Source organism: Ruditapes philippinarum, unplaced genomic scaffold, assembly GCF_026571515.1.
Source record: "Ruditapes philippinarum isolate M1 unplaced genomic scaffold, ASM2657151v2 ctg542_1_1_1_1, whole genome shotgun sequence".
NCBI lineage: Eukaryota > Metazoa > Mollusca > Bivalvia > Venerida > Veneridae > Ruditapes > Ruditapes philippinarum.
This window is the reverse complement of record NW_026854155.1, coordinates 75013-147101: the sequence shown is the minus strand read 5'-3', so window position 1 is coordinate 147101 and position 72089 is coordinate 75013. Positions and strand designations below refer to the sequence as shown.

Genomic DNA, 72089 nt, shown 5'->3' with positions numbered 1-72089 from the left:
TTGGACGCTTCAAGTGAAGGTGGTAGGGAGATAGCGATCCGAGATAAGAACATTAAAATTAATTATTTTATTTTGAATTGTATGTTTAACAGATCCATTACAAGTAGAGTTCGAGCTTCATTCGACAGATTTAAAGAAACTAAGTGAAAAGGTGGAGACTTTAGACATCTTATGTAGTCATGGCATGGACATGATGACTAAAGATGGCAATAACCTGACAATAAAAGCAGGTAGCTTGCAGTATCATGTGATGTACACAGGACATGCAGGTGATTAGTTGCTTGCTTTACATCATTTTGTTCATCGTAAAAAAAATATTTGTATTTTAGGGATATGTTTAGTTCTGCATTAGCCGGTGCTTCGGGAATATTGAAGGTAGTTTAAATCTGACATTATCGTCCATGAACATTCTCTTTCAAGCCTATAAAACATTTTTTAAAAGAATGTATTTAACCTTTTACCTCATATATACGTATTTTGACGGCTTTTCTGCCCTCCCTATTGTTGAGGCCTCAAAATGCTCTATTTAGGCCCCAAACACTGTTTTTTGTTTGAAAAATGCTGTTTAAAAAGTGACCACTTTTTTGGCGCCGCCCCCCCCCATTAAAATGGGACATCAGGGGGTTGCCAGAGGAGGGAAAGTGCCACCTTCTGCTTAGGGGGTTTAAAGGAGGCCGCAGTCCCCATCATCGCCAAAGAACTTTGGACATGTGACAGGCTAAAAATGGCCTCAGGCCGATCTTAGGGTAACTAGTAACCGGCGCCGAAAAGCCTATTCTCTATCTCAATTCATTAAGAAGTTGCAGCACTTTGAAATCAGTTTTGATAGAAAAAATTACAATGCAAAATAGAGATTGTTCGCAATTTTGAGCCGTCCCCGGTTGCAATGGTAACAGGAGAGCATGCTGTGACAGAGGCTATTGTCATATCAACATGTGTGCCAAGCTCCATCAGTATTGAAGCATTTTTCATAGTTTATTAGCAGTCTGAACATTTAACAGGAGGCTTTTTAATGAAAACAGCCATTTGTCACATTATGCTTATTGGGTGAAAGGTTAACTAAAAAAATAAAAAAATGTCACAAAACAATTTTTCACTAAATTTTAGGTGTAAGGGCACGTGTTAACTTGGGAAAACTAGATTTTGTGTAATTCCAAGGTTTTTCCATATTTTTTACTATTGAAGTTTATCTTATTCAGGACTTTTTTGTATTGTTACAGGTACCCTGTTGTGTAGCCCGATGTTTGTTACAGTTTTCGTGCTTGTCAATGCGATTTCATATCTGTATTAAACATGGAGTAACCTCTTTAAACTACAACAAGCTTCGTAAAGACACAGATTAATGAATTTTGGCTGGAATGTGACGATGTCGTCTGCTATTTATTGTAATCCTCATGTATATCAAATCAGCTCATGTCTAAGAATATGTTGACTTTTACATTGTCGGAAACACTTTGTTCTTAAGAGTTTTACTATAAAAAATATATTCCTAATGTTCCCCTTTAAGAGAGAAGTGAAATTATTTTGTTTATAAACTGTGTACTCTCGTAAAAAAGATCCAGAAGAACTGCACAGTTGATAAACGAAGTCTTTGTAATATTTCGTACAATGTGTGCCCTGGCTTGTGATTGCAATCCCTTTTTTCTATTATAGTACCTTACTTGAGAGGGTTAATATTTCATCTTGAACCTTTCTGACTTGTTTATATAAAATGCACTTATATAACAAGTTGTTCAGCTCACCTTTTGTTTAAAATAAATGCTTTTATATATTCAGATTACAACATTACACGTTATTTAGATGAGTCAGCCGTCATCCTTTCCAACCCACTAAGGAAATGTATTTATATAAAATATGAAAAACAAGATCAACAACGAAAGGCGGCAAGTCTTGGACTTGTTTTTCAAATGCTCTTCCGATTTTAATTAAGTTATAAAGTCAATAGCATTGCTTACCTCTTAAATTCATATCTTCAGTCTTACATGATTTTTGTTAAACAATGTCTTCTGGTTGTGATGTATATCTGTTTTGAACATTCTGGAAATAAATATTGTTTAAACTAATATATTCAAATGAATTTCCCCAGCTATTGATCTATGTTTGTGTAATATATTTTATGCAACAAATATTGGATGTCATGATTTTCAAGCAAGGAGCGTGACCATACATTTATGTCTTTGAATGAAATGACTCCAGTAACATTTAGATAATGATAGAGTTGTACTGATGCCAAAAAATCTAAAAAAAATTTACAAAAGTAAACGCTTTTGATAAGGAGACTATCATCAGCTATGTGGCGACTTTATGTGTCACAATGTGTCTAGCTGTTGGCACTAAATGTCGCGCTTGTACTGCTAAATGTCAACCGCAACCTCCCTGTAAGGCCTTAAAACATTTTTCTGTTAAATGTCGCAATCATGACGTTAAATGTGTAGTTAAATTGCTATTGTCACTCTATTGTTATACAATACCACAATACCTAACTTAATAGCTAACTTAATTTTATGGTGAATAAACATCTTGCGACATAAAACGATATTATTTCGACATTTGTAAGCATGGCGGCATTTATTGGCAGAAGATGTTGCTACATATAGCAGTGGTTTCGATATTTATCGGCAATATTGCGACATTAATCAACAAGAGCGACATTTAGGGGTGTAATGACATATAACGTCTCCACGTGTCACCTTTAGATAACGTTTTATTGTAAAGTGTTAAGATTGTGCGGTAATCGAGGGGCGAAACGTACACACCGTACTGGTGTATCATTATGGTATTTTTAGCTGATCTTTTTACTTTCACTCTTTCTGCAGTAAACTTTTCAGACATGTTTCGGTTTCGTTTCAATAGAAGTCTCCATCATTCTGCCTTGACAAAGTTTCTTTATTTCAGTGGCTATTGTATATGTATATAGCTCTACACTTCATTTATAACATAATTAGTTCTCCAGTCTGAACAAATGACTGCTAGGGACTTTTGTCCTGTATAAAGAAAAATATATCCGGCTACCTTATTGAAGGTCAGTGGTTCTACCCAGATGTAAACTTACGCCTGACATATATTGAGCAAAGGGACAACCGAGGTATTTATCCACCAATAAAGCTGGAAAGTCGCCATATGACCATAAAAATATCAGCTGGCCTTCAAACCCGACCAATGATTGGTTGATTGATTCATTGATCGACATCCACTCAAATGAAGTCACCTTCTCGTTGTCTTTTAAACAACCAATCATTGGCGAGCTTTCATTATTTTGAAAACGATGCGGTTTCATAATTTAAACCCTTGGAAAACCAATACTGAGTAAGCAATTTCCACGGTCTATTATTAAAAGTTGATGTGTTAAAATAACTTTAAACATTTCTTTCTAACAAAAATCAACAATTTGTTTAACTTTCATGGAAGTTTAACAATATTTTGATGCTTCTTCTAATGCCTATCTGTTAAAACCGGGTTGATAACATGGCTAAAAAAACTCTCTTTGTAAATCCGAATTCTAAAGAATTCGAAATATATACGATGGTCTTCAGGCCTACATGGAAGAAATAAGTAGATCTTAAGTCAGATTGACTATTGAACGTTCTTGTCAAAAGTTTGACAGAAATGGGCCAAGTTTAACCCTTTACCAAGAAAAAAAAAGGAAAAAGTGTTGGCAATTTATTTTTAATGTGTAAAATATGAGTTTACAGACATTTCCAATGATGTAAAATATGGAACTGATTAATGAAAAATAACTTTGTAATTGTTCATACAAAATAACTATGATTTGCATTTTATCAAGCGCCAACCATTCACACGTTACATGTATGTCTTATCAGCAATTTGTTACTATTAATAGATTTTATAACAATAACATACAACGTATACTAACGTGATTCTTGCACAAAAACAGGGAGAAATTGTTTCTTATTAAACAAAATAATGCAATTGAAAAGGTCTTTTATGATATAAACAATGAAATGATTTAAAATTGTCATTTCAAGTATCCCTAAATTCAATGACTTATCAATAGGGATACATTATTAATTAATTTAATAACAATTGTTATCTTGCTTTCTTAAGGTGTCAATATTTCTTTATTTCATTTCATTAAGCAACGTTATTATATGTTTGAATATTTAAGATTAATGACAAAAATGTGGTATTTAATTGTTCATTTATTGATTTGCTTACAGTTTAAGATTTTAAAGCCTTCTCCTACCATAGATATACTATTAAACTGTTAGAAATATATTCGCCGGTTAATTCCGGCGACTAATGACATACTTCTGCCGTTTTTGCGACTCCGCAAAAATGGTATTGCACGGCTGTGAATTTATTTTCACGTGACGTCATTTGCATAAAACAGACATAGTCCCAGCAAACACATTTCAACGTTGCTCAGACGTTACAGTCTGACGTTGGATTGACGTTGGAATTTAGTTGTATATGAAAGTTTTTTAGACGTCAGAATCCGACGTCAATCCAACGTCATAAATGATATAAATCCAACCTCTGTATAACATATATAAAACTACTTTCCAACCAGTTTCCAACGTTAATCCAACCAGTTTCCAACATGATTCCAACCAGTTACTAACGTTATACCAACTAATTTCCAACTTAAGTCCAACCTATTTGTAACATAAATAATCCCTAAAAAAGTTAAAAATACAAATATTCCCATATTCAAAAAATGTTTTTATTTTCAGAAAAAAAAACACATAAAGAACTCAAAGTTATCATTGAAACAATAAAATACAATGTATAAAAAATTATGATTTTTCTTTTATTATAACTTATTATAAAAACAAATTGAGAACACATATGTATAACATTTAAAAATGACTCACTTTTAGTCAATTATAGTGGTAGTTAAGTAAAGTTAGATATTTATAAAATGTATATACACTTACAAAATTAATCAAAGCATAGAAGACGCTGAATTTGTTTGGGTCTCAGTATGTAAGAAAGGTGCAGGTTGTGAGATTATAAACCAATTTGTTTTTGTATAGTGCCACCAATGCTTTTCAGCGGTTTAATTGTAGTAAATTGGCTATAAGACTAATTGCAACACTGACATTCAATCCAATGTTTAATTGACTTAAACAATTTGAAGAAAAAATGAGTTGCCTTAACTGGGATTTGAAATCCAGACCTCTCGCTTCCTAAGCGAGCGCCCTAACCCCTCGGCCACGGTGAATTTATATGTTAACGGCCTGAAGAAAACCATATTATTTTAAATTTGGGTTTGTAACGACGCTAACTGTTGTTTAACATTGTTTAACACAGATGTAAATAATCATGGAGCTTACTATAAGCATGTATATCTATAAAGAAGAAAACAATATTAGAAATCTTCGACCGTTCGGGAATTATTTTGCTTGAAAATTAATGCTCCTGTCATTTGACAATCTTTTCGCAGTGATCTCCCCTGAATTTTTCGGCGTTAGTGTACATATAAAGGGAAGTAACCGCTTCAAAAAAGCGGACTACTTTCGGCATTTGCAATTAACAGCATTAGAGTCTGAAATTTCGCTACCATTATTTGTTTGGTCTGACGACCCAAACAAATAAAAACAATAGGGGCTACATTTCTTTTTAAATTTCAGTTCAACATTTACCAGACCAGACTTTCAATCAATACAATAATGCGCATGGTGTAATCCAAAGGTTATAACAATCAAGAGCCAACAAATCATTTCATTTGAAAGCAAAATATTCATGTTTTCAACATGCTTAAACATGTTTCTTTTTAATAACTCATAGAAAATGGAAATCATGAAAATCAAACGTGTCTTTTGCAGTTGATTTCGCCGTAACGGTTAATAAAACCGGAAAGGTGTGAAAAAAATAATCCTTTCTGTGAAACACACAATACAATAAATGTTCACTTTTAAACGAAGGAAGTTATTTTTTATCTTTATCCTTCTAAAACTAACTTTAAAGTATTAAATTTTGAGATATACTCCTCCATGTGAAGACTTCTGGTATACTAAACGTCCACCACTGGATCCTGATTATTATTATCTACGAAAACATACATGTCTGTCAAATATTTAGCAATTACAGCTATATGTAACAAATTGTTTCGAAGGGCCACTTGTTTTATTTTTCTTGAAGTTGCAAAAAAGGAACAGAAATAGAAAGGTGTATATAATAACCAAAATGGTCTTATATCAATAATATTATATAACAGTATTATAACTCAAAGGTTTTCCTAACAAATTATAAATAAAAAGGTCGATTGATGATGTAGAACACTAAAAAACTATCAATTCAAGTATCTGTTATTTGCATAACAGTATATCATTTAAGTTGCAAATTCAATCATAAGCGAGCCCCCTTAATTATTTTACTTTTGATTTAATGTTAATTTTTAAATATAAAAAATTACAGTACATAACAAACTCAAACTCCATCCATTTCATTTGACATCCTTATCATTCTTTAATGTCCAATTAATGTTTTCTGTCGACTGTTTTTCATGTATACAAATACATTCTTATCAGCAAATTGTCATCAAACATATGGAAGTGTCAGTCTATAAATAAAACCAAATCCTTTGATTATTGACAAAAGTTATTTACTTTGACAATTTTAATTGATATATCCCTACTTTGACCTTTTACATGCACATGTCTTTGAATTACTAGGATTAAATATCAAATATTGACATAAAAATGTTATTGTTATACTGTGCATGCAGTAAGTGTACTACTATATCTACCTTAAAACATTCACATACGTTTCGCTATTCCAGTTGTCTTCTATAATGAGATTCAAAAGATTATTACAGTACACATACTGCATGCACATGTAAAGTGTCTATGATTCCGCTAGTCTCAAAAGTTCGATTACAAAACCGGCTACCACTCCGCACTTTCTGAGTGCAACTTCTCCTCGAGGTTCTTGAAACCTATTATTCATGTTTTTTTGAAGTTTTACATCATGCAACGCAAAAAAACCCTGTAACATCTTGTACGGATCCATAAAATGAAACGACACCGAGAACCTCATGTACATTTTAGAAACTTGACACGTGCTTTCTGCCGGTCATCTTTAAATGAAGAGTACTTCGGCAATTGCTAAACACAGACTAATTCATCGTAGAGAAATCAAACGTTCCCTTTACACGAAAATTAGTCACTTTAGAGAAGAATCCTGAAAAATCTAGAGGGCGACTTTTTTAGTTTACAAGCATGGTTTAATTTTTATTCAACTTCGTTTTGTTAGTTCATACCAGGCAAAAATTAATTTCCATTTTTAATGGGACAGACTATAGTCATTAATTTTATAATACTTAAGGACATAACTGTTTAATATTGGTACGTTAACATATCTTATTTCAATAGTATTATTCTGCTCAAACTTTGGTATTTCTTTTTTACACAATAAATTGTTTCAGATCATCTCTTAATTAAAGTTAAAAGCTGGAAAACATTTGTAGAAAAAAATCCTTTCAGAGCTGTAAGAAAGAAACCTGTAAAAAAGAAATAAAGATTCTCGTTTGGAATTGCAAAGAAACACACCTTATAATTTTACTACTTTTATTTTTTCTACTTTAATTATTGCATGGGAGTAAATGATTGACATTTCTTGTCAAGAGTGTTTTCATAAAGCATTTAAAATTAATTGTATTCACTTAACGGTACAGTAAGATATACTTGATTATTAAGTATTCTTATTTTGAATCGGTTTTAAAACAAATAAAATGTTTTGTACTAAAAGAGTATAAATACTTTTGTTATAATTAGTAAGGAATTATTTCCGTATCTGCAGTAAAATGTTTGTTACTCTCCTGATAAATTTTAATTGACAATTCTGCACGAAATATTCATGTTTTTATAAATACAATTAAGTCGCTGATCTTGAATATTCTGCATAAATCTTCTGTTCTGGTCTAACTGAAGGATATGCATATTTTGATGACAAGACAAATGTAAAGAAACAAGTATTCATGATTCAAATATATACAGAAAATATTATAGAAATGTAAAATCTTTGGTTAATACTGTTACGCGCTAGCGGACTTGGTGTCCGGATGGCCTTGGTATTGTTAAACACAATATGCTATAGACAATGTAGTGTCCGGATGACTGAGTGTGTGAGTGCTCAATCTTGGTATCGGCTCCACTTATACTGCTCAGTCCACCAGGCTGGTTATCCCAATGCTCTGAGTCCCTTGCAATATTGTCAGGATACAGGACTTAGGCTTCAGGGTGAAGGGCAAACAAATGGGCTATGGACTTCAGTACATAATAAAGAGGGGGGGGGGGTCTCAACCAGTATGGGTAAATAAGAATTAAAATCTATTTTTGTACACAATGACAAAAGACAAGCACTTGATAAACTATAATCAATTTAATTTTCTATAATCAATTTAATTTTCTGTTAAATCTAAAGCAATCAGAACATGCTCATAAAATAATAACAAAGTTTCATATTTTAACAACTTAATTAGCACTCATTAAATTATCTACCAACCTATGGCTAACCACTATATTTACTGAAATGCTAAACCCTTGTGCAAGTATATGTATAACTTATAATTTACTGTTCACTGTATATAGAACCTACAAGCCTCAAACTCATATAGCAATGTAATAAATGATTTAAAATGCACAAGTTTATTTCAAGATATTTAAAAAAACTATTACTACTTATCAATGAGAAATCAACAAAAACATTATAAGATTTTTCTTACAAAAATATCTCTTTGCAGATATAAAATCTAATTTTTGTCCAGTGTCTATTCGCTATTTTGTTAAGTCACACTAACCTTTTAGAAAAATAAATGCTTTAAATTGTTCTTAAAATATAGCTACTAGAGTAACGGGTGCCCAGGCCGAAAAAAATATCTGAAGTCCCAGAACGCAGCAAGACGGCTGGTATTTATACAAAACTGAGTGCTTCCGATGTAGCATGCAACAAAATGATGCATAAATACATCATTCTTGTAGCATAACACAAGAACGCATCAATGCAGCATTAATGACGTAGCAAAAGCGCGCATCTATTGCAGCAGTGATGCAAACTTAAAATCTTGAATAATCATACCGAGTAAACACTAAAAATAATAATAGAAATGTAAGACAAAAATAATTACATGATATGGACGTTTTCTACAGTTTCACAAGCTGGCCATAGCTATCTGTTCTCAAATCAAGACAATGTAAACGATACGGAAAAATATCCTTAGTGCACCGGCGTCCGTAGCAATACAACCGGAAGTTGTCATAACAAAATGGCCGCCTCCTGTACAACAACAATGTGCCAGTAATTACAAATTAAATCAATAAATTTGGAAGGTTTACATGGATTTTAAACAAGTTACTTCACACAATAAAAGAAAACATATGTTATTAACGATTTAAACTGGATTTATCACAAAAACTTCACGGACTAGGATAAACGGAGCAGCAAAAGTGAAAATACAAACACTTTACATTTTGAACGGAGACAGTGCGATGTAAAAACTAAGAAATCCTGGCAAAACGCATAGATAAGGCAAGTTGAGCTGAATATTTAAACAGTCCAACTGTCTTGATTTATACGGGAAGCCAGTGAAAGCTGCAAAAATATTTGTTGTTACAAAAAGAAAAAAAAATAACAAAAGGTCACAGAATAGATGAAAATCACCAGGTAAGTATCAGTTACCATTAAATACCGGGGCACTACATTACCCCCGACTTCAGATGCAGCAACTCCTGTTGCTGGTATTTAACTACAAATTATTAACAGGTAAGTAAATAAAGACATCTTAATATGCATACAATATACACAATCAATAACATTTAAAACAAGTTCATGATAAATTAAATATCACATTCTAAAATAAAATGACTAGATAAAATATTTTGATTAAATAATCAACACTGTTTCACAGAATCTATATAGTCCATCTATATGAATGAAATTTCAAGTTCCTTCAGCGCGTTAAACTTTTCACTATTTAATTAGTCCAATAATTTGATTTCACTATGAAGCACTAATAAGTTTGAAGTATATAGTACAACACAATATAAGTCTTTCACCGGTAGTAGTTGAACGTCCATTTCCAACCGAAATATGGCATTTACAAATCACATTCGTGTTATTTGTGCCGTGTGGCTGCTGTAAAAAGTCTCCCCGTACATTTAATCAATGATGTTATATTTTCGATCCTTGAAGATCGTTCAGCACGACATTATTGTTGTGCTTGTGGTATTTTTTGTTTCAACTTTTCGGCATTTTCTAGTTGGGTGGTTCCAATATTCCTACTTGAATAATGTTGAATCACCCTTAGGATATGTTGCCTGCTTTTTAAATTTGTCTTTTGACGTCTTATCTGTGATACGCAGGCTTCATAACCTCTGATCCCCTTTCAAAATTCCATTTTATTTAGTTCCGCCCATTGTTTTCTCGTTTAGGGCACACGCTTTTTATTACTTGGGGATCATACGCCGCTTTTCATGGAATGGCACGGAAGTGTCACATTGAAGGTTCCATGATAACCGCCGTATGGACACAGCTGCGGATGTTTCTAAATTCAAAATTTTACTATTTCACGTTTAAATGTTGAATTCTGCTTAAGCCGGTGCTAGGGGGCGTGGACGGTAACTTGCACTTTCCAGTACCGTCCATGAACAGGCTCAATCAAACCGAGCCTGCAACATTTTCAATTTTGTCGTGTTGGGCTTTCTTTAGGGAGTCTGTATTTATCTATTTTAAGATTAAACGACATTGTGGTAAGTTCACAATTAATAGTTCACAATATAATTATCTTAGTTATAAGTTCATTTCCCCGATCTTTTTGGGTCCTTCACTATCGATTGCATCTTGGGCGGGCGGTTCTCCTTAGACTCTAGTCGTGGCTTTTTGTTACCTGTATCTGAGGACTCGCTTCGGCGGCCCTGTACACTTTGCCGCATAACCACATTATCCACAGACCGCTCCATCCTAGTTATCGAATCCGCAACCGTTCCCATTGTTCGGTTCACCTCCTCAATTCGTCTGCTGTTTCTCTCCAGTGCCTGGTAAATCTTCTCCATACCTATTCTTATGGTTTCTGACAGCTGGGTTATGGCCATTGATGATGCCGTAGGGGTCAGGTCTGTCTTTGTGTGGGTTACCTTGGTCTGTGACCCTTTATCAACCCTGGTTGTCACTGGTGAGAAACAAGACTCACTCTCATCCCTGCCCAGAAGTTGCCCACTGATATCTTCCACTTCCGGAGTACCGGTAAAATCCAAGGGTGTCCTGTGGATAACTGGGGTGTTGAGTGTCTCATTGACAGCAGGCGTGACACTAGCGACTGTAGTTGTTGTCGTTGCTGGAGCAGAAGTTGTCGTCAGGGTCGGAAAGCTCAACAACGTATCCAGACTAGCATTTGTCAGGGAATCTCCAAATGATGGCATATACTGGTAATCAACAGGAGCATATGGTGACGTGCTCACTGCTGTGAAAACCGAAGTAGAAGAGGCCGATGACACAACTGGTCTAATAGGCATGAAATGGCTGCTCACTGTAGCACTTGGCTGGTACACAGGAAGAGTTGCTGTGGTAGCTGTCACTGCCTTGATTCGAGCCAAAGGGCTTCTCTCAAGAACTCCCACCATACATGCTGGACTCTCAGGCACTGCTGGCTTGAACATTGAACGTTGTTGCGTTCATTGAACGCCGCCTTTCCTTGTTGATCTTGTTTATCATATTGAACAGGTTTGCCTGGCCAGACAAACCTGTTGGCGTGCACTCCGGCATCGTTGGATCGTACCAGGGTACGGAGATCTGCCTCTTGTCTGTAGGGACATACAATGTCTGACTCCCTGTCCTCCTGTCCAAAAGCTCTGCCAGCAACTGAGGTGTGACACTTGTGTTCACCAGACCTTGGTTCGACTCCGTCTCATCAAGCTCCTCCTCCGGCGAGAGATCTTCCCGTGAAGGGTTACCCCTGCGTAAAGCCTCAGCTTCCGTCGCCAACCTAAAGTCTGTTCCCTCTATCATCATCTTCGGAGTATGGTTTTGCCCGAGGAACCTGCGAGCCTCGCCTCCCCTCATGCTGGCGTCAGACAGATGCTTCGGCTGAAGCGCATGCTTCTCAAGCACCCCCATCGTCATACACCGGAACTGGCACAGTGAACAAAAGAACGGTGCTTGATCCAAAGCCATATGGTTGCGGTACACATGTATCGTCATCCGGTAACGCTCAGATACATGCACCCTCTCACAATGCAGGTAAGTATACAGCCTTCTCCCAGAGCGTCTAGCATCCATGACAGCCTGCAATATACAAAAGTAAGGGGGCTTTTACTTTAAGGAATCCCTCAGCAATACATGAAGAGTTTAAGGCTTGTCGGTTCCAGTGTTCCCAAATTAGTTTTTCCCTTTCAAAACCCCTTTCATTAAGATTGCTACTCTTGTACTTATGGCTCCTTTACCTCTACTGCTATGGTGGTTTCTACCTACTGGCTACTATGTGTGTTACTCTACATTATTTTAACCTATTTAAGCTTTTTAAGTAATGCCTTCACCCATTTAGGCCTATTAGTACCCTCATACATTTTCAATTTGTCATGATGGGCTAATCTTTGTTCACCTTTTTGATTAATTTGTATTTTAAAAGTTATCGGCGACAGTTTTTGTACAACAATACATGGTCCGTCAAATTTCTTTTCAAGTTTTGGGGAAACGCCAACTTTTCTCACTTCATGTAACAACCACACCACATCTCCAACTTTATAATTAGTTAAAGACGCTTTGATGTCATATCGGTCTTTGCTTCTCTGAGCGCTCACTTTTAGATATTTCCGTGCCACCTCATGCGCTCTTAACATGTGATCCCGTATATCTTGCACGTGCTCAACTTCTGATTTTGATTCATTATGCAACGCATATCCGTGAACTACATCCACAGGCATTCTCACCTCCCTACCAAAGCACATAAGGTTTGGCGTGAGCTTTGTCGACTCATTTGGAGCTGACCTATAAGCTCCAGCGAGGCATCCAAGGTACTTGTCCCACTCATTTTGCTCAACTAGGTAAGCTTTAACCATCTTTATCAGGCTTCGGTTAAATCGTTCACACTGCCCATTAGCCTTCGGATTCCGTGGCGTGGTCCGCGTTTTCCGCACTTCAAACAGACGGCAAAGTTCCTTAAAGATTCTGCTTTCGAATGTCGCACCTAAGTCCGAGTGGATTTATACAGAAAATATTATAGAAATGTAAAATCTTTGCTTAATATTTACAGCATATGGGTTAATTTTACAAAAAGCACAACGTACTCAAATTAGTTTAAATACATTTTTTTGTTTAATAAAATTATAAAAATAATAATTTTCCTAATATCTTTTCGCATTTTGCATCTGAAGATACTGTAACACAATTTTTTTTATGGTTTTATATCATAAATATGATGCTTATAATTATTAAGATTTTATCAATTTTGTAAGTTCCAAAAAGCATTTTCTATGAAGATATTCACGAATTTGAAATTTCATCTAAATAAAGAGAGGTAATAAATTTATTTTCTATAATGTCTTAGTCAAAGTTTTCAATCAGAAAAGAATGCATATATTTTAATGATTACATAAAATATGTAAAAATATTTGCAGTACATTTGTACATATTTTACATATTCTTCGATGTTTGAAAATTGTTTTATAAGCATAATTATAAAAATATATATTATTTCACTTTAGTGATGTATACAACCTCAATTACAACATATAGGATCTTTAAACAAGTATTGGGCTTTCTTTAGGGATTCTGTATTTATCTATTTTTTGGAAATATGTGCCTAATATAGAACGTGTGATTATTTAGATATTTAGTTATTACACGATTTGCATTATGCAAAACAATTACGTAGTCGTTTATTTTGCAAATACATTGAAATTACAAGTCTTATGTAGGAAATATGAAAAACAAGATTTTATATTTAATTAAGGTAAACAATTAAATAATAGAGAAAAAACAGAATCCCTAAAGAAAGCCCAACACGACGAAAATGAACATGTTGCAGGCTCGGTTTGATTGAGCCTGTTCATGGACGTATTGAAAAGTGTAAGTTACCGTCCACCTACTCTATCTAGCACCGGTTTGAAAATGAAAATAATGGCATTTTGAATTAAGAACATCCGCAGATGTGTTCATACGGCGGTTATCATGGAACCATTAATGTGACATAGTAGTGCCATTCCTTGAAAAGCGGCGTATTGTCCCTAAGTAAAGGAATGTGTGTGCCCTAAACGAGAAAACAGTGGGCGGAACTAAAGAAAATGGAATTTTGAAAGGGGATATGAGGCTTAGAAATGATTAATGATTTTGTCGTTTTTGAGTTTGATTGTGTAGGAAGCTAAAAGCAAAAAGACACACTTTCGTTTCCATTTACGGAACCAGCCATTACTAAGTAATAAAACAACAACTTGCCCCTGACGGGGTTTGAACCCATGTGGCTTATGATCGTCAGATGACTAGTCCGGTGCGTTAATCACTCGGCCATGTCGCCAGTAAGTTTAAGCAGCATGCCTCCAGATTCAAGGTAATGTTAATTTTTGTAATGTATTTGAAATGACATATTGTGTGTAAAGTAAATGACAACTGCAAACAGAACTTACAATCCACTTAATTACCAAACAGAGGCAAAGGTATGCAAAATTTTGTCCCCTTTGGTTTAATCACGTAAAAGGCATAGTTTGATATAAACATCAAAATCAGTCATTAACATTTTACCTCATATAGACGTGTTTTGACTGCGTTTTGCACCCCCCCCCCCCATTTTTGAGGCCTCAATCAGTGAAAAAATGCCCTATTTAGGCCCAAAACACTGTTTTTCGTTTGAAAAATGTTTTGCTAAAAAACGAACCACTTTTTCGGTGCGGCCTTATCGAAATGATACATCAGGGGGTTGCCAGAAGGGCGATGTGCCCACCATTCTGTTAAGGGGGTGGAAGTGGGGGTGGTAGTCCCCCTCATCGCCAAGAAAATATTGAACACGTGACAGGCTTAAAATGGCCTCAGATCGATCTTAAGATGACGTGTATGAACACATCTGCGGATGTTTCTAAATTCAAAATTTTACTATTTCACGTTTAAATGTTGAATTCTGCTTGCCGGTGCTAGGGGGCGTGGACGGTAACTTGCACTTTCCAGTACCGTCCATGAACAGGCTCAATCAAACCGAGCCTGCAACATTTTCAATTTTGCCGTGTTGGGCTTTCTATAGGGTTTCTGTATTTATCTATCTTACCAACGCTGAAAAGCCTTTAAGATATCTCATTGCATTGAAAAGTTGCAGCACGAAATCAGTTTTCATTTGACGAAATAAAAATAATGCAAAAAAGTGATTTTTCGCAAATTTGTTGCCATGGTAACAGGAAATTTAAGATTGAGCATGTTGTTACAGAGGTTATTGTTCAGTCAACATATGTGCCAGGTTTCATCAGTATTTAAGCATTTGTCATAGTTTATAGCAATTGGAACTTGTAACAGGAGGCTTCCAATGAAAACGGCCATTTTTCAAAAAATGCTCATAGGGTAAAAGGTTGATCGTGTTTAAAATGTAATTATTACTTGAATTTTTAATATTTTTAGAATCACAGTACATTTTCTCCGGTTTGATTTCCTTGAAAGATTTAACTTCATCTGGAGGCTTGTTACTTTAAAGAATACCCTGTAACTTACCAGTACACGTGACCTATGAGGAAGCATAGTCGTTACACCAACCCGTGACCTCTTAGCTAACAGGCAGGTACAATAACAGCTAGGTCCCATTTTGATCATTTTAAAACTATTTTTCTTTTATTCATTAACCTTTAACATATATATGTATCGGTAGTAGAAGCAAGTAACCATTTAAACATATCATTAATTGAAACTGCAATTATATAATGAAGTTGAAACCTCTTGTTATAGCATCTTTTTGTAATAATTGGACACACTTTAATACATTCTTCAAGACATACCTAAAGTGAATGAGTAAAAATGGCATTTAAAAAACTAAACACAGTCATATAGCATCACAAAAATTGGAATATAAAGAAGGTTATAACAATAAACCTTAATAATATAAAGGTGGTTTAAAAGTAAACCAATTATAACGCCCATTCAGGTAAATATGAAAATTCTCACAGTTTGGATTGTTGGAATCTAACCATACATAGCATTGTTTTAAAAAAGATTGCCAATATGCAATTTAAAATGAATTTAGCGTAAAAACATATACATGTACAGTATATTATATAATTGTATTAAATTTTTTGAAGCACCTTCAAATGTGTTTTGTCAACGGTAATAAAAATTGAATGTTTTATGTGTTACCATCGTAACATTCCTTCAAAAAGAAAGAGTTGTTTTTTTTTTATAAAAAACAAAACGTCTTCCAAAAGTAATAAAATAATGGTTAAAGCTAAACAGAGTGTAATTTGGAGAGCAGATCAGGAAAAAAAACAAGATTAGCTTGAATAAGCTGACAGTTACATGACAGTTAATGCCGTTTAATATGATCTGAGATCTTATACGGGATTCAATCAATTTGTGGCACATTTCTAGCCCATCGTTATACACCTTTTTACTAAATGTGTTTAGCTGATTCGGATCTCTTCCTAAAATATATCTCAAAGTTTTAAGAGGTCGACACTCGATTGTTCTGCAGATATATTCATAGATATTACAGTTTATCATCTAATTCTTTTATCAAAACTAGAACAATTGATATCAATACATAACTCATATACGTATATATAACACAAGTGTGACTACATCTAACAATGATTTTAAACAACTAAAAATTTTACCGGGTGATTGATATGCATTTCCTTTAAAATCATTGAACCAGAGATTGGCTCTGTCCAGGAGTCTGTAAAATGAAACAATGGCAAGTGTAAATAAACGTTGTTGTGTAATAAAATTTTGTCAGATACATGCATACAAGTTGAATATGAGAACTGTGATGTTCAATAAAATTATTGTCACAGTGATTTTTTTATTTTACCTATCTTAATAGCATGATGATCCTGTGAATGCATGCGTTAAAGAACCTGTTTTTATTGGTAAGTTAATAAACGATCTACTGTTCCAAAAATATGGAATTAAACAAAGTTAATGAATTATATTTCAACAGCATTACATGAATTGAAACAATTATTCAATAAGATATCATAATCAAATAAGCCCTTCCGCAAATTGTTTTGTATACTAATTTCCTTTATAATACTAGATTTTACATAAACTATTATAACATTTTATAATACATTGTAAATTATTAAACTTACCCCCACCGCCCCGCCCCAAAAAGAAATAAAATTTAGATAAATAGTTTTATTTTTTATGTTCGGATGTCTGTCAGCATGTGTATTAGAATGTAATGCAAACAATAGATGATGGTACGTAAAGAGTGCTTATGTCTAATAATCGGATTGCTGAAAGGAAGAAAGGGATACTGATTATAAGTATGTTAATGTTTGCTAATATGAACAAAATCAACATGATGTCTACATAATCAAACATTGTCTTAAAGTAATGTCTCAGTAATGAATCAATATTTCATTCTTTAGAAAGCTTTAGATTTATGACTTTAAAAAATGGTTTTAGAGGATGTAAGATGCTTTTCACTCGAAGAAGGTAGCGCTGGATGTGCTATTAAAAGTAGCAAAATGTAAACAAAGTATTTTTTAAGTGCCATATAAAAATACTAAATCACTATATTATACTTATTGTCAAATGGCCACAGAAGCCAAGGATAGGCAGTGTAATTGGCCAATGACAGCGAGTAACATTTTTGAAATTTTAACAAAACACTAAAAGTAAACCGCTTTGAGAAATAAAAATTGAAAGCTTTTCTGAGGCATTATTGACTTTTAATATCTTCAAATGTTGAAAAAAAAATCTAGTTATCAAAAAGTAAGGTGGATAGATGATAGACATTAGAATATAAAATAATTCATTTGAATATGCATCCTTTTCGGTTATAGCTTCAGATAATTCATAACCTTTTTGTGCCTTTTGCTGTTTGTAGCATTATTTATCATTGTTATTCCTACAGACAAAAGGTCGGCTGCTTCATCAATAATTGTTTAACCTTCGGCTTCAGCTTATAATAAATTATCTTATTCTAGACAATGTAGTGCTCAAAGGTTACATCACAAATACCACAAGTTGGCTGCAATCTGAATATTTGTGTCTCCAAAGAAAAACACAATTATTGTACGAGTTTGTAAATTATGGACAATTGTTCTAGACAAATGTTGCAAATCAGACCACTTTGCTTTGTGAATACATTCAACCAAACTATTATAATCTTTAGTTACATGTGCATATACAATTATTATTTATGTTTGAGTATATTGTTTAACTAAACGTAATACATTAGTTGAATTACACGGTGAAAATTTGTTTGTATTAAGAATTTGTATGATACTCGATTAACATACATGTTTTACCTAATCGCTCCGCCTTTCATTTGTCCCTTCACCCTTTTCACTGTTATTCTCAATTTATGTCCTTCTGTTCAGTTCTTCATTAGTTATTTCAAAAAATTAATCAAAATGGTCATAAAATCACTGAAAATATGTTTTGTTAGTACGAAGGATTTAGAATTCAATTTAGGGTTCAAATAAGCCAAAGTACGTTTCTAAAAAAAATATCCTATACCTTTACAAGGTGCTTTCTAGTCCCTTTATCATCAGGAAAGTCAGACGATATTATTGAACATTTTAGTAGAACCGTCGCCTAGATTATATTTATTTCAAGTTCCCTAATCTACGGATAAGAAATGTACACTATTTAGGTGTGAATATGTGTAAGCCGCCTGATAGCTATGTCGGAAGAGCCGAAAAAGCGGTATTTCGAGCCATATTTTCTCACACATTTTGTCTCACGCGACATTTGTAATTTTCAAGATTAAATTAGTAAAATATTAGCTATTGTCAGTGGAATCGCGTGCTTGTAAAGTACGTATCTTGATTTTGCATGACATGTAAGAGTGTTCATTTTCTATTATCAATACTAGAATAAAGTATTAATTTAGCATTTTGTACTTTTTTTACTTGCATATCATAGTGCTGCTGAAAACATATCACGTGCAGCAGTTCCATGACAGGTTTATACAGGCTGGATCACGTCATTACAGATCTGATTCAATTCTGTAAATGTCATTTTGAGTAATCGTTGTGAAAGTGCGACAAGTTTTTTTAATAAGTAAAAAGAATGATTACATCCAGATATATATCTCAGTTCATATAACAGTCACTTAGAAAAAACGTTTAATGTTAGCATGCGCGTTTGTACAAATACAGCAGAATTTATGTTATCATATTTTTAAGAACTCTTTCAATATGATTTTTAAAAAATTGCTTCACAAAGAAAAAGTCCAAGATACTGTCTTGTCTATAGAGGTAAGGTTATTTTCTGTTCTTAATGTTTAAAATGTATTACATTAATAACTGTGCAAAAAGGACATTTGCAATATTTCTAAAATGCTGTAAATGTTAAGGATTAATAACATTAACTTCCTACCTGTTGTAAAATTGTTATACGTGTATAATTTGTAATAGTTGTAATAAAACATGGTTGTAAGTAAATAAACATGTTTTCTTAACTATTTAACTGTGTTTTTCTTTTTTTTCTTTTAATTCGAAATAATTGATTGAAGTTAATTTACAGACGATCAATGAGTTCCAAATTCACCAAATGATGGCATCTGGTGAAGTATATGATATTGTATATAATGTTTATATGGTGTATATGATATATTATGTGATACATAATGTAATATACATGTATAAGATATGATATTATATAAAATGTAATGTATTGAGTTATATACGATAAGATACATGGTATACTTTATGTGATATATGATATGATGTATTATTTGACATATGATGTGATATATATGATGCTTTATATGGAGTGATATATGATTTGATATGCACTGTCATATATTATGATATATGTGTGTTTTCTTTTAAGATATATAATATTTGATATAAGTTGTATTTATCACCAGTATTTTAACATTCTTAAAGAGACTCAAAACAAAATGTAATTTCCCCCTCCGAAATATTAATAAGAATATCTGTGCATTTTCGCGGAAACAAAACTGAATGTTTTTTTTCTTTTTCTTTTCGAGTAATTTGTTTGTTTTTTTTTACCTACATTTCAGTGTGACAAAATAAACAAATCATACGACACTTTCCCGTTATAATAAGTTTTTCAGAAAACTAAAATTTAATATTATAATAATTAAACGATCATTATACCAGATAAAACATGCACGTGTGTTAAAACGTGAAACTGAACGCAATAACATAAACACTTTGCATAGGAAGAACATTTTTCATGCCTTTCAAACTAATCGGAAAACTTCCATAAATTGTGAAATGATGCTTTTTTCTATGGACGGTTTTAATGGTTTAAAGTGAGGAGCAATTGTTGTTTTATGATTAACATTGGGCATAAACTAGCAAAATAATTAGCTGATTTGTTTCAAGGAAGAACCAATTTAGCAAATCAGATGAACAAAAATGTTTAGATAATGAAATTTCTAACTAAATCTTTTCAATTTTGGGATGAAACAAGTGCATAAATATTTTCTTTCTCGAGAAACTCTTAAAGGCACATTCTGCCTTAGAAACAAATATATTTCTTCTTGAAGTTCTTTAAAAAATGCAAAAATGAATTTTGTAACGTTTAAATAATGGTTTAAGTATATGATAGATGCATGTCACCTGAAAGTAGCGATGTGAAATAATTGATCATAAAAGTAACAAAATGTAAACAAATTGGTATTTGATTTCCATAAAAAAATACTAGTTAACTATAAATGTACTTATTGCCAAAAAGCAACAAATGAAAAAAATTGGTTCAGGCAATTAGTCAATGAGTAGCTTTTTGGAGACCTTAAAAGTACACAGAACTTAAACATATTGTGGGAAATGAAAATAAAAGCATTTCTGTGGTATACTGAGACTTTTAAATAATCCCAGAGAAAGACATGGTAGGTTTAAACTACTTCCCAACTAGCTTGCAGAAGGTAATATTTAGAAAAAAATGCAGATTTTCAAATTAGGGCATTAGGAAGCCAATACGTGATCAGCGCAGACCACAGTGCGCTTGTAACTGCGTACATATTTTGAAATTTTCATTATTTAAAATTGATAGTTGAGATTAAAAGATCGTCCATTAATGTACATTTAAAACATGAAAGCGTTAAACTGGAAAACGTTTGTAGGGGAACATTTTTTTATGCGTTTCAAACGTATTACAAAAAGGTTCATAAATTGTAGAATCTTGGACAGTTTTATAAGTGAGGAGCCGTTGTTGTTATATGATTAACACAGACCATAAACTTTACAAAAGTTTCCGTTCTTTTGTTTCAATGTAGAATCAATATTAGCAAAAAATATCTCAAACATATAAACAATGACATTTCTAACTAAATCTTTAACGTTTAGGGCAAAAAGCTACAGTTATATTTTTTCTAGGGGGAAAGCGAAATATTGTTAAGGAAAGACAGGACAAGTTAAAACGCTCATTTTCCATTTTATGCAGCGGCAAATTCTAAGGCTTTTGTTCTTAGTGAAAGGTTTTCGTGGCAAGGAGGTAATTAGTAAAAAAAAAATTGTAAAGATGACAATATTTAATTATATGTTATTTAATTATATGTTATTAAACTGATGATCAAACATTTTGTAAATAACCACTGAATATGTCAGATAATTAAATATAATGTTTTTTTTTTGCGCATTCTTCACAGTTTCGTTTTAAATTTATAGACAGCGATATTTTTATCAATTTGTGTTAATGGTCAAATACTTATCTAGTATCTAACGTGATTATACAAGATACATTACTTACTCGACAGAAATATTTTACCAATTATCAATACAATAAGCTTTTCTTTTCGAATGTTGGCTTTAGGAAGAAGAACTTTTTTCTTTGCACTTTTACCTCTTTAGTTCTTATCATTTAACGTATTACAAACCCCTCACAGGGGATGACTGGATTGCGTCAGGGCTTCGTTCTATGAAAGTTGTTTTGCTTTGTTGATATTTATTTTCTTTCACCATTTTTTCCTACATTGATTTTGATAAATCACAAACATTTAAATATTATCAGGTTTTATTTTGTGCATCAAATTTTGATAAAAAATCCTAAACTTCCTCATGTAAGTGCTGTTTTACTTCTTACTTCAACAGTAAAAGGTCACTTGGATCAGGAAAGGCAAATATTCAATATTTACATCTCTGCCGTCTGTATATGGTCTGCACCATTAGCAGTTAAGTCCGTACTTACTGGAAAGTTTCTTTCAAATAAATATTTGAATATTGAAAACAACAAACTTTTCTTTTCTTATTTAGATAGGTCACATGTACTTTACCATGTATTCGATACTAATATTTAACTGGCAATGATAGTGTTTGAAAGGTAAATGTTCGGAACAGACTAAAATGTAAATGAAATTCCAAGTACACCATAAATTCGGAGAATTAAACAAGAAAAAGACAACTATATTGCTCATTTAAACACGTCTTTCTCTTAAACTTGTCTGTCTCATGACTTAACATAACAATGGCATAGGTTATACCATAATATGTTGGGATTAATCAACAATTGATTACGTCATCGCACTGTGATACTTAGCCCGATTGTAATGAAAAGCATTGTAACGTTTTTACATATTTGGGGTTATTTTACACAACGATTATAACAAATTCTTGAAAAAAGGTGATTGAATGACGGGAAAATTTGCACGAAAGGCAAGACTTAGACTTACATTAGATCATACACAAATCTCGGAAAATTGCTAGTCCCGTCATGTCAAAACCTCAGTGGAATCCCTTTCAAGAACGTCCATAACGGAAAAAAACCTGAAAATATTCTAGACTTGGTTTGATAAGCAATGTTCACGTACGACATTACTAATGTAACATTTCATGTGTTTAATTAGGAATGTTTTAACCTCCACAGATGTGTTCATACGTCGATGTTTATAGGAACATCAAGGTGACACTTTTTTGTTCAATTTCATTAAGATATAGTTCCAAAAGTATAAAGGTAAAATACGAACAATGAGAACAAATGCGTTTTGATCGGGAACAAAACAGACACATGCTTTAAAGGTCTATAATAACAGTAGTGGAATATATGTGATAAATATATATAATGTCACGCACATGCCTCATTTAAGATTTTGCATCTCTTTGCTCTAGCAGGTAATGTGCTTTTTTATTTCTGGTGTAGCTGCAAGTTTGTAAAACCCAAGGTTCTTTTCATTTTCAGCACAATGTGACATCTACTGTGTTTGTGTGTCGTACAACCAAAGAAAACAAATAGATACCAACACCATATCAAATTGTGTACATAATTATGAAAATGTGTGACAAAATGTTCGAGAAAATCAACCGAATCAAAAATTGAAGTGCCGCCAATATCAACACAAATTGGTAATGAATTGTTATTTTTTTTCCATAAGTAAAAGAAATGTGTCAATTTGATAGATACTTTTAAGTCTGCGGGTAATTTGATCGTCTGTAACGCTGCCGGCAGTAATACCTTTCATCAGTATACCAATTGAATACACGAGATAGCAAACCTAGTGGACAAGAATGATAACACATATTTACATAAACAGTTTTCTCATATAAGAACGCTCCTCTTTTAGAGGCAATTTTTAAATTAATTTCTACCATTTTATCGTATAGTTATGGTATCAAAAAAGATTCAGCATAAGCTTTTCTTTTATCTTATCGCTAACATTGAAGCTTTATATATAGAAAAACATGATTTTTCTACCAACTGTGATGCTTTAGCAAAAGGAGCCGGTCGTGCATTAGGTAGCATTATAAACAAAATACACAACTACAAAGAGTTCGGATTTAAATCTTTTGAAAAACTTTACAACTCATGTGTTATACCAATACTTGACTACTGTGCGTCTGTTTGGGGGAATAAACATTTCCAACAGATAGATAATATTCAAAATCGCGCAATGAGATATTTCATGGGCGTTCATAGATTTACACCCGTACTTGCCATGCTTGGAGACACAGGCTGGTTACCCAGCCGTTACCGAAGATGGTCCTCTATGCTACGCCTCTGGAATCGATTAGTGTGTATGGATACTAACAGACTGACATACAAATTGTTTGAAACAGACTATAGACAGTGCTCAAATAATTGGTGCAGTGATTTAAAAACATAATATGTTATTATTCAAACATATGGGCTCGAGATATTCAAAACTTACCAAAATTAAGAACATACAGACTGTTCAAAAGGGAATTTAAAACTGAGGAATATTTATTATTAAACTTAAAGAAAAATGAAAGGTCATTATTAGCTCAATTCAGGACTGGCATTTTACCTTTACGGATTGAGACAGGTCGATATGTCGGCGAATCTGTAGAAGATAGACACTGTACACTGTGTAATTCCGGAGCCATAGAAACAGAGACACATTTCTTACTAGAATGCAGTTTATATTCAAATGTTAGAAATAATGTATTTGACAACTTATTTACAGACAATTCATTTGTAAATCTAGTGACCGAACACAAACTCGAACACTTAATGACAAAATATCCTCGTAAAATGTCTAAATATATTGTTGCTGCCTATATGTGTAGGCGAAACCGAATTTATTCATAACAAAACAAAAGATTGTGGTATCCAAAAAATAATGACAATGATAATAATAAATGGAAAAAATAAAGTTCCATATATTGTTGAAATATTGTTTGTAAGCATTAACTAGAATCAGATTATACTTTATATTTGTTTATACCATGATTTCTTCATTCTATGTTTTATGTGATGCATTATGAAATCATTACATTGGTGACTTATAGGTCCATTGGGCCAACATTTTTTATTAAATGTTTTACGGGACATTTTTTAAAAAAATTGGGTGGGGGGGGATAAATAAAAATAAAAATAAAATTCAATTTTTTTATCAGTCGACCACAAAATAAAAATAAAATGATAAAAGAGGTTAAAAATTTTTATTTTCAAACATTTTTTTAAGACTCCAAAAACAGATTTTTTGTTCATAAAATCAATGATTTTATAGTTTTGAAGTATTTTTGACATAATTTTAAACAAAATAATTGAAAAAAATGCTTTAAGTCACTTTTGCTTTTGTTTTTAGTAGCTGCTGATCTAGTTTCTATTAGTTTTGTCTTTTCACATTTAGGGCAAACATGCCACACAACTCCAAATTCATTGTTTAGTCCCTTCATTTAAAGAGTATCCAAACAAGGTCGTATTGCCACTCTCAAGCTTTACTGGCACAAGCTTGCAACCAGGTAGAACCACCAACCTATTATAAGCTTACTGATAGTTTCCTCACGGGAATCCAAATTAACTTCCTGACAAGGTTCTAATCGACAACACCACACAGGGAGAGTGGTACAAACATAATAATGTACAATGTCAGTTTCACAAGGTAAATTGAATCAACAACTTCAAATTATTTTTAAGAGAGTAAGTTCTGTATGTGCAAAAAATTTTCAATTTCTGAAAATTATTCGTATTTCAAATGATTAGTAAAATGAAAGCAATTGACAGTAAATAGAAAATCAAATGGCATACATTGTTACAAAATCCGAGTTTTCTGCTGAGAATTTATTAAAGGCAGTTTTTACAGAAATGTCAAGGAGGACTTATGCTCATAATCTTACATTGAAAAAAGACCAATTTTCTCAATATTGATCTAGTAAAAAACTTCTAAAAACACACATTACTACCTATCTGATGTCATGATACTAATATTAACTTAATGAATGTTATAGATGACTGTGTTCAATTATAAACAAGCCTTGTATTTCAACAAGACAACAACAAAAATCTGTCCACCTAACAACTTTCAGGAATTTATTTTCGTATAATAAATTAATCAATTGTTTTCAAAGATTCATAATAAAAAGTTTTCACTATCAATTTGCTTACAATCTACCATGTAAGTAGACCTCATTTGTTAACTCGTTTTTCTCAATCTGTCTAGGTAAATTCAACTTATATTTCTTTATAAAACCTATACATGAGTCTAATTTTAATGTGCGGAAGTATTCTCATGGTCCATGGTAAATCGAGTAATATTTCATTTTGACACCAAAGTCGATCAACGGCTTTGATCCCGTGCCCATTTAATTTTTTACAACTGTTCTGACAGTGAAGGTAATTCAAATCAACTTATGCAATGGATGTTAATTACCAGTTGTGCTTTCTAACAGCTTTACAGGCTATCATGTTTGATTAAATGCTCTAATATTTATTACTCAAATTGCCATAGTTGTATTGAAAACGGGTTTCGAAAAAAGCGAACTTCCGTGACCTGGTGTCGCGTGATATTCACATGTGTAAATTTATTACAAGCTTGTAAAGTTATTGCCCTTCCCTTTTGTTACGCCTTTTGTAACATTCATGTAAACATCAAAGGGACTAACTTTTGTCAGTTGTTTTAAGCAAGTTCCGAGGTTCTACCGTTAACAACTAAAGTGAAAAATGTGTTCCATACCAAGTAACTTTTAATTTTGACAGAAGTGGGTAAGAGAGGTCGGCGGGCAAAATGAAAATAAAAGTTCTTAAATTTACTTTTATTTTTATTTGATTTTTTCTAAAAATACGGTCGGCGGTCCCGTAAAACATTTTATAAAAAAATGTTGGCCTTGGGCCGGGTGCTATAATTGTACACATATACGATTGTTATTTGTATTTGACTATGCAGATGTCACAATAATAAATAATCTACTTACTTACTTACTTACTTACTTATAGATGTGGCGTGATGTTTAGAAAGAGACATGGTTGTAAATTGTCAAAGCCTAAGACGTGTATATATTAAACTTGCAAATATACCGATATAAAACAGCAGAGGCGGTGTTATATCGACACACTTAACGGATGAAAAGTGTAACCATAGATCTCGGTATTGTCATTTTACGAACAATTGTAAGAATAATGTCTTGTACATAGCAATTTAAAGGGCGCGATTATACGATGTTAATAAACATTACACTGGTGGCTTTTTCGACGGGAATTGTTGTGTCATTCAAAAACAAATTGCACGTTTAAAAATCTTCTTTGAAGGTACGCGTTGTCAATTTTTTTTCCTATTCACATCTAATTAGTCTTATTCAGTAAGAATTTTCTACATTGCAATACAATTATGCAACAATAGTAAAGTATAACTAAGGATGACCATAGTGTATATTTAATGCAATTTCTCTCCCCAGCAGTTTCAATTTTCATTTAGTAACAACTTCCAGCATATACATGTTAAATGTTGGATTTTGCCGGTACTAATGAGGTAGATGGTTGTTTGCATTTACAACTTCCATTTCTTCTTATCTATCCAAATCTTATCCAAATTGTGTATGGCTCTCCGTGACCGAGTGGTGAAGGCCTTCGACTTCAAGCCACTAGCTTGTCACCGCTGCGGGATTAAGACCTGACTCAGCTTTAACGTGAGCATATTAGACTTAGATTATAGAATATGAACATGCTACCCAGTTGGCTAACGGAGCCTCGGTGGTTGCACTCAGGTATCTTTTAATCAATAACATAATGCACGGAGGGGCACGTGAGGTATTCTGCCACAAGTAAAGCTGGTTTGCCGCCATATCACCGTCATGTGCAAATGTGCAATTCAGTAACGTCGGACGAATGCACGTGTTGAAATATTGTTGTTTTTATTATAAACATTCATACAACCACTTTTGTCAAATTAAATGGTTTTTTTTAATTAATTTACCGTATACAAATAGTCTGATGAAAAAGAGAATCGAATTACGAGACTATTTGATTTGTATGGAGGCTATTCGTTGCCAAAAATCCAGCCTTGTTGATCTGAGTTGAACGTTAATGGACAAAATACAATTGTTTTTCTTTGTATGTTAACTCCAATTGTCCATTCTTGGATTGAGTTTGCCGATTTAACATTGTAAACATGCATGTCAACAAAATACATTTTGTTAAACGACAAAACATTAACTGATAGTAGCAATACATGTACCAAGTGTTCGAATACTCATTGTTCGTGTATACGCCGACAAAACAGAAGTTACATTCTTAGCTTTACATTATCGAACCATCATGATTCGGATCAGCATAATCCAGCTTTACATGTTTTTCCATAGGAGATAAAATAAGCTCCGCCCATTTTCCCGCCCACTTCATCGTCGTGAATAAACTTATTTATCCGCTCATTTTCGGTATTTACCGTCGCCGACAAGAAGCGGCGTAGTTTCCGTTTACCATACCTTTTAGGTGTTTAGTTATTCACCAAACATAATTCACTTGCATTACACCAGGCTACTTACTGTCTGAGGTTAAATATTTTACTGTCTGAGGTTAAATATTTTTCAAGGAAGTAAAAACTATTGATAAGACTATATACAACGACAAATAAATTTTACTGAGGGTATTCCAGTTTGCATAGGATTGAGTAATATTTACAGTTAAGCTGCTACCTTACCACTTTCAAATTTTCAAGTCAACATCTGATAGAGATTTTGATACGACTAATGCAGACCAAATTCTGGTTGTTGTCTTTCCTAGTAGTAGCATTTACTAGTAACCTAATTCTAGCGTATGACTTGGCAAGAAAAAAACTTTTAACAATAGTAAAATTATAACCAAAGTTGTATGTACCCTTTCGTACATAACTTTTAATTTTTACCATACTGTATAGATATATGTTCCCATTTTTCCAATTTTGTTTTTCAATAATAATATTTAAATGAGTCCAAATGCATTTATGTTGATTATCAATTTATGTATACCTTGTTTGTTTGATCTCTTAGAAAGCCATCATTTACAAAACTTAATTAATATTCTGTGTAGTATTTCATGTACATAAAATAGTTCTCTGCTTTTGATCATATAGACAGCAAGTTTAGGTAACAGCTATTGACAGCATGTATACACAGATTTTAGAGGTGCTATTGATTCAGTACAATGCATAAAAAGACCTTAACCTACGTCAGCTTACACATATTTAATAATAAAAGGCTAAATCACATCCTATAACTCAAAATACCTCACAATGGAGGTAAACAGAGATGCAAGGATACAATGAATATTTATTTCAACATTAAAATGGGACAAATTCACAATTTTTTGGCTATACAACGGAATTATCGATAGTAAACTTTGAATTGTTTCGTGGTTAAACACTTGGTCAAAAATATGGGTTTTTCTACAACCAAAAATAGTCCTTTAAAGAAAGAAGGCACAGGCTTAATGTTCAGTTTCTCTTTATTCATGTTGCCAAAAGTGTCTTCCATGTATCGCATTCTATTTGCTAAATGTTACTATTTGCTGAATGTAAAAGATATGTTTACGAGTATTGCCGTGTAACGTATGACGGCACACAAACCCTAACGTTCATATCAACAAATAGTGGTGTGTGTCCTTATATCGGAAGCATTCCCTTATGTTAATTCACCAACTTTAGTTTTTGCATATTATTATGCTCATTATCAGTATATACGTTGTTACATTGTTACATTATATCTTAACCAATTTTGCAAATTTAACAAAATCAGAGTATGTTCAAAGTCAACTGTAATGCAGTTGATGTATGTGAAATTTATAACAGTTTCTATATAATTTGAAATATTTTGTACCAGCAAGACTTACCTCTCTTTATATTCTTTATATACTCTTTCATGAAAATTGGCTCCGCCTATAATTTTCGTCTATTTCCGTGATAATGCCATATATGGGAGTTGCAAAATCGTTTACAAATGTTAATCGCGTTACAATGTAAAAGGAAAGTGTTGAGTTGTAAACCTGAGTGTGTCAAGTTGATGCAGTTACATTCTCAAAGTCATGTTGCACAGCATTAAACGTATTGTGTACGTTCTATCGTTTACATTTCTACCTGTCGCAAATTTGAAGTTATACATTGCAACTTATCTAAGTTGCATGTGAACAGCTTTCATTTTATCAAATCGAGATAATCAAAATGCATAATACCAGTGCAGTATGTAACTCTCGGATCGACAATCAGATTTTTACTTATCTGTTTAGTAGAACCGAAGTATGCATTGTCAAGTTTCAAAGGCTGGATTTTTGGCAACGAATAACCTCCATAGATTTTAACCGAGTATAAATAAGATTGCCAAATGTTTTGATTGTCTTTTCTGTTTAACTTTGTATAATATGCAAATATATAAGCACTTTCCCTGACGTCACAATATGAAACCCTGGGAATAAATACAACCATAATAATATGATGTCCCCTTTTTTCCGCCCTCATAGTATTCCCGAGAAAAAATGAAGCATACCAACGAGTATGTTCTATGTTTCTCTCCAGGGAGAGAACTTAAGCGCAGGTAACTTATACTTGCACTCCAGTTAACGCACTGTGCATATCGGGTGTTCAATTTAACTGTGACACATTCTCAATATAAAAATCACCAAACTATGGTAAGAATGATTCTTTTTAATAGCTTTTGTTTTACATAAATATATTGTTATGCTTAACATGTGGCAATTTCATACTGTGATTAAAACAAAAACTATAAACGAATTTCTTGATCCGCCGTTACATTTAAATCCATCTAGATTTATTATGCATTAAAACTTAAAAAACGGGGTCCCCATAGAACGCTAAAAATGAGACTCGTATCTAAGTTTTTATTCAAAGACGTGCACAAGAACGAGACAAGAACAAGGAAAGAACTAAATGTGACAATTATTTCTTCCGACGTTAATACGTACTTATCCCATAGGAAGAAATTAAGATGTCAACCCAATAAACTTATACACGCTAAACGTTCCAATTTAATTCGTTGCAGACAGTGTAATTTTGTCATTAAAACGTTAATTTAAAAACTAGTCATTTTGGAGAAAGATGCAGCTATTTTTGTCTACATGACAATTAGAGGGATTGTTTCTGGTAAACTGCCAGACAACAGGAGAGAATGAATTTCATTGGCCATTCTAAAATCAGTAAAATAGTGTAAATAACTTCCTTCAAAGGGATTGGTCTACAATGGGCACTTTTGGCATAAGAAATTCAACTGTTGACAAAAACAATAGAAATGTATCATTTGGATATTCTTGTAAACTATTACATATTATAACTTAACTTATTATTGCTAGGAGACGTGGACGTTAACTTTCACTTTCCATTACCGCCCATAAACAGGCTCAATAAAATCGAGCCTGCAACATTTTCAATTTGGCCGTTTTATGTGATCGTTAGCAATTCTTAATTTCCCTTTTTTTTCTGAAAAATGTCGCTTAAGTGTTTTAGTATGAACATTTAATAACATTACGTCTTTTATTTATCATCTGCACTATAAATATAGGTTATATTGTATCATGCATCAAACACTTGCAAACAACATTTATATATAAGTATTTTGTTGATGGTTGTTATGTCAAAGCACGGTGGTTTTTTCCTTGCACAACACACATAAAGGCACGAATGTAATATTATGGTTTCAAAAATCACTTTTTCACTAGACCTTTGTTGTTGTTTTTATATTTATTAACTATAAGCCAATATATGTATTTACATCATATGTTTCTTCTAGTGCAGATTATTGACTTAGTATATAGAGCTAGCTGTGAGTGACCTTAGACATCATTAGCTGGTATTGGTTCACTTTATCTGGGGTTTCCATTTGAAACAAAAGTGAAAGGGCACAAGAAAGAAAACTTATAAAGGAATGACCACTTTCTTGTTGTGCGTTTTAAGTAAAACTAATATTCAGACTTATTAAATCTAAACCCATTGATATCAAACGACAATATTTTGTAAAAAAACGTAGTAGTTAATGGTATACAGACAATTTTAAGCCAGATGCAGACGAATGAAAATCATAGTCATGGCAAGATTTTAAAACCAAAACTGGTCTGAACTGCCATACATATCTTTTCTGCACCGTTCGCAATTCATGTAATACATATTTTGCAAGTTTTTTTTCCACAGTTTATATTTAATACTTTTATCATAAAATTTCTGAAAAAGGAATTGACGGATGTGTTTGATCAATGAAATGATGATTTCGGTCATTAAATAGTTATATCGCCGTTGCTCTTTTCTTTTTATTTGAATGATTTGCATGATTACTTTTCAAATAGTAACTGTATAGAAGGTGTAACATTTAATGATGAAGTACTTGGACTTGGATTGTTTATTATTCTATATGCTAACAACACGGTTATTTTATCTGAGTCAGCAAACGATTTACAAATAGCTATTAACCTATATAAAAGTTACTGTGACAAATGGAAATTAACAGTTAATACATCTAATACGAAAGTTCTTATATTTTCAAAAGGTAGGCGAATGGAGTATAGTTTTACATATGGTAATGAAAATCTAGAAGTTGTCGAGGAATTCAAATATCTAGGAATATTATTTATTAGAAGTGGTAGTTTCTTAAAAGCAAAGACCTATATAGCTTACCAAGCAATAAAATCCATGTACTGTTTAATTAAAAAATCAAATAATCTTCAATTACCTTTAGATATGCAAATAGATTTGTTTGACAAACTTGTAAAACCAATTTTATTATATGGTTGTGAATGCTGGGGATATGGGAATAACAGTATACTTGAAAAAGTACAATTGAAATATCTTAAACATATATTAGGCCTAAAATCTAGTACACCAAATTGTATTGTGTACGGCGAATGTGGTGTTAAACCAATTTTTATTGATATTGATTGCAGAATGATTAATTTTTGGTCTAATCTAGTTGTACCTAATGAATTAAAAGTATCTAGCACATTTTATCAAATTGCTCTTAAGACTTATAATACAAGTAGTAATGTTAATAGACAGACATTTCTGTGGTTTAAGCATATAAAAAATATACTTGTTAATTGTGGAAACCCTAATGTATGGACCTATCAGATGTTTCCTAATCACAAATGGTAAGTTGCCAATGTTAAGCAAAAATTGTCAGATATATTTTTAAATGACTGGTATTGTACAGTAAACGAATCAAGTAAATGTAAAAATTATAGATTATTTAAAGAAACATTCCATTTCGAACCCTATTTAATAAATACACCAAAAAACTTATTAAGATATGTAATTTAGTTTAGAACAAGAAACAGCAGACTTCCTGTAGAAACCGGAAGTTGGAATGGTATAGATTTAAATTTACGTAAATGTACTCTTTGTAACAGCTCCGGAAGTATTGGAGATGAATTTCACTATCACTTTGAATGCAATGAATTATCTGTACTCTGAAAAAGAACGTTAGATCAAAATTATTTAAGACATCCAAATATATTAACTTTTAAATCTATTATGAATATGAATATAACTCATTGAAATGAATACAGATTTTTTTGTTTATTTGTTAAGGAAATAATCACAAAATTTGAGAATAGATAAGATTTCTACATATTTGTTCATCATGTCCTTGAAAATGCGTGTTTCTCTCCATTTTGTTAAGATAAATTGTATTAATATTATTATGTTCATGTGTATGCTATGCCTCTTTATGTAATGTACGTTTATATGCTATAGCTCATATTGTCATGTGTGTACATGAATTGAGTTCTGAAATAAACTTTGAAACAGTTTGAAACGTGTTATAAGTAAATATAGTATCATTAAAAACAACAGATCGATTAAAAGCACTCAAATACTTTAAAATACAGGTGTCAATTGATTGATTTACAATAGATTTCTCTTTTGTTCATTATAGACAAAGTGCCCAGCTATTCATATTATTCTAGGTAATGTGATGATATAAAAACTGTTATTTGTAGAATTTTAAAGTTTCAATCTCAATGTTTAATCAGGCAATAAAGGATTGTTCTTCAAATATGCAGATTTTTATTGGTTAAATATTCATTGTGTTCTTAATTAATATTGATATTCGAACTTTATCTTCACTGTTAAATGACGTTCTGGTAATGAGAGGCAAACAAGTTTTTCCTGATGGGATGATGGCGTATTTAACAATCTCTATATTTCGATCCTGACTAAAACTTGAGCAAACACAATTTAACTATTTATATGTTACCTTAGTTCATGGTTATGATGGACCGTTTAATGTTAGTTATAGTTACTTTAAATTGACGGCAACAATTGTAAGATATATGGTCAAACAAGAAACGTGCTTTCAGGCATAGTCGAGTGATTCAATATACTATGATATGAGCATTTATTTATTTTAAGAAAAGAAAAACAAATGGGAAAACAAGGTTATAAAATATTACGTGTTCTTTTTACAATTACATTTCTTTTAGGACGTTCAAAAAGTGAGAGTATTAAACTCTTCAAACTTGACGTCCGTATTTCGGGAGTGTTTAAAACATACACTAACTTTTCATTATTGAAATGTTCTGTTCATTATGACAATATTCCGCAATCTTTGTCGTTCAATTATAATAGCGATGATCGAATATGTGAATTAAGTAGTGTTTACCCGGAAAGTGCAACTACGGATTTCGGTTGGAAAGTATACGGGCGCATTGGTAAGTCAATATTTATCACATCTTTTATATGTCAAGTTTATAAAAGGATATCAAAGATAATGTTTAAGTTGATAAGAATTTCCAAATGATAATACCTATTTGAAAACCGGCATCTGTGAATTAAGTAGTGTTTACCCGGAAAGTGCAACAGCGGATATTGGTTGGAAAGTATATGGGCGCATTGGTGAGTGAATATTTATCACAACCTAAACTGAGCCTGTAACATTTTCAATTTTGCCGAGTTAGGCTTTCTGTAGGGATACTGTTTTTTCTACTTAATATTAAACGTTTATGAGAAAAATATCAATGTTAAGGCATAAACACAATTGATAAGCCACATGTTTTTTTCGTATCATAATGTAATGCAAAAGCCGCTATAAGATTCAACGTTTATTATATCAACCCTCTGCAACAACATGTATTATTTTACAAACAAACGGAGTCACTGCTTTGTTGTCATTGCTCTGGGTATAACACAAAACTTCAATTTAGGTAAATCTAGATTTTTGTGGAAAAAGTACGACATATTTATAACGTACCAAACTCGATGATCTTGTGTGTGTTATCGTATCTTCAACAATTTCTACATATTTCGAACTGAAGGATATTTTTTTATCGTAAACATTGATGTATTTAAGGTAGACCATGGATACTACATAACCTCCACTTTGAAGAGAATAGAGAATTCAAATAGACTAGAATCACTTGTCAACTACATTTAAATAAGGGGCGTTGGTTCAAACCCCAGAAGGGGCAACTATATTTTTTTCTTTCTTTTTCTTTCTTTTTTGTTTTTAAATTATTTATGTATCTCTCAAATCCTTTATGAAAGATAAAAGTGTTTGATTTGAATTAATATATAATTATTGTAGGTATTTATTTGCTGAATAATGCCAAATCAGTTACAAATTATTTATCATTTAATGATTAACGTGTCGTTGCCCTGTCCTTTTTATGTTTGGGGTCCACCTGGGCTCCTTGCCATTGGTTCTTGTTGCTGGGTCATATGGGGGTTGCGTTCATTGAACGCCGCCTTTCCTTGTTGATCTTGTTTTTCATATTTAATAGGCAAAATGATATACAGATGTTTTCAAAGTTTAATAAAATAAAAACTATAAATAAAAGTATTGTATATTTCGCATGATCAACCAATATATTTTTCAAAAAAAATTGGCAAACTTTGAAAACAGCCACTTATTGTGTAAAATTTTAGGGATATTTTGAATTAAGCTATAGGGAAATGGTTAAATACGTGTTTAGAAAAAAACATTGTGTTCGTGTTATTCGTTACCTGAATGTTATTAATGAACAGTATGAAATTATTTCTCATTATAATGATATTATAGATTAACCAGAGTTTTCGAATTTCTGGAAAAAAAACCTGCTGACAGCAAAGTTTTATTTCAGTAATATATCAATAACTCATAAACAACACGGTAAATGTTACAGTTCGTCATAGTGACCATTATCCATGTTTAATGGTAAACACCTTAAATCAATGTGTACCAGGGAACAACGTGTAACGGACAAACGCGATATGTCAAAATATTGTTAAAATTACTATTGTGCAGTAAATTCGCATACAGGTTTTGTATTTATAAGTTTTCATTGCCACTCACCCTCAAAAAATGTAGTAATTTATAAACCAATGTGTACGTTTTGCAGAAGACACACACATCAATTGAAACTTGACCCATTTTCATATCAGAAAATTAGGTTAATCAAAATGTGGATAAGATTCATATCAGAATCAAAGAATCATAGTGTAATGAAAAAAATATATCAGAATTATATCAGAATCCTACTAGAAATGTATCGGAATAGTATCATAACTTTATCAGAATCAATTTTATTTCTGAAAAATATAAGAAACATATCAGTATCATATCAGCATCACATTGGAATCGTATCAGCATTATTTCTGATTTTAAAATCCTTCTGTCTTTTTATGTTTAATTCAGTGGACGGTTCCTGGGGCAACTGGTTGAACTGGGGCGCCTGCTCAGTAACATGCGGAGATGGAACAAGATCAAGATCAAGGTCATGTAATAATCCGTCACCTAGCAACGGAGGAGAACAATGTCAAGGGTCAAATGTCAACAGTCAAAATTGTAACATAAAGGAGTGTAACACATTTGGTAAATTTAAAACAGCAAATTTCAGAAAATGTATTTATTTATTTGAGAAATAACAATTGTACTAGGCATAATGTTATCCTGATCAACAAAACAATGTCTAACCACACATAATTTGTACATTTTGATCAAGTCGAGAAAGCCATGCAAATTACTTCTATAACATAGAACATGCCTAAACACGACATAGGATGTAACAAATTGTGTCGTCTAGAATGGTTGTAATTTTGATTTCGTAAGCAATTACGTCGTAAAAAGTAAAATTTGAAATATAGATCTACTACTTTATAAACAAGTTATAAAATATATACATGTATTAAAATGTCGTATAGATCTCAGTTTACACTATCATGATGGACAGATTGAACTGTCGAGTTGTAGTTGCCTAAAGGCTTAAGCGCTTGTTAAATGCCCATTCTGTCTCAGAAACCATTAAATTTCTGCTCATTTAGAAAGTGCAAACATGAGAATTAAATTTAATAAAAAAAAAGGTTCAAGTGTATTTAAAAGCTTGTTACATGGGGAAAGTAGTTCTAATTCTAACATTTTTGTCATGAAAGTATTAAAATGTAAACAAAGAAGTATTTTGGCTTCCATACAAAATGCCAAATTAAAGCAACATAGCTGTACTAATCGGAAAAAAGAAAGGGAAGAAACAGTTTTTTTCCAGGTAATTTGGCAATGAGCAACCTTTGAAACCTTGTACACAGACTTGTGTTGTTGTAGCTTGAATCAAGTATTCTGCAAAAAAGGGGTGATTTTGAAAATAAAAATAAGGAAATATTGAAACCGATGGACCATTTTAAATGTTTTTTGTGTAAAACTAAATGAATACCCCATCCTGCTGATAGTGTCTTTACACAATATTCAAACTCGATAACGGCTACACCCGGTTGTAATATTTAATTTCCGGTGTACTTTTGTTCTTACCCCTTAACTTTAATGTGAAATGTATTACATGAAATATGAAGGTAACACATTTGCGGATGTTCTTGATTTAAATGTTCACCATTTTTATATTCAAATCTTGAATTCTGATTAAGCCTATGTCAGGAAGCGTGGACGGTAGCTTGCAATTACCACTACCGTCCGTAAACCGGCTAAATCAAACCGACCATTAACATGTTTAATTTTGCAGGTTTTGGGCGTTTTAAGGGGTCTTTCTTAAGTTTCTCTATTTTGTTGCAGAAAGGCATTCGTGAATAGAAATTGTTTGTCTGTTTTCAGTTAATGGTGTCTTATTGAGTGAAGATGTAACAACGTGGGCATCTGCAAAGGTAAAAATCATGCCTGTATAGTGGCTGAATTATAAAACCTCGTATAAAAACAGTTTTCGGGTCGAAATGGGGAAATGTCGTATATGATTTCTAGACAAGATCGCCATTTTCTTCTTATTATTTTTTAAAGATTTTTCTCTTCTTCTCTAATTTAAGCACAAGTAATCAGCAATCAATTTAGTCTTTGGGGCATTTAAACGTACTTGCTTTACATTTTAAGGAAATTAAAGGACAATATCATATCATATCATATTATATATAGAGGACATTGAATGAGTGTAGTTTAATACTAAATCTATTGAACGAGTGTGAATAAAATCATATTATAAGAGCCTCTGCCTACAGGAATATAATATTCTATTTATCACATATGTAAAATAAGAACAGTAAACTGTTTAAATGAGTAATTTTTCAATGACGCGTACATAGTGTAACGCTAACATTAGCGCCCTTAACGCTATGTTTCTATATAGCGCAAATGACGTCAGGTCAAAGTGTTATTACATTAGTGTAACATCGTTTTTATTAAATGGCTTTATTACACTCCTGCACGGCAGTTTATGTGATAATATATTAAAGTATATAATAAGCTCATATCCAAAGATTTTGATTGTAAATTGACTTGTAAACTGCTACATTGTGCAGAGTGCAACATATTCTAAATCAGGCCATTTCATAATCTATTTTTAGGCAGCCTGTGAAGCTTTGTCCGCCAGGCTCGTTATACTCGAAAGTCAAAAAGAGATAGACGACATGATGACATCATTCAATATATTAGGTATTTAATTTTCATATATAAGTCACATCGGCCCTGTAAAAATGAAACGAGCTATTTCAGCTTTACTGGTAGAGGAAGACATCACGTGCCCTTTCGTCATTTTTTGGGGCACTTGTTATATTCTAAATATCTGGAACAAAATGATCTCTCTGAAGCACAAGAATCAGGAAATGACATGACACTTGCATGAGACTGTACATGAGAGGGATTGAAAGTGCAACATCCCTCACGCCCCCTAACACCGGCTTAAGCGGTTCTTAATTTCTCATTTTGAGCGGTACTCAAAAGTCAACAAGAAAAAGATTATCTAATGACTGCATTCGTATTTCTGTGTTGGTGTGTTAAGTCTCACTGACCTTGTAATGGTGATACAGCAAATTTTCAGCTGTTCTAGTGGCGTAAGATGTCACGTGCTCTTATGTTATTAGTCCAAGCACGAACGAATACTTTAGTAGAACCACCGACTTTTAGTCAGCTAGCTTGATAGCATATAGACATGACTTATGACTTTGTTCCCAGCCCCTCCCCCCTATTCCTAATATAAGTGTGTGCTTCATATATTGATTTTTCTTTACGAAGGATGTGTATATCGAACGTCCCGCCATCTTGTATTATTTGTGTTCACATGATCGAGAACTATAAATAGGCTTTCCATTTTGTTTAGTCCCGCCCATTGTTGTCTCGTTAAGGACACAAGCTTTCTTTTACTTGGGGACCATACGCCACTTTTATGAAATTGCCATGAAGACCATCCACAGATGTTTTTTTTTAAATTAAAATGTTCACCCGTTTTGTATTAAAATGCTAAATTCTGCTTCAGACAGTAACCGTTATTTGTAATGGCCAGTCCGTGCAAAGGCTCAATCAAGGCTAATATCAGTCTATCCGTCTTCTTTTAAGCTGTCACATAATATTTATAGATATACTATGCTCATCTTTTGGGTAATTAATTTATTGCATAAATTTATTGATATCTAGTAAATTATTTCTTAATACAATGTATGTCTAATTGAGAAAAAAAATGAATGCATAAATTATGTTTGGGATTCTGCATTTCCTATAATTTTTCCTGTGCCCTCCTTAATGACAAAATTGAATTATTTGTTTGGCCCTTCAGTATGTTGCTGGGGTTCAAAACGGTATGGGACTTTTGATAACTGCCTGTTCTTACAATTTGTCATTAGGTTTTGATCACTGGATTGGAATGACATGTACCGCGGGCTCTAATTGTGTGTGGATTGACGGTCGGTCTGTTAGCTCTGGATTTCAGGTATTTTGAAATATACATTTTTTTAAATATTTGTTGTGCGTCCGAGAGCTGAACGGAAGTATTTTATCGGTCGATCTCATATTAGTTTATGATTTATTCAAGAATCTTTCTCAAATTCACACATATAATAATCAAAATTTATAAGCATTTAAAAGCACACCATGCCTTAGAAATAATATTCATTAATTCTTTAGACATGTCAAATTGTTACATATGTTTGAAAATGTTTTAATAATCGATTTAGAGAATGTTAGATGTTTAACAGATGTTGAAAGTAGCACTGAATATACAGTGCAATGTGTCGGAAAGGAAGCAAAATGTTAACAAAGTGGTATTTTGACTTCCATACAAAACACTAATTCAATGTAATTATACCAATTGTAAATAAAGAAAAAGGAGCAAAGATAATCCATGTAATCTATTTAATTGGCAATTGATTATTCTACGGAGAATGGTAACATAGATACAGTATTCAAAATGAAAACATTTTTGAGAAATTAAAATGATTGCTTTTCTGGGGCATGATTGGTCTTTTCAATGCATGTAAGACTTATCAACTGAGATTCATATGTAACCATTATCACATGTATCCTGACCCTTCACGTGATAAAACAGAAAAAAAACGTTTTGGTAAATCTTGCTTTTACGATTGCTATAAATATAGAAACAGAAGTGAAATGATTTATTGTAATGGCCATAGAACCTGTCATCTATGTTACCTACCGTCAATTCAGAATCCCAATGTGGAATAAGTGTAAGCAGTTTGTCACAGGCGAAAATGTTTCAGTAATTACTGGTTAGTAATCCTGCAAAACCGGCTAGGTGTACCGGCTGCCGAGATAATACCAATGTGTTAAAACTGGCGTTAAAACAAAATATACACACACACGCCTTTGTCGTATTTTTCATTTTATTATCTGCACGTGACATTTCGGCGTGTTCCTAATTTTACTATTTTACCATTTTTTACTATTTTTATATGTGAATCTACTTTCTCACATTATTCCAAACCGTCAGTGGATTGTTAGTTCCCCTGTAAATCGCAATAACTTGAATGTATTTTTTCCTGCTTCTGAAGTTTAACGTTTGAAAAAAAGTTACTGCTTCACCCGGTACGAAGATGGGAGTAACAAAATGATTGTAATATATCAAATTTTATGATTTGTTCTTGAAAGACTCGTGCCATTTATAACACTCCGTTAGAGTTAAGGGGTTAGAGTCGATTACTTCTTATCCAGTTACCTCTCTGGCGTTGGATCAATCCCCGGGAGATGCTTTGGTAGTTTAACGCGGAGGAAGGTAGTCTAGTACTGGTATAACTCTCCAGATACGATAGTTAGAAAACTACCCGCCTATATGACTGAAATACAGTTGGGAAAAGGAGTAAAATGAAACAACAAACAAACAAACAAATATTAAAATTTGTTAAGTCGATATGCATGTTACGCTTTAATTAATGTGAGGAAAGAGAAAAAATAAACATAAGCAACAAAAGTGTCATTATAATGTTTCAATTCTTAACATTTTTTTTGCAGGCATGGGCGCCTAATGAGCCTAACTGGGGTGACTGCGTATATATCGGTATGCGGTCGAAACTCTGGGATGACACTGGGTGTACAGTTGTAAAAAGATATATTTGTGAACATATTTGAATTAAACGCATCATGTGACTAACATTTATTTTATAAAGAAAACGGATTTGAATTGATAGTGAAAAAAAAAAGAAAAAAGATATTTGAATCAACCGTGACAAACATAATTTCTAAAAAAAACGGATTTGAATCAATCGTAACTAACATTATTTCTTTACAAGAAAACCAGATTTTAATCAAGCTAGAGTAACATTATTTTTTTACAAGTAAACAAGATGTGAACCAAACTGACTCACTTCATTATTTTGCAAGAAAACCGGATTTGTATACAACGTGACCAACATTTGTTTTTTACAAGAAAACCAGATTTCAACAAAGAGCATACCGTGACAAACATAAGATAATAAATTTGAATCAAGCGTTACAAACATTTATTTTTAGAAGAAAAACAGACTTGAATTAAGCATGTCCCACCTTCATGTTAACAAGAAAAACATATGTGAATCAACCCTGACTAGCATTAATATTTAAAAGAAAACCAGATTGGAATCAACCGTGACTAATTTGAATAAAGAATGACTAGTTTTATTTGTAACGAAAAATAAATCAAGCGTGACATTTTTTTTTATTTTTAATGTTGACTTCTGGTTAAGCCTCTGCTGGTTTTGGGTATGGACGATAACTTACTTTTTCAAGTACCGTCTTTGAGAACAGCCTGACATATTTTCAAATTTATTTTCTGGACGTTCTTAAGGGATTCCTATTTCTCTATTTTAATTTGAATTTTAACAAAACTTGAAATGATATTGTGCCCAAAAAGAATCATAGACCGACCAAAATACCATTGTGTGGCATTAAGGGAACAAGTTCAAATGAGTGTCATATGAGCTGGGAAAAAGATTTTTCGAAATTCTCTCAAATTTCCCCAATTTTGTGTTCACACAAAACACGTTTATATCCGGTGTCCTATACTGGCAACAACGAAAAATTGATTGTTTTTATGGAGGTTGTTGAATGAGCGTTGTTTCAATACTAAATTTATTGAATGAGTTTTAAAAAAATTAGAGTTATAAAATAATATCATGGGAACATTTCAATAAATGTTTAAATAAACCTACATATATTTATTTTATCACATACTGAAAGATCCAAAAACGGTATTTAGTTACTATAAACACCAATTAATTTAATGACACGTCTTTATCCACGGGAGTGGAACCCCATATGTATCTCAAAAATGAGCACCGGTAAAAATTATAATATAGATGCGAATTTCTGCTGCACCTGTGAAGAATAACACCAGATGTGACTAAAAATAGGTCAATTGCAGGGTACATTTTCATCTGTTACGATACCTTTACAAAGTTCATTACTTCCGGTTTGGTTTGTCTAAGTTACATATCCTGTTTAAGTGAATTGTTTATCATACGAGTACTATCTGCTCTGCGTCATCATTTTCATGTTCTCGGGCCTTTTAGTATTTCTAATGCTAGTTTTTTACAATTTAAAGCGCACGTTTACGTTGTTAAACTAATATACATGACACTGTTGGGTTTTCCTACGGAAATTGCGGTGTCATACAAAATGAAATTGCACGTTGCAAAACTCATCTTTGATGATACGGGTTTTCAACTGTTTTCAGTTGCATAACTTTAATATGCAAACAAATTGAAAGAAAAAGAAAAAAAAACTTCTATCTAATGTTTACAAACATATTTGATTCGTGCCCTCTTGTAACATAATTTTGTACATACTATTTGTAAGAAACACATTTAAAAAATAACCTGACAGCAATAATTCCTGACCAAATTTTTAATTTAAGGTTTTCTTATTGTTATTTAGTTATGTTTTCAAATTTTCCGTTTTGTGCTTTCTTGAGGGATTCGGGTATTATCTATGTGAGAACAAGAATCTTTCTACAACGAATTGTTACTTTGTTTCATTTGTTGAATGTACCCACCTATTGTAGCGTAAATTGACATTTTAATAACGCATTTCAGTTCATGGACTTTCCTGCAATATCCGATTAACAGGCTCAACGATTGCGAGCCTGCAAACTTTTTACAATTTAAAAGTGTTAGGCAATTATTCATTCTCTTATTCAAATTAGACGTTTTAAGTACGATTTTTTCCTTCATTGCAATAAAATTATGCGATAAAAATAGTTAACTTTAGGGATGACCATAGTATATCTTTAATGCAAATTTTCTTCCTAGCAGATTCAATTTTCTTAAAGCTTGTAAAATGCTGGATGACGTACATGGTTGTTTGCACTTACAACTTCAATCCAAGAAGACGCTTACTTAAATTTCGATTTTTATTTAAATTCGCATGGGTCGTCTGTGACCGAGTGGGTAAGACCGTTGACTTCAAACTACTAACTTCTCTTCACTGCGGGGTTTGGACCTGATATAGTTTATTCTATCTAAGCAGGCTATCTAGTTTGCTGACGGAATCCCGGTGGTATCACTCAGGTGCCCTTTAGTCACTAAAATAATACAACTGAGGTATTCTGTCATAAGTAAATCTGGTTAGCCGCCATATCACCTTCACATTGATGTTGCCTCGTAAAATCCAACAACTCTGCTTATTGTTTCTCCTTTAGGGCATTTTGTGTACATTAATTTAACGTATACAAATAGTATTTTTGAAAAAGAGTATCGAATCACGAGACTATCTTATTTGTACCAATATCAGATTGCCAAGTATTTTGATGTTCTCTCTCTTTTGTATAATAGTAAAAAAAACATACTTTCCCTGTCGTTACAATATGAAACCCTTGAAATAAATGTAGCCATTGCATGGGCATCTGAATATGAGTTTCCCTTGCCCGTCGTCATAGAAATCCCGAGAAATAATGTAGTCATTCAACGGGTGTGATCTATATAATAGATTTTTATACTTTAAAAAATAGCAAACGAGATCCCTACAGAACGTCTAGACGACTAAATTAAAAACTAGACTCGTATTTTTTTTTTTCAAATACGTGCACAAGAATTAGACAGGAACCAGGAAAGAAATAAATGTGACAAATATTTCTTTCGACGTTAATACGTACTTAACCCATAAGAAGAAATTAAGATGTCAAACCAATAAGCTTATATACGCTAAACGTTATAATTTAATCTGTTGCAGACATTGTAATATTGTCAACAAAAATTGTGGCTAAAGATGCTGCTATTTTTGTTTATATTTAGTTGGGTTGCTTCTGGTAAACTACCAGACAACAGGAGAGTGCATGATTCTCATTGGCCATTCTTAATTTGTAAAGTAGTGTAAATAACTTCCTTCAAAGGGATTGGTCTACAATGGGCACTTTACGTATAAGAAATTCAACTGTTGACAAAAACAATAGAAATGTATCATTTTGATATTTTTGTAAACTTTACATGGAAAAGTGTCGATTAAGTTTTAAGTGATTTAGTATGGTCATTAAATACGATTATGTTTTCTTTTATGTATCATCTGCTCTGTAAGTATATGTATTATCAGGCCATGTATCTCACACGTGCAAACAAGCAAACAACATCTATAAATAATTATTTTGCTACCTGTTGTTGTGTCTGATACTTAAAGGCCCTGCATGTTGAAATTAAGGTTGTCACCACACTTTAAACTTTTTGAAATTTTATTATTTTTATAATTATGCTGCTTAAACAATTTGCAAACATCAATGAATATGTAAAATATGTACTGCAAATATTTGTCCACATTTTATATAATCATCGAAATATATGTATTCATTTCTAATTGAAAAAAAAATATAGAAAATAAATTTCTAATTACCTGCTTTTATTAACATGAGATGTAAATTTGGTAATATCTTTAGAGATAATGCTTTTGGAACTTACAATCTTGAAAAATCTTCATTTGAGCAAAAAATTCATGACATAAAACCATAAAAAATATGTTACGGGATCTTGAATACTATAAACTTATTAATTTATTGTATTACAAACTTTATTACAACTTAGATCAATTCAGTTTAAGAATAAACACGTTATATTTCTTGACTAATCTGAAGGGATTTCGGAAATAATCTTTCTTGTAAAGTTTCCCAGATATTTGATTTCTGTAAGCCGTTCTTCTTCCAAAACATATTTCACATTGCTTTTAAAATTGCATTGAGTCTCAAGTAAACAGTTTATTCTACATTTTAATTTACTTACAGACTTTATTTATTTTATAATTTATTTATTTTCAAATTACGATCACAACCCGGATTTTACTGGCATGAAAATACTGAGAGAAAAACAAATGCATTAAAAAATATCAAGAAGCAAAGTGCACGTGCCCCCCCTCTACTCTCTGTAGAATATCAGGGTAGATGATAACGTGACATTTGTTTACGATAAAATTAGAGTACCAAAACTAATTTCTAATAGCCCTGCATACCCAAGTCCATTTTATAATTAAATACAGATAAAATACAAAAGGTTAGTTCGTAGAAGTTATACAATACATTATCATTTAAAATTTATAAAGTCACGACTGGACGTATAATAAATATTCTTAAAGATTGAGCTCCAAATATTGATTTAATTTATTTATTTTGAGTGTCATTTTGGTTCCCTCTTGTTTTGTTCTTTTTTGTTTTTTTTTTCATACAACCAACACACTAATTGTCAAGGCACGTTGGCACTTTTCTTAGCACTGTACACAAAGGAACGAATGATGTTTTATGGTTTTAACTGTCACATGTTTCATTTGATCGAGATATTTTTATCAATTTATAAATCCTCTACATGCTGCTAAAACAATTTTCATTCATTTAATAAAATCACTTTTCCATCAGACCTTTTTGTTATTGTAGTCATCTTTATTAACTATTAGACAATAGCTTTAATTAAATCACATTCTCATGCTAGTGCAGATTATGTGTGAATAAAAGTATGTGTACTTTCAAAGGAAGTGGAAATAGAAGAAAAAGGGTATGGTTGAGATTATTGCTCAATAGTAAAAGGTGAATTCATGCCATATACATCAGTACATGAGATAGACCCTCAGATAATAACGACAAAATGCTCTGATCTGATATCTTATTATTTATTTATTTTTCAGTTAAAAAGTCAATGTTTATTTTAGAAATCTATAATAGTTATTGATAAAAGAAAACTAATAAATGGTCAGCCACGTTCTATCGAGATATTTTTAAATTCTGACCAATTGCGGCTTGTCTGTTTATTTGACCAATTGAAAAGGATACATTGTTCGTAAATATGTTAATCTTAATCAACTAAGCTTGTAGGCGTTGTTGTGCGGTTTAAGTAAACTAATAATCATACTTATTAAATCTAAACCACTTGATATAAAACTACAGTATTTAAGAAAAATGATAAATAGACAATTTTAAGCAAGATTTAGAAGAATGAATATAATACCTATGGCAATATTTTAAAACCAAGAATAGTCTAAACTGCCATACATTGTTTTTTGCACATTTTGCCATTCATTTAATACTTATTTCGCAAATTTTCTAAAACAAAAAGGAAATGATAAATGTGTTTGATCAATAACATGATGGACTAGGCCATTTAACAATTTGAAACGTGTTAAAAGTCACTATAGTATCAGCAAACCAACAGATCGTTTAAAAGCACTCAAACACTTTCACTGACAGGTGTCAGTTAATTGATTTACAATAGCTTTCTCTTTTGTTCATTTAAGTCAAAGTGCTCAGCTATTCATATTTTCAACGTAGAAATGATAAAACTTTCATTTGTTGGTTTTACTCTTGATGTTTAATCAGGAAATAAAAAATTGTTGAACAAATAGGCAGATTTTTATTGGGAAAATATTATTGATATTCGAACATTATTTTCACAGTAAAATATTGTTTTGGTAAAAAAAGCAATTCACGCTTTGAAATACAAATAAGTTTTTCCAAATCGGATGATGATGTATTCAACAATCATACTATTTAGTTCGATTCTGACTAAAACTTATGCGAAAACATTTTACCTCTATATTTGTTAACTTAAATGCATAGTAATGCTGGAGAGTTTTTTTTGCTTTTTTTGCTTTTTCTTATTACTTTAAATTGACGGAACAAATTGTCAGATAAATATGATCAAATAAGAAACGTGTTTACATTCGAAATCGAGACATTTTTATTATGATATAAAAACACACAAATTAAAAAAAAATATGGAAAAACAAGGTTATAAAAAATTACGTGTTCTTTTTATAGTCACATTTCTTTTAGGACATTCAAAAAGTGAGAGTATTAAACTTTTCAAATTTGACGTCCGTATTTCGGGAGTGTTTAAAACATACACTAACTTTTCATTATTGAAATGTTCGGTTCATTATGACAATATCCTGCAGGCTTTGTCGTTCAATTATAATAGCGATGATCGAATCTGTGAATTAAGTAGTGTTTACCCGGAAAGTGCAACTACGGATTTCGGTTGGAAAGTATACGGGCGCATTGGTAAGTCAATATTTATCACATCTTTTATATGTCAAGTTGATAAAAGGATATCAAAGATAATGTTTAAGTTGATAAGAATTTCCAAATGATAATACATATTTGAAAACAGGCTTTACTTTTACACATGTATCAACTTTTCATTTGAACTATATACAGCAACTTGTATTATACAAACCGGGTCAGTGATCAAAGATTGTGCTTTTTAACCTTTGCTCTTGAGACATATTCTCATTTTTAAACTAACTTTAAAGTCACAACAGCACGTTTACTGTTAAGAAGATGTGTACAGTTGCATCGTTCGTCATCTCAGCATTCTTTAAGCATATATTAGGAGCATCGATGAACATGTGTGATGATGAACATAACGTAATTTCTTCTGAGCAGACTCATTTTAATAAGTTCTACAACATTCAACTATTTGCTTTTATTTTTCTTTCTCCCGGATATAATATAAAACTTCATTTTAAGTTAATTTTGTTCTTTTTTATATATAAAAGTTATATCATGTTTATTATGTAACTGAAAAAAGATAGTGTGTGTATTATCGTGTGTTCAACATTTTTACATATTTCTAAATGAAGCATAATTTATTGTTTTATCGTACAAAGTGTAAAAAAGTACAATGGTAACTGACAAACGCAATATATCAAAATACAGTTTCACTCACTATTGTACAGAAAATGTACACAAAGATTTTTGTGTTTTTTATGTTTCATAGTAAAACACCCTCGAAAAATGTAATTAATAATTTGTCAGTATGTATATATTTGCAGAGTACACATATAAAAATGATATTACCCCTCACTTTTAAAACAGGTTAATCACATGTAGCTGAGAATCATATCATAATCATATCAGGATCATAATTATAAGAATCATATCAGAGTCATATACTAATCATTTCAGAATCACTTTAAAATCATATCGGAGTCATATCAGAATCATATATATCAGAATCACATAAGAATTGAATTAGAACAATATCAAAGTCATATCAGAATCTTATCAAAATCACATCAGAATCTTATCAGAATTACATCAAATTCTTATGAAAATCATATCAAAATCATATATGCATCTTATCAGAATCTTATAAGAATCATATAATCATATCAGAAATATATCAGATATTGACACCTTTGCACTAAATGTTGTTCACATATTCTTTCTCGTCGTGTCATGTCAGCATCGCCTCTGAATTGTACTGCAAAACTGACAAATCATTCTGCCTTTCTTATTTCAGTGGACGGTTCCTGGGGAAATTGGTTGGACTGGGGCGCCTGCTCAGTAACATGCGGAGGTGGGACAAGGTCAAGATCAAGGTTATGTAATAATCCATCACCTAGCAACGGAGGAGAACACTGTCAAGGGTCAAATGTCAACAATCAAAATTGTAACAGCAATGAGTGCAAGACATTTGGTAAATTTTAAATAGCACAGATAAGAATGCTTATTTGTTTATTTGAAAAAAATAATTTCTTACTGATCAAAATGCTATCATTCCTAATCAACATCACAACATTTACCCAGAACGTAAGATTTGTACATTTTGATCATAAGTCCAGAAATCCATGCAATTTAGTTAAACAACATATCAACATGATAGTCATTGTAACGAAGTGTGTCATCCTGATTGGTTAAAATTTTGATTTTGTATGCAAATTCGTTGTTGACTTTTTAACTTGCAAGTTATAGTACATCTATACATTATGCTATATAGATTGAACACTTACATTACAAAAGTCTGAACAGACGTTAAAAGTATTTTAAAATTTAAAAAAATATTTTATTAAAACAACAACAAAAATATTTTTAAGATATATATAATATTCTAACATCACGTGATTTATTTATAGTTTTCATTTCTTTTTGTGACGTCAAATAGTAAATAGTTATAATACGTTTCGGCCCTCTTACATTACCTTACGGCTCTAAAAACCAATAGATGGCGAGTTATATTTGCTTATTATAATAAATGCTTTAGGGGCTTGTTAAAAATGTTTGTTTCGAATAAGAAAATAAATATCTCAACTTATTAAGAGCTATATGACGAAATAATCAACATCGATAACGACATCACTTTGGTTGTAATACCTTATCTGGGGTTTGATGTTTGTTAAAAATAAATATGATACTAACACATCAGCGGACGTTTCTTTCAAATTTCACCCTGTTAAATGTTGAATTCTGATTAAGCCGTTCCTATTAGACATTTCTACCTTAAACGGAGTTCGTTGTTCTCGTAATACAGAATAAATTGGGAGATATTCTCAAAACATAACTTTGCGGAAAATAAGTTAAAAAGATCAATACTCTAAAACTGCAATAAAGTGGTTTTGTACATGCATTTGCTTGTTATAGTTTTTCTTGAACTCGTCAGCATATTAAAAATGGAAATAATATAAACATAATTTCATAATTTATGTAAAGACTGAAAAACAACAACTTAAAGTTTCTTAATTTATATACTCTGTTGATGTGCAAATTTATCAACCAATGAGTCACCAGGGCGCGTTTTTTAAAGTTTTAAGTGTCGATACATTGTGTGTAAGGAGGACTAAAAGTTGTAATCACCACTGTTGTTACTGCTGACGTCAAGTTCAAAGAGTAGTTTTGGATTTATTTGTTCAGGAATTTCCTGTAGAAAGCCTGGTTTTCGTTAATTTGATCTGCGAGGGAGTAATTATTCCTCCAGCGATGTGACGGTCGATGACGTTGACCTACCACAACATTTGAAACAGTCGGCACTGGTGTTGAAATTTGTCTGGAACTGCCCTTATTGTTGTTAACCTGTATTTCTTGCTTAAGTTGACCGTCTGCGGGCTGTTAAGCTCGATCACCTTCTCCAACATAATAGTCGTATGCATATTTGTATAATACTGCTACTAATGTAAATATGTAGTAACGCTTCAGTGTGAAATGTACGCAAATCTCGAACGTTAGAATAATACAAACGCCGCTGAATTCACAATAACTTGCGTGAAGTGACGCTTGTTCGTGTGTCTCATTCATTGATCGCAATATGTCGTGTGATTTTCCATCCATTGCACCAACTGCGGGATACATTTTATCCTATTAAGCATGTTCATTAAGCGACTGATCTATGGTAGGACAAGTGATTTAATGCGCAAATGTTGCGTAAAATGTACGTTACACTGTGCGAATTTTAACATGTACAAACGTGGTGCACACATTGAATATGGTGTTTAGTGTTACAAGGGTCTGGTAACATCGTATCCATATCAGAAACAATAAAATTATGTTTACTGGAGACAGTTTGTGGCGGCTGTTATTTCATAAAGATATGTAACATATTTATTAATGTTGCAGATGTTTTACCAGTAAGATTATAAAATTGTACCTATTTTCTGAGAATATATGGAAACACGTTTCTTTCGGATTATATACACTTTGACGAGTATCTAGTACAGAGTTTAGATGTGGTATTACTACGGCAACTAAACATGACCGTACACTGTTGATATATTCTGAAGCATCTGGCAGATATTGAACTAAAGCAGGAAGTGATACTAAAGATAGCTTCCCTTTATTCTGAAAATCTAAATACAATGCAAACAGTAGTGTAGCAGCGAAATGTAACACAATTGTTGTTAAACACAACAAAACGTTTTAAGGACAAACGTATTCCCACGCAAAGGTGTAATTGTAAGAAAATCACTAACTTTCGAGGACCTACGGTTCAATGTATAATCGTTATGGCCTATTATACTATAATTGTATTATTCTAACGCTCGAGATTTTCGCACACTCGCACTGAAGCTTTACTAAATATTTTAATACTTTAATATCAGTGATATTTATACGAATATACATACGACTATTATGTTGGAGAAGGTGATCGATCGAGCTCAACAGCCCGCAGACGGTCAACTTAAGCAAGAAATACAGGTTAACAACAATAACGAGGAGAGGCCGGTTCCAGACCAAGTTCAACACCAGTGCCAACTGTTTCATATGTTACTCTTTGAACTTGACTTCAGCAGTCACAGCAGTGGTGATAATTACTTTTAGTCCTGCTTACACACAATGTATCGACACTTATAACTTGACAAAACGGATCCTGGTCATTGGTTGATAACTTTGCATTTCAGTAGACTTCAGCTGAGTATAAAAATTAAGAAATTTAGTCCTTGACTTTTTAGTCTTAACATAAATTATGGTTATATTATTTCCATCTTCAATATGTTGATGGTTTCAAGGAAAACTATAACAAGCTAATGCATGTGCAAAAACCACTTTATTATAGTGTAAGATCTTTTTTGGTCTTATTTTCCGCACAATTATGTTTTGAGAAAATCCCCAAATTTATTCCGTGTTACGAAAAACATTTTACGAAGTCCGTTTAAAATAGAAAGGTCTATTGAACACAAGCTTGCATTTTCCGCTATCGTCCATAATATGGCTTAATGAAACAGAACCTGCAACATTTTTTTAACTTTGCCGGGTTTTGGCGTGTTTAAGGGTCTTTATTATATTGCAAAAGGCCAATCGTGAATAGATATTGTTTGTTTGCTTACAGTCAATGGATTCTTATTGAGTGACGATTCCAGGACTTGGGCATCTGCAAAGGTAAAAAATACATATCTGTATAGTGGCTGAATTATGCAACGTTGTAGAAACCTGATTTCGGGTTGAAAAGAGGAAATGTCGAAAACGTTCTCGGGCGTATTTCAAGGCGTAAATGGCGAAGTTCGAAAAATCGTTATCAACACAAAATCACTATAAGCTGTATAGTTGGTTTTAGTTGTTGATTTTTGACACCTTGCTTAACCAATGTTTTTTAAGACTCAGCGTATATAGGGCAAGAAAGAGACAAAGACAAGATCGCCATTTGTTTGTCAATCATACGAAAACATGAAGGAACGATATTGGTGTATGTGCCATCTATCGAAGTAACAAAATATAAACGTTTAATTGTTCTAGGTTTCCTTAGGAGACGTGTACGGTAGCACTTATCTATGAAAAGTTTCAATTATTTCTTCTATACGAAGCGCAAGTAAACGGCAAACAATTTAGTCTATAGACACTTAAAGTTAATTGTTTTACATTTTACGCAGATACTGTGCCGATATTTGCATAATAGATAGTCAGAAGTGACTATGCAATTGAAGAAGGTCCTCAAGAAAGAATCATGTCCGCCGTACAGTACTTTTACATAGATTGACGAACGTAAAGGATGGTTTAAATATTTGTTGCTGCCGTTCATTACTTACTTTATATAACGTCGTCTGTTACAGATTAAATTCGTCCATTTAAAGCTACTTTTAATGTTTGCATATGTTGCTCTTTTAACCAATCTGTATATTATATTGTATTTTATTATAGTGTAGTGTAGTGTAGTGAAGTATAGTTTAGTAAATTACATAACATTACATTAGATTTCATTTTTGCCAATGATCTTGATTGCAGAATTTACTTGTCAACTGCTACATAGCAAAGCTCAAAAGACACTACTTTTGATCATTCACAAACTATTTTCAGGCAGCCTGTGAAGCTATATCCGCCAGGCTGGTTATATTCGATAGTCAACAAGAGATAGACGGCATTATGACAGCATTCAATATACAAAGTAATTTTTAATATATATAATATATTCACATCGCCCCTTAAAAATGATAGATTAGCTTTCCAGCCTTACTGTTAGATGAAGGCATCACTTGTCCTTTCCTAATTATTTCGGACACTTGTTATATTCGAATTTCAAGAAGGACGATCTGATGATAGCATTCAATGTACAAGGTATTTTATTGTTAGATGTATAAGTCATACCGACCTTCTTAATGTGATACGGCAAGTATAAGTTAGGATGTCGCCTTTAGATATTTGACAGAATTTGAAAGTCCCAACATTTTGTTTCTTTTGGTATTCACGTCATAAAGAATTCAAGGTAAGCCTTCAATTTTGTTAACTTCTCTCCGCCCATTGATTTCTCGTTAAGGACATACGCATTTCTTAACGAGGACCATAAGCAATTTTTAATGGAATGACCATTTAGATCACTATATGAACATATACATTCAGTGAATGTTTTAAATTCAAATTACCCACTGGTATAGTGACTGTTAAAATGCTAAAGTTTTCATCACCCGATAGTAGGGGAATGGGACTGAAGCTTGCAATTTCTAGTATTGTCAATGCACAGGCTCAAATGGCGCCTGTAACATTTTCAATGTTGTCGCTTTGGAAGTTTTTTTAGGGATTCCTGTGTTCTCTATTTAACTTTGTCAAGCAATTTTTTTATTTATTTTTCTTAATTCTTTCTTTTATTTGTGCATTGAGATACACTGTTACGGCAGTGGACATGCATTGTTTGTCAGTTATAGGCGTATTATCGGTATCTCGGTCTTCTTCTAAGCTGATACGGAATATTAAAGAATTTTCATTTCTTCACATACATGTATTTGATAATGAGGCTGTTCGTATTTGTTAAGTTTATTAGACATGTTAAAATTGTAAACTTGTACATGATATAGTTTATTAGAAATAAAATAAAGTATAAATTATATAATCGTAAACATTCATATATTGATTAAATTTTGAGGTAATAAACGGAAGTTCTACCATAAAAGACATAGGAATATAGCGCTCATACTTTTCCGAAACATGTATTGTAGGATTGATTGACAGCAGTAGTGAAATGAACGTTTAAAAAAGAATAAAAATTGTTATCTATTTCTTTTCACACTTGTTTAAACGAAAGACAATTTTATCATTAATAAAAATCCATCTGCCACACATCATCATGCCTAGGTATTAATAGTTAATGGCTAAAGAGAGAGGAAAATGTCTTCGATCAATAGGGAATAAAATAAGCCGGCATATATAAGACAACCAGTTTAAACAGGAACATAACAAATTTTATCAGAACATATGTTTTCCATATATTTTCATATATAGGAATTCACAAGTACCCCGAATTCTCGCCAGGCTAATTTAATACAATTTTTAATGACTTAATATTTGTTTTATATATAATTCATTCATCATTTGTTTCGTTATAAACACTGATCACTCTGATAGACAACTTTGTTTTCGGTCGATGTTTGATATCACTTGTCTATTCTTATAATTTTTATTAGGTTTTGATCACTGGATTGGAATATCATGTACCGCGGGCACTAATTGTATGCGGGTTGACGGTCTGGCTGCTAGCTCTGGATTCCAGGTATGTTGAAATGAATAATTATGTTTACAGTTTGTTTATTGATTTTAGTTGTGTTTTTTTATTGCGTCAGTCAGCTGAGAGAAAGAATAAGGGCGGTCGATCTCAGATTGGTTAGTCAACTCTCTTTCTACATTGTACATCATTCATCAAAATATAAATAAATGTAAGACCAATCAACCAAGATTTATAAGAGACATATGTAACCAGTATCCTACATAAATTTATTATTTACGCATAAAATATAAAATAACTAGAATACTGGTTAATTTGACTTTTTTGTTCTAAAATTGCAAAAAAAATAAGAAAATGGAGAGAAATAATTTAGTGAAATCGCTATAGTATCTCTCACCTTTGTTGCAGTCGCATTTTCGGAAAACCCTGTGGAATAATTATAAGTAGTTAGTCACAGGTGGAAATAAAATAAGAAATTATGTGTTAGTAAATATTCCGGAAACAAAGTGATCCCTCGGAAGCATCAATCACAACAAAATAACATAAGAATTGCAGACTCGGTTTGATTGAGTCTGTACATAAGGGATAATGAATAAGTGCAACATCCCTCACGCCCCCTAGCACCGGCTTGAGCGGTACTCAATTCTCAACACTTTATAGTGCTGGCATCAATGATCCCGAAGGACCAGAAAATATAACAACACTGAAGTAAAGTACGGGGCAACTTTTTACGGCTGCCACACGGCACTTGACACCTGCTGTTGTGAAGTACAAAATTCTGGAAACAAAGTGATCCCTCGGAAGCATCTATCCCGCAAAGTCAGTAAGGTGTTGCGACTGCCGGAATATGACTATTGTGTTAAAACTGGCGTAAAAACTAAAAAAGAAACACACAAGATTTTCGTTGTGTTCATAATTTTAATATTCTACATTTGATATCTTGCCGTGACTTTTGTCCATATATTATATTTTTACAATCAATTCACTTTCTCATTTTTTTTCCAAACTGTCACTAGGTGCTACACTTTTGTAAATAACAATGACATGAACATACTAGTATTTGCTCCTGCTTCTGAATTATAATTTTTGATAACTGAACACCGCTTCATCCGGTGCTAATGTTGGAATAACAAGATACATTGTTTTTTATTGACTCATTGTTGAAAAACTCATGTCATTTATTAAACTTTTTTTAAAAGTCTAACTGCATGTAAGGGTTAAATAAACCTAGTCCTTTCTGATAAAAACAAACATTTTTAGACAAAAACAACAAACTTGTAGCATTATTATGTTTCACTTCTTTACAAATTCTTTTCAGGCATGGGCCCCAAATGAGCCTAACTGGGCTGACTGTGTGTATATTGGTATGTCGAAGAAATTGTGGGACGACACTTACTGTGGCGAATCGAGACCCTATATTTGTGAACAGATTTGAATCAAACTCATACCACACAATTTTGCTGAAAACTTTTACGCCGGCTTTTAACTTTTTACCCTCATTTCATTAAAATCTATGAAACTGTCAGTTTTGTAAGTGAAAATGATAAGCTTAGTTTACAATAATTTTTTGGTCGATTTAACACCAAAATATCTCATGCTTTGGTGTTTTGAATAGTTATACTCTTGCTGGTACATGACCGAATTTCTTGACATGGCCGTTGGAGCATATTTTGTTGACCCTTTTCTAGACAGTTTTAAATTAGACCTTGAAAGCATTCAGTCTTATGATATTTAATAGGAAAATTTTGTTATTAAATTGACGCTTTTAAATTGTTTTCATTTGTTTTCAAAAATATTTGATGTTGAATTTTATTTTATTTTATTTATTTATTTGTTAATTTATTTATTTGTGTGTGTGTGGAGAGTGTGGGGGCGATATTTTGAAAATTTATTATTCTTCGTGCACTATTTATCAGGAGTATATCATTTATCTACATTTTCAAATGTCGACTGGTGTAGGAACAAACGATTTATCAAACCAACATCATTCCTACCATTGAACTATGAAAGAAATAAACGTATCACATTGCATTCTTGACATTACCTTTGTTTAAAGCATAGTCTCAACACAACTTTATTTAAGTAAATAAAGGCATTCACAAAATAAACATCAATATATTGTACTTGTTGTTCTTTAAAAATCGAAATGTTTTTTACACAATTTATTTTGATGGAATCAACAAAGTCCCATATCCCCATATCTGAGACCTATAGCATAGAATAGGTTTAACCATATTGTCAAACAGAATGAAAAAGTTATATGTCGGAAAATAACCATATGGTTTCATATAACTACAAGTACGTATAAATAGAAAGTGTAGCACTGTGTTCTTATCTGGTCCCCTAATTCTAAAACCATAATTTCTGTTTTATTCAAATTTTCCTCCATCCAAGTATCTTTACAAAATTCACCGGCAATATTTAGTTGTTGTTGTATTTAATCTGCGTTTCCCGCGCAACATGCTACATCATCGGCAATCGTGAGGCAAACAATATCGTGAATTTCTTGTGTAATGAATATCCCAGAGATATAGAGGATATTTGTTTGTTTTGCATGTAAGATTGAAATATATGAATATGAATTTTGGTGACATCGACTTTTATTTTCCGAAGAAGCAACATTTACGCATGACGGCATTTATTTTTCTTGTTATTCCATTGAGTTATGGTATTCTTTTCATCCGCACTCAGATATAGTTCGGCTACAGTGAAAATTATATTTTATAAATTTCACTAGTGGTTGATCAGAATATAATCATCTGAAACAGATATATTACAGAAAAACACTGGAAAGCATTAAATAAAAATTTATCACGGAGCATATGTGCTAATTCGTCAATAAAGAGAGCAAAAGTTGTCGAGTTGGTGTGTCTGCCCATCGGGTTCCTATTTAGATAAAAGAAAAATTAGCCAACAACATTTTTTTCTGGTGAAACAGTTCATTTCAACGCTATATTCGCTAACATGAAACGCCACCATAACTACACTTCAAATATAATTTCGCTAACCTAACGTTTTCTGGAAACTGAAATCAAATCTACATGGCAAAGCATTCTTTAATTTCCAATATTTGATGCAAAGTTTACAAACAATAAAAATCAGACAACTAAAGATTAGTTAATTCGGCGGCATAAACCAGCTCAGTAGCAGCAATAAAGCGATTTACAGTATACCCCTGAAGGAAATGGTTCTGTTGTTCAAGCAGGCGAAAAAAACCTGAAATAATTGATAAAATACTCCAGCATTTTAGAAATTTTATTGTCGATTATTCAATAAAATTGTACAATGATACAGCATTGAAACAGATAATGTCAATTCAAATGTTAACATTGCAATTAGACATCGCCTAGAGGTCGCAAGGTATGGAAACGTACACCGGATAATGGTTTGTTTCAAAACAAAGTCGAGAAAAAGAAATAACTAGAGGTAAGAAATAAATAATTTCTTAGCTCAAATGACACTAATTTGTCATGAGTTTGATTTCAAATCTCCTAGTTCTCTTCATATATGCAAGATATTTTTGTTCAGTTTCTTTGTTAGTCTTGTCCAAAAATAAAAATTCTGAATTGGCAGCTTTCTTAAAAATCACATTTAGTACTCACATACAAATTTATAGTACGAAAGACAAACAGTTGACTTCTAAGGCAGCAAAAAATTCACGCGCCGAATGTACTGGGTATATACAATATGCTCTCAAAAGTGTACTTGGTATTATAAGTAACTGTACAGAGTATAACGTAAACAATCTAGCAGTGAAAACAATAAAATGCCTGAACATTTTCATAGCAGAACCGTCACCATAATATTTGTCAAAACCATTTATTTTCAGATAAAGTTTTGGAAGTTCCATCAGACAGATGGATACAGTTAGTATTTGGTTGGATGCCAAGTATATGATATTACATCATCTGACATGTACGTTTTAAAGCAAAAATAAAGTCAAAAATAGTTCAAATTAGAGCAATCGATTTTTTCTTACCTCTGATAACTTTCGCCGATTTCGTTTTAACTCAAAATACAGCTATATACGATTTACGGTCCCATACAGTGGATCGATACTGTCAACGATAGGTTATATGGAGGTTATATATTGAATTATGGAATAAGTGAAGGTTCAATACGAAATCTATTGAACGAGTTTGATTCAATTATATAAAGGCGAACTTCTGAGAAGCGTGATATTGTTATATCGTAACTGTAAAAGTGTGCGTTTTACGCTATGTTTGTATTTTGCAAATGACAACAAGTTTCAAATTATATTTCTCAGCATTTAACGTTTATCGATGTAATTGTAATGAAAAAGGGGACCATGATAACTCGGAAGTATTAAAATCATAAAAATTACATGAGAATTGCAGACTGTTTAATTGAGTCTGTACATGAGGGATACTGAAAAAATGGAACCTCCCTCACGCCTCTTAGCACCGATTGTAAAGCATTTTTGTAGTATTGCGTAGACATAAGCTTGTTTTTACTACCATCATGCATTGACAAGAAAAAAAAAACAACACACAAACAAGCCTAAAACAAGAATAAACAAAATATCATAACATGTAGTATTCTATGTTTAGTGATTTTAACGTGACCTTTGTTTGTAATTTGTACTATCGTGCATATATAAGCCGAAATCATAAAACACAAAAACAAGAACTCAAGAATACGACATGCACAATTTTATGCTTGGCGATTTTTTCAATGTAATCATTTTGTCTATTTGCTCCGTTATTGACTTTTCAACTTCGTGAATTCCTATTTTCAACCTCCTCTCGTTGTAGAAGTTTCAACAGGAAAAATGTATTGTTTAAATTCCACAAGGCAAGTTTATCTGTACGATTAATCGATTTTGAATTCAATCGTTCATGTTTTCACTATTTTAACATCTCAAGTTTAATAAATCTTTATTTACATTTCTACTGGTACTTAACAATGGAATTATAATAACATTTATATTATGATTTTATGATGACGAAAAGGGATATGAAAATGAAAAGCATAATAATAGTATGCTATTGGTGATGCCGATGATAATGATTAGTGAGATATGACAAAATATCAATGAGTCCTACACATGTAAATAAACAAGAATGCCACAATGAATGCAAATAAAACTATGCCATATTAGATTTGAATCAAGTGTTGTGTTTCCTCAGATCTAAAATGTGATAATTTCAACTCAATAAAGTGGCAGACAGATTTGAGCGGGTCATTACGTCTTATGAATTCAAACAGGTGCCATAAGAGCATAACAGATACAAGATGGGTAGCCAATGAAAGAGAACAAAATCATTTTGTCTTCAGGAACGGCGTTAGACTTAAGAAGTGTTTGAGCACATAACTAAATGCTTCATGTCGGTATATACCCGACAAGGCGCTTGAATTAGTTAAAGATAAAACTTTCACGTTGTGACACCCGAAATGCGCGCTAAGATGCCTAATTCATCGATTACCTCCCATTCTTTAACGATAATGAAATAAAACAACAACTTCAGTAGAAATTTAAAAAAAAGCAACCATTGAAGATGTATACATGTTTCTACTATACAGTTTTCTTCAATATGAACAATATATTTATGATATGAAACGGAAGTCTATAGTATAATTTATTAGAATTGTGTTATAATTTCACATTTTTAATTATGGGTCATTTTAATGAAATTGATAGTCTCATTTAATAACGAATTATCCCATATTATTCTACCAATGACCTTCAATTATGACAGGTGTCGCTGATGCACCTTCACCAAAGGTCCGGAAAGATAATTAGATATTTTCTATCATAAATGTTTATTTATCTAGCCAAAGTTAGCCTTGACATAGAACAAATATATTTAATAACTAATTGTGACTATTGCGGACATTGTTTGAGGAGTGTAGGCCATTTCAGCAATGGAAGTAAGGCTTTTGTGTTTACTGTTCAAGAACTTATTCCGTTTAACTTAAAATGATACAGGGCATAAATAAACGAGCTACTACTAAGACATCATTTCTTTCCTCTTTTTCCTTTCTTGTCGAAATATTTTAGAACTCCTCCCTATCCCAAAATTTTACATTTACCTTTCAACGTAATTTAACGTAAACTATTTAAACTTTATATCATAAAATCGTGTATTTATCAATCTGTGATACTGTAAATGATTAAATGACAACACAATAAAACATTACACCTTTTTTATGACGCTAAATAATCTGTATTCAAAAATATACCAAATGTGTATAACAAGTGACAATTAACAGAGTAAAGCATTTCATATTGCCGACAAAACTATGACACTTTTTTGAATGATCCTAAATAATCTATATTCAAACATGTACTTTTGTCGTGAATGAGCCTAAATAATCTATAAACAAATACACTTATTTCGAGAAGATATGTAAACAACAATTGTTAATACAACAAATAACTATTCAAACGTTTTAAAGGATGTTAAAAAAGCTGTTGATTTGTGGTATGTAAACATTCATACTCCCCGTCCCATATCCGTTTGCAAACATGTTTCAATTTTAAAATGCCATTCCTTCAATAAGGTCAATCGACATGAATTGCTTTAAAAGTACGTTACGCCTCGAAAATAAATATTTATTTAATTCTTTAGAAATGTCAACCATGTGTTAAATAATGTTTAACTAATGGATAAAAATGCATGTTAGATGTTTAACAGCTGAAGAAAGTACTATTGATTAAGCAGTATTGTGTCATTAAGGTAGCAAAATGTAAATTAAGTAGGTTTTGACTTTCATACAAAATTATTATTCACTATAAAAATCATACCAATTGCCACTAAAACAAGCAATCAGAGATATTTCATTTATATGGCAAATTATCATTTTCTTAGAAACTGTAGAAAGATACATATTTACACACAAAAATGGTATTTCTAAGGCATATTGGGCCTTTATTAATGTGTTAATTTATTATCCCTAACTCTCAATTAAAAGTTAAACGTGTATTTTTTTGAATTATCTGCTAACAAACGTGGAAGCCGATAAAAATGATATTTATTTTGTGTGTCAAGATAGTGGTTAGGAAAAATTTCAGGTACCCGGTATAATGTTATAAAACAACCATAATATTCTACTCCTTTTCCCCTCAACCACCAAAAAACAATAATATAATTAAATAACAAAATACAATTAATGTACAAGAAAACTGACAGAGGTCATTTTTGAGTGAGGGTCTGACAATGGTCATTGTCATTTTTTGAATAACAACATTTTAAAAATTTGATCCTGAGTAATGTAGTTATGTCAAATAATATTCATTTGTTTCATACCAAGATAACAACAAATTTAATCAAGTAAAAATATGCCTTAAAGATCAAAAAGTTTTAAATAATATTTAATTTCGGCAGTATGATGGAAAAATTGCATTGGATAAGTTGACTCATACATTTCTCTACTTGATTTTTAATCATAACAAGTGGTTAGTCTAATTTTAAATCAGATCATCTTATTATAATCAATTAAGGCAATATAAGCAAAATGTATTATTTGGCCTTAATTGTCAAGATTGTTGTAAGGTCATACCTGAATTTCTCACAATGACAGTTGTATATATTAAGTGTTGGTTTGCTCATGCATCACTAAAAATTGACGTTGAATGAACTGTAGTTACTTACACACAAAATATTTGAAGTTTAAATGACATTATTAATAACAATCAACAAAGCTTTACATTAAAGATTTATAAGCGCAAGACAATACATGACCCTCAGATATTCTAAAAAAAATTTAAGATTGACGTTCAGAAAGAGATCGGATCGGTGGCATTCAGACCTAGACATCAGTCTCAGAAACCGTTCAAGATTGAAGGCACAAACCATCATAAATACCTGGCACTTGATCTAAATTTTATTCTCAAAAAATGTAAAGAGAAGGATACTGTATTTATCGATAAAAACAACAATAAAACAAAATTTCCTGTTATCTATTTGTGATGTCATGTTTTCCAAGTTAATCGTATGGTTAAATTGTATTGTCCAACAATATTGACCTGGCACTTCATTAATTTTCGGAAAGGTCGTATGAATAAACATTGACTATTACCTATCGACTATATCGATTTTTTTGCTAACTTCACTCGCCAGTGAGATTTGGTGTATTGGTAAAGATGTCGAACTACTGATCTGAAGGTCTCTGGTTCGATACCTAACCAACACCATGTTATGATTTTTTTAATTTAATTGCAAGAATTTATTTGAAATCGTTTTACTATAACTGGTTTTAGAATACCTTTTAAGTGGTATTTTTATGCACAATTATGTCTTTTATTTTTGTCTTTTATTTCATAAAAGTAGCTTTTTCAACGGTTCTTTTTGTGACATTTTGCAATCGTATATGCTTAAGCGCATACATGCTATAAAGGCAGTTATTAAAAATTCTACATAGATAATACACACAATAAAAAGGTTTTCAATAGTTTAAAGAGAATGGCAATTTTCAAAATTAAAATAAAAATAAATCGCTGAAATAGGATTCGAACCTACCAGTCTACGTCTACAAGTGAAAACTCTTTACCAACTGCGCTAAGAGGGAATTTTCATTTACACCATTTTAATAACTGGATATTTACATTCATATCGATTTACAAGTAAATCGTAACGCTTACGGAATATACCGACTACAGGGTCAAATGCAAGAGTGCCAGGTCAATGTTGTTGGACAATAAATGACAGGTATTTGTTTACATTGACAACTATTCGTTTCTGAGAAAGGGAGACAACCAAGATTAGCGGCGATGTCTTAACGCCGTATTTCTGACATAGGTATGAAAGACGTTACGACTTAGTTGCTGCTCGCCATTATGCGATAATGGCCCGAAGATGTGCATAATGGTCTGAGGGCCGCAGGTGCATTAAGCGAATCCGTATAATCGGAGATGTACTGGTTCGTGCATTAAGCGAATCCGTATAATCGGAGATGTACAGGTTCGTGCAGTATGCAATTCCGTATATACGGAGATGTACAGGACCGTGCATTTTGTGAATCCGTATATACGGACATGTACAGGACCGTGCAGTATACGAATCCGTATAAACGTAGATGTACAAGACCGACAGTGCCGATAACCGACAGTGCATTATGCTAATCCGTTTATGATATGAAACGTTATTGTCATAACATATCCGTACATTTCCAAGATTTCAATATCACACCGGTATATTAACAATGTAATAAAGCCAAGTTTCCAGGTGCAATGTCTATAAAAAGTTTATGCCGTTAAAACAATTGTATCTAGCATATATAATTCGAAAATGTTAAGAAACAAATGACTATAGTCAATTGTGATGGAGTCTACTGTAGATTCGTTAGATTCTCGAAGGAGAAATGTGATGAAGCCAAGGTCAAAAGACACATTTTACAGTCACATTTCACACTGGTCAGATTCAATGTCATTAACATTTCTTTATGTTGCAAAATTCCCAATAATTCCCAGAATTCGGTTTTGTGATGCACCATGGGTCAGACTTTGTACCCATTGGGTTTCTACAAAAATTCTCTGCCTCCGCCAAGGTTGATTCAGGGAAGTATTGTAGGTCAGTATAGCCACGAGTCATTGCTTCAGGTGAATCCCATCGGTAACATGGCAATCCAGTGGCGGATGTATTCCGTTTCCCAGTATACTCCGATGGTGTTGTCAAGTAACATTCTGCAACATAAATTAATATATGTAAAATGCTGATGACGCCAAATGTTGTGAAAAGTCACAGGTAATATACAAAATCAGCCTTGACAATTGCTCTCTGATAATTCAATATAAGAAGAAAAAGCTAAGGATAATACTTAAGTGTCTGGTTTCTTGTCCAATTTATGTTTCCGTCATTAGAATATAGACTGGCTCATTGATATATTATTTTTAAAGTAAATGAAAAACTTTAAAACAGAAAGATATTGATATTCAAACATAGCATTACACATGATAGATGATCAAGTAATCTAACGCTTTATGGAAGTTTTCCATCTTGAAACTAGAAAATTAGAAATGTAATGCATATTGTAGTGAATAATTATATCTGTCATATGGTGCGGTTGGGATAGAAATATCCGTACCGAGGAGACGTGCCTATTCGGTGGTGATGAGGCTTGCCTATAGGAACCGCAATCGTATTGTAACTATTGTTTTAACATATTTTTGGCATATTTGGCAAATCACATTTTTATTTATAAAGCTCAATTAATCATTTGCCATGAAAATAAGTGTCTTTTCATCAGAAACTATTTCCAATGGTGTGTAAATTTACAACTCATAACGGCGAAATGACGTCAATAAAACATTCAATATTGGGCTGTTAAATTTCAAAATGACCTTTCTTAAAGTTTATTTATCATTTTTCAAACTCATTACATCTTTTTTGTTGCGGTAACGAAACATGCCGTCTTACGTCAAATATTTGTCTTGCATATTCTACCATATTCCATTATATTTGAAATTTCTTTACCTCAATAAATCAAATTCATGTCATTACAACCGTCACTACTTTCTAAGGTTGGCATGTGGGTCAGGTGAGTCGCTTGCCACACAGCAACTTCATTGTACCGCATTTTAAATGACGTTTACAAAGGAGCTTTGCTTAGGATGACATTATTTCGCCGTTGTTATCAAAGTTGTAAATTTGTACGCTATTGTAAGTATATAGTTATGGATGAAATGGCATTAATTACCATGAACAAATGATGAACTAACATATTATTGTGGTAAACCATTTTAAATATGATAATATGGCAGAGTATGAAGAAAATTATCTGACAGTATCTGATATTTGCAGTTCAGGTCGGAAAAGCCATCCCTCGGGAACCCGCCCTCGGAACCCGCCCAAGGGCGGTAACTCGCCAAGCCCCATATACCCTCTATTTGACAGGGTTCCCTTGGGATGAATATGCTGACTGAACCGCACCATAAACTTAAACCTGATTCGTTAAAAGTCTTTTTGGTTAACAACATTTTTTGACTAATATAAAAATAACAGCAGTACAATTTATTTAGGTTAACCACCGCTTGAAAGAGTTTAAAAGTTACTTCTTGTTCGTATATTAATCTTATGTTCTCTGTTTTATGATTAAATAATTCCACTTAAATATTTACCAGTCGGCGTACATGCCCCTGAATAACAAGATTGTTCCTCGACATTTGACCCTTCACATTGCTCTCCTCCGTTGCACAGCCTTGACCTTAACATTGTTCCATTTCCGCATGAGACGGGACACGAACCCCAGTTTAACCAGTTTCCCCAGGAACCGTCAACTATATTTAAATAGAATAATTACGTGTATTATAAACTTGCAGATTTCAGAAACACTGATATTTAAAAGAAATAATGTTTGTGGAACTTGCACAACTTAAACTGAAAGGCAACAGAATAATAATGTTTAAATCTTAATTTAGCCACATTCTTTCCTGACACATAAACATGTATACAAATAATAACATTAGTAATTTAACTAAATAAATGGCGTTTGTGATCTTTAATTGTAGTATAATAAAACATGAATTTAAAACTGAACTTATATTATGTTTGATACGTTACATTTCTTGTACATACATTGATAGAAAACAACTCATATGTGCACATATCAAACCAGGATTCTAACACTCTTCCGCTGTGAAAGGTATATGTTTCGCATAATCCATAACTGTTACGCTCACTTAGTATATACTAAGTCTTGTATTTTTTTTATATTTTGCCATATTGCCGGAAATCGAACTATGCATATAAGCATTGCCAGCACATTTTGCTTTCATACTTTTCGCGGCTTTCAAGGTTCAACATTGTAAATTATTTATATACGAGCGCGAAGATTGTTGCTTTCATCATATTCTTAAAATCTAACGTTACAAAATTTAGACAAAATATACTGTTATTCTTTCATAATATAAAACCATTCATGCTCATTCAAAATACACTAGTTTGTGGCTTTCTTGTTATTTTATTTGCATACATTTGTTAATAAAGCATAATGTTTAACTTGTTGATGCAATAAAGCCTGTATACTTTGAGATGAGATTCTTTCAGCATAAAACTTACCAATATATGCGTACACTGACCAGCCGTCCTCTGTTGTTGAGTTTCCCGGATAAAGGCTGCTCAGTTCACATATTTGATCATTTTTGTGAAAGTTGAACGACTTGAAATGCGCATTGTGTTGAAAATAAATAGAACATTTCAACAACGAGCGTACATTTCGTACTTCTAGAATTCCCGCATTTCTTCCGTTATTTGTGAAACGTTGGATTTTTTCACAAGAATAAGGCTCAAAAATTAAAACAAACAGAATAACTAATTTCTGAAATAGTTTCTTCATTTTGTCCTCATCTAACATTTATTATTAAAAAAATAAACACGTAATATCGCCACTCCTGCTCTTACATCTATGACATCAAAGTTATACTTGACTAGTTTTTCACTGAAACAGAAGATAATGTTATGCAGTCCTAGAAAAATATATTTTGTCAGTCTGACCGACAATTATGTTGAATTTCATGATAATAAACACTCATGGGAAAGTAAATAAAAATGTTGAATTTCTATTCATTCGTAGATTGAAATAAAAATCGTTCATTTTAAAGTAGGTCATTCAAGTTTCAACTGTAAAGCGTATTGCATTTGTTTGTTGACATAACGACTGATTTAAGATTCGCAATTGCAACATCTTTCAAAAATACCGTTGTTTTATTCTATTGAAATGTATCGATGTAAAGCTCAGAGTGTTGTTTCTTTCTTTGATAATTCAGCTAGAATTTCCTTCCGCCATGACTTTGTATTTGAAATATATAGAAACCTATAATAGAAATTAACACTTTATTAATATGGAACAACATTGATTGTAAATCTCTAAGGACCTGTTGTTACATATCAGACTGCTGTTTCCGTTAGTTTTATCCATGCCGGAAATTTCATCTTGTATGGGGATTGCCCGATGAGTCGCGTGCTATACAATGGTATGCTTAGGATGACGTCATTTTGCCATTATGGAAGGTAATTTCAGACTTTGTTGTAAGAAAATAGATATGGGTGTAATGACATGCAATTCGATTGAAAATTAATATATTAAGATAAGGAATTTAAATAATATGGAATATGGAAGCAAGAAATAAATATATGTCATGTTTATAGTAAGGATTGGAATATATATGCCCTACGAGAACCCGCCCGCAGGCGGAAACTCGGCAAGCCATGTTACCGCCCAATGGGCGGATCCCTTTGGATCTGAACCGAAACATTTAACAGATATTATTATACTAAGTTACTACACATTTCAAAGCTTAAGCTGTCAAAAATAAGCGTTTGTAGGATACTAACACATATAAAACAATGCAATCAAATTTAAAATAGAAAAACAAACAATGCATTAGAAATATCGTCACAATATTAGAGTAATGTAACTGTTCCTCCGATCATTATCATTTGAATTTAATTCGTTCTCCGCCTTTAAGTTCTTTAAACAAAAAAGATGTGACATTTAAAATGTTAAAAATACAAACGTGTAGCTGTCATGTCTATATCAAAAACATTATTAGTACGGTTCTTTGTGGTAATTGGTAATTTTGTAAAAAATACAAAATTTTAAATGAAAATGTAAACAACACGATTTTGACAAAAGTGAAAAGAAATCAGATGTCAGTCTGATAAACATAACATCATCTTTAATGAATGTAAATGTCACCAAAGCCTAAATGATCTAATAAAAATTATTTATCCGATACCTTGCAATTGAATTATATTTTATAGGAACTTCATTTTATAACTACATCAATAAATCTGATTAATTAATCAATTAATTCATTCATTCATTCGTTCATTCATTCAATCCATCAAACAAACAAATAATCAACAAATCTATTTCTTTTCTTTTCAACCAGACCAATTTAATCAATAATCTACATAGTTTATACATTCACTTATGCAAAATTAGAAATATTCAGGAAAATATTACTAGAATTCAATAAATTGCTTCTTTAAAAGTATTTTACCCAAAGATGAGTATAGCAATCTTTAATTAAATTATATTATTCACTTTTTTCATTCATTTCTGTTTTTTAATGTTTTCCCAATGTTTACGTATATTAACGCATATTATAATTTCTGTTATATAACACTTGCGCTGAGACTCAACAGCTAATGTTTCTGTTTGTAGATCTTTAAAAGTGCCTGATATGATTAATATCAAATTTGCTTACTTTACTGGCTCAATTTAATTATATCAATTTCGTGAGGACGATTTGTTAAGCAAGATGGCACTACATCGTTTTGTATAAAGTATAGAAGCTCAAAATAACAAAAGACTGATGATAAAGATATCTTTGGATGAAAGAAAGGCATCAATTCGGAAACTAGGTCAACTGATATCAAGGTTCAAATCTGCATCTATAACTGTGCATCTAGAAATTTATTTCAACATGTAAATCGCTGCTTCAAATTCTAGGTCACCTAATACCAAAGTACAAAGAAGACAATGAATCTGTGGCAGTAGTTAAATGTTAAATGCTGTAATTTTCAATACAAAAATTGAAGAAAGTGTGTGATAATCTAAGTAATTTGTACATTCTTCATCTGAAACTGTGCGTAAAGTTCAATTCTCAAAGCCTTAGCTCTGTTTATTAAAAGTAGGTCACTGGGTTAACATTAAAATCTAGGTCAAAGTTTAATTATTTATCTAAAAGTGTGCTAAATATAAAAAATTTATAGCTTCAACTTAAAAAATATAGGTCACGGAGTTTGAGCTTTAGCTACATGGAAAAAAGGGAAATCCATAACCACCTTTGTGGGGATCCAGGGCTATTATTTGATAGAACATGGGAAACAATATTTCATGCTAAAAAGTTAATAATTTTGTTAGCTTTAGCCTACATGGTTTTAGAGATGGAGAATATTCGAATGTTTAATATACAAACAAGGTCAATCTGTGACCCCGAGATGGGGCCAAATTAGACTGCTGATATAAAATTTGAGCGATCTTGGAACAGGTGTACAAGTATCATTCCAAATGTATGTCTGATCTATCTATTCTTCTTGGCTTGGAAATATTTTTTATTTTACATGGCCAATTTGGATCCCAGGTTTATTATCTGAAATAAATAAATTGGTTTATGTCCACTAGACTGTGTTTTATGCTAAATATCTAACATAAAGTCCCCCTTGCATTTTTTAAGAAGAAGGATTTTGCTGATATATTAATCAGCGATGCTTTAAAAAGATCTGATGACATACTATGGACTTATAAAGAAACAACGTTGAATCCTTATAAAATGATACAATACTTATCATATGATTTTCGGATATAAAAAGGAAAGAAAAAGGAAACCTATTAACAAATTGGGAGGGCGATTTATAATGTCATTTACTTCACAGCAGCCTGTTTATCAGTAGCTGTTCTCTGACTTCAGTTTTGTGCGCTTGATATTGTACTCCTGAATTGAAATATTTATGACCCAATCGTACTTTTGTAAATAATATGATATATGGGTAAAGTTTCTTCTTTTGATTTGCATTTTTTCTTCATGTGCTTTTAAATGAATTAATATAGTCCTCTTTATCATTAACCTTTTCAAAAATAGCGACATTGTTTTGAAATAATCAGTAATCAGCTAGTTTAGACTTTATAAAATACAGAAAGAAAAATTTCATCAATTTCGTGGAAATTTCTTCTGTCAATTATCATATTATTGCCATCAGCAATCAACAGGAAATCCAGGACACCAACACAGTCGCAAAATCTATCGCTTTCTTTTCAGACTTACTAAATGGTGGCGCTTTGGCATTCGGTAATTTGTATCAATGGGATCCCTTACCAAAACCAAGCTGAAAAGGTTAAGTATGGTTTCTAGAAATATTTTCTTTTTTTCCAAAACACACTTGTTTTTCAAAAATTGCAGAATGCTACGCCACAAAGTAACCATTCTTATCGTTTTAAATTTCGATACGAATAAGTCAAAAATGACATTTTCTAAAATTTTACAAAATATTTAGTTGCGTCTCTTCGACAATGTTGAGACACCCCTAGAGTGATTTTTTACCGTGAACTTAATGTCTGCCCATTTTATCGTGCAAGAAACATTATCCTAATCCCGCTTTAGCTCAACAAAAAAAACCCACAGAGCTTAGTTAAAAAATAAAATATTAGCAATTTTCAAATGTGCGCAAGCCATCGACAAAGTGCTGGCGCCATCAGCAACAAAAAAGTGCCTACGCAAATTGGATGGCGCCAACACAACTATTCAGTAAGTGTAAACTTTGTGTAATTATGCCAATTACTATTCATGGATAGCCAAATCGATTGCGATTGGCACCACATTATCTATTACGTCGCTATTTATCTGTTAAAAGAATAATATGTGCCATGTTCAATTACTTTATCATAAATGATTAGGTGACTCTCGAGTGCAAAATTCAATGTTCTTTTCAATGATTTCCTGCATGTAGAAACTTGGTTTCTTTAATATAGATTTTTAATGCACTGTTTTTGAACTCAGTCCTTTGATGCGTATTATTTCATTGGTTTTCGCCAGTATATCAATATTAACCTGCCGGTACAAAAATCAACCATATGTCAACTCGTGGATGAAGAAAAGGACGAGTTAATATTTCGTAAATGTATTTCGTGTCAAAACTACATCCAAAGTAATAAAAATAATGTTTTACATGTCACATCATTATTTTTATTTTGAAACAAAGTCTCTCTTTTAAACAGTTTTTAATACATGACGGTTATACATGTGATAATGGATGTTTTTTTATCAATTGCAAAATAGGAGAAAAAAAATGTCGGCGAAATAATCAGATCCTGGATTAAGATCACGACAATTTCAACAAGTCAGATAATCGATTATTAAATTGTATGCTCCTCGTTAACAATTTTCTAATTGTTTCTAAATATTGTTAAAATTTTACCATTTACACCTTGTTATCAAGCATTTAGTATTTATTGACAATGGCTAAGTCAGCTTTTAATACTTTTAAGTTTGTAATTATTATTGTATTTGCAAACGGTCAAATGCAAATATATTCCTTTTCATTTTCCAATTGCTAATAACGTGACTCAAAATTTGATAAAA

The 72089-nt window shown here is 32.2% G+C and overlaps 3 protein-coding genes across 3 annotated transcripts in view; all 3 read left to right on the top strand.

The window, feature by feature from the left end:
• The window catches only part of LOC132739163 (uncharacterized), a 5752-nt gene extending 5475 nt beyond the window's left edge, over nucleotides 1-277 (top strand). Inside the window, exon 5 of the mRNA XM_060726815.1 lies at nucleotides 93-277. Within this exon, the coding sequence (XP_060582798.1) occupies nucleotides 93-277 (185 nt within the window). The remainder of the gene's footprint in view (nucleotides 1-92) is intronic.
• Nucleotides 278-32822: 32545 nt separating this feature from the next.
• LOC132739162 (A disintegrin and metalloproteinase with thrombospondin motifs 1-like) lies at nucleotides 32823-44394 on the top strand. Its single transcript, XM_060726814.1, has 7 exons — nucleotides 32823-32859; nucleotides 34496-34603; nucleotides 36381-36557; nucleotides 37782-37831; nucleotides 38522-38609; nucleotides 39794-39879; nucleotides 41415-44394. Exons 1-7 carry the CDS (start codon nucleotides 32823-32825, stop codon nucleotides 41529-41531), a joined length of 663 nt encoding a protein of 220 aa, XP_060582797.1. The 3' UTR covers nucleotides 41532-44394.
• Nucleotides 44395-48183: 3789 nt separating this feature from the next.
• LOC132739161 (semaphorin-5A-like) lies at nucleotides 48184-56477 on the top strand. Its single transcript, XM_060726813.1, has 7 exons — nucleotides 48184-48270; nucleotides 48678-48720; nucleotides 49148-49324; nucleotides 52445-52494; nucleotides 53407-53494; nucleotides 55005-55090; nucleotides 56361-56477. Exons 1-7 carry the CDS (start codon nucleotides 48184-48186, stop codon nucleotides 56475-56477), a joined length of 648 nt encoding a protein of 215 aa, XP_060582796.1.
• The last annotated feature ends 15612 nt before the right edge of the window (nucleotides 56478-72089 follow it).

Bases quoted from the DNA above. Each gene is read 5' to 3' on its own strand.
- LOC132739162 (XM_060726814.1), top strand. From the start codon at position 32,823: ATGTATGGACCTATCAGATGTTTCCTAATCACAAATG. The intron at 37,832-38,521 runs GTAAAAATCATG...ATCTATTTTTAG, and splicing joins CAACGTGGGCATCTGCAAAG to GCAGCCTGTGAAGCTTTGTC. The intron at 38,610-39,793 runs GTATTTAATTTT...ATTTGTCATTAG, and splicing joins GACATCATTCAATATATTAG to GTTTTGATCACTGGATTGGA.
- LOC132739161 (XM_060726813.1), top strand. From the start codon at position 48,184: ATGTGTACAGTTGCATCGTTCGTCATCTCAGCATTCTTTAAGCATATA. The intron at 48,271-48,677 runs GTAATTTCTTCT...ATATATTTGCAG, and splicing joins TGTGTGATGATGAACATAAC to AGTACACATATAAAAATGAT. The intron at 48,721-49,147 runs GTTAATCACATG...TTCTTATTTCAG, and splicing joins ACCCCTCACTTTTAAAACAG to TGGACGGTTCCTGGGGAAAT.